Below are 72,089 nucleotides of genomic sequence, written 5' to 3' on the forward strand. Positions count from 1 at the left end.
CTATCGTAGACAAAAATGCAAGAAAGTAATAAAATAAGGATTATCATTTTATGCATCAGCTATAATTTTATATATTGATAATGAAAATTTAAAAATTTAAAAATGATGCTATAATTTTATATATTGATAATGAAATTTTTAAAATTTAAAAATGAGATAAGGGAGTTGGCACAAATTTATTTAATTTTAATAATTAATTTTTTAATCTAATAAATATATTCTAGTGGAATACTTGTCAACACCCTAATTCTACTATCATTATGTAGAATAATTTTTAATTTAATAAATATATTAATGTACAAAATTTTAAAAATTCTTAAATAAAATTAATATAATTTTTAAATAGGTATTTATACTAAAAAATTCTAGGTGTTTGTTGTTTTATTTTGAGAATGTGAAATTTGTTGGTAAATGAAAAAAATAGGTAAGTTGGAGGCTTATAAGGGTTTTGATGAAGGCTTTGGATTTAGAAGTAAAAAAATCAGTTTATACATACAAATATATATGTATGTATGTACATGTATATATTAATTAAAACCTAATTACTTTATTTTTGCTTCACCCCCCTCACTTTGTATTTACATTGCAAATTGAAATCCAATTAGGAGTATGTCTCTAATAGGGTTTAGGAAATTGCTACACACAGCAATTAGTTAATTATTTTGTTTCTTAAATTTAAAATTTATTTCATTTGTATACATTTAAGTAATTGTAATCAATTTAATTAATAGTGAAGTATTATAATGTCAATGTCTCTAAACAGTAAGTAAGAATTAAATATACATATATAATAATTTATGGAGAGGAATTAACTTACACCATTGTAAAACTAAAAAGTTAAAATGATTTAATCTTATCCTTTGGATCTATTAAAACTAATAATTAAAAAAAGTTAAAAAATTTTTTGTGCAAGTTGATATCTTCCCATAATTTAAAAATGCAAAGTTTGAATTTTTATAAATTAAAGTTTAAAATGGTAATTTTAAACTAAAGCAACGGAATACATATACCCACATATACATAGGGAACTTGGGTGTTAATTTTAATATAAATGGTTATATTTATTAATATAAATAGTTATTTATTAAAAACTTTTAATTATTTTTACTTGTTGAATACTGAAATATCTATTTTATTTTAATATGTCAAACATGTTTTTATTTGTTTAAAGAAATTAACAGGAGTATTAAGTTACAAATGAAAAAAAAAAAACAAGATAATTAATTTGTCAAAAGCTTAAATATAAGTAATAAAAAAATTATTTTCTTAATTTCTTATCTTTTTGAAGTTTAACAAATAATCAATAATATTATGTATATTAATTTAACTCAATCACATAAAATATTTACGAAAAGTTTATTTCAGTATTCATGTTAAAAAAAACAATCAGAAATTTTTTGGTTCACATTGTTTAACTAGTAGTTAATCAATATATTCATTAAAGCTACAACCTAATTAAGATTCATCACTCCATCATTATAGTTATTAATTAATAATATAAAAAATATGTAATAAATTTTAATTAGATAAAAGAAATAATTAACAAAATAAAAAATTAAAGTAATATTAATTAAATAAATACGATGGTTCCAAAAGGACATCTTTCTAATTACAATTTGAGACTCTAAATTACAGATCTCTAATTCAAATTTTGAAATAAGATATGAGATGAAAGAGTGTTACCATTTACTTGTGATAGTATAACCTAGTATGACTTGTGCCATTTATTTATGATTTACTTTATATATGAGAAAAATGTAATTTACTTATATAATGCGTTTGAGAGGTGTGAAACTTTTGTGAAAGATAAAATATTATAACTTTACTTCAAATTCTTAAGTTGTAGCGCAATTTTCCTTAAATCACTTTTTTTTTTTTTTTTTACTTTTTTAACTTATCAATATTAGTTAATCAAATCAAACTAAGGGTGTGAAACATTTGTACGGTAAAAAAATAGAATTTGCCTTTTTTTTATATATATATCGAACAATAGAATTCTTAGAATATAAACTTTAGTTTTTAGGTAAAGTGTTGGTTTTATAAAAGTATTAAACTTTTTTTTTCTGGTTTTGTTTCTATCATTTTTTATTATATATTTATATTAGAATGTTGCATCCGTTTTGCGCGAGGTTGCCTCTTTCTTAAAGAAATTTTTTATAAGAAACTTAAATTAAATAATATGATAAATAAATAATATTACTTATGAAAAAAATAGTAGTAATAATAAAAGAAAGATAATTATTTCAAAATATTAATTTTTAAAATAAAAACAACTACAGAAAATTAAATTAATATAAAAATGGATAAATCGATAATTTTAAATTTTAATTCACAATTAAATATTATAATCAATTATAATTTTTATTTATGCAAATGTTTTGACACATAAATAGTATGCAAAGCTATTTAATTATATAAAAATAATTAAGTTTTTGTGGAAAAATCATTTTGATTATAAAGAAAAAGCTTTTTAAAAAATTTTATTTGACAAATATGTCATTTCGACCTATTAAAAAAAGTAAGCAAATAATAATAATCATGAAATTAAAAAATCTCGTCATACTTTTAACTTTCTCCACAAGCTAAAAAGAAAAAAATAAAAGGAAAAAACCCACTCATCACTATTCTTTTTCTATAAAAAAAAAAAGAAAAAAACCCAAAAACAAGATTTTGACTTGATGGCAAAAAGAGATTTTGTGGGTTTGATCCAACTTTGAATTCAATTACACATTTGAAATTTGTCAAAATTTTGAAATTCGTTCTTCTTTTTAGCAAAATAAATGAATTTATTTGTTGACTTGTAAAAGCCTGCTTGAAATACATTACACTCTTCAAATACTTCATCCAACCATAGCCTAGAAGAAGAAATTTAGTTTCAACAAGAAATAGAGGGTGATATTGCTCTCATAAAATCATGTGGAGAAATATTAGTGTTTTCACATTTTAGGTTCTTTTAATTCTTTTTTTGCTTCAAAAAAAAGAAGATTATTAATCATATTTTTATTTTTGATTATTTTATTATTACATTTGGTTATTCAATATTTTCGAGTATCAAGAATGTAAGATTATTAGTAATATAAAAATTGGGCTTCAATATCAAATAAATTACATACTAAATCGATACCCAAAAATGTTTTAACCATAAACCCTTTTTGACACCTAAATATGTTCATAGTTAAATTTCTTTGTTTTTCCTTTTTTAAGAAAATAGATTCAAATTTTATTTTGGAGAAGAAATAATACATCAATCAACTTTGTAGATACCCAATTTGGTCCAGCCCGGATCAATTAGGCTTGGTCCAAATAGGTAAGTCTATTTTCTTTTTTATTTTATTTTTGTATTTTATATTTTTATTTTATTTTTATTTTTATTTTTATTATTATTATTGTTTTTTTTATATATATTTTTCTTTTATTTTTATCTTATGTATTTATTATTTATTTATTACTACTATTTATTAATATATATATCCTTATTTTTTTTTCCGTTAATATTTATATGTATATTTATCAGATTATATTTTATAATTTATCTGTTATTTTATCTGTTAATTTTTTTGATTTACCAGATTTATTTTCATTAATATTTTTATTTTTTATTTTTTTTATTTATCTGGCTGAAGATTGGATTGGGATTCAATCAGAAGAGTCCATGTTGGATTCAATGATTGAATCTCGATCCAAAGAGGAGTTGGGATTGATCAGAAACTCTTCTGATCAATTCCTATAAAAGGGATCCTCAGGAACAGAAGGAAGAACACAGAGAAAACGAAAAGGAAAAAGAGTACTGGTTGAGAGAAAAAGAGACACAGAGAAGAATTAAAGGCTAGGAAGGTTTCGGTGCATTTAGAACGGCTCTAGGAATCAGCAAGAATCTTTTTTTTAGAATTTTTACGATTTTTTTTCTGGGAATTTCTGGAAATTTCCAGATTCCGGTGAATTTTTCGGTGAAAGTTGAATTTTTCGACGAAAATTTCGACCAAGTTTGAAGTTTTCGGCCAACTTCTCAGTTTTCGACAACATTTTCAAAAATCGATCAGTTTTTTGGTGAACTTCCAACGAAAAACTGAGATTTCAACGAAAATTTTTAAAATCTGATGAATATTCAACCGGAGTTCTTCGGGTGTTCTAGAGAGAAATAGGAGAAGAAGAAGGAAGAGAGAGAGGGAGGAAGCTCGGTCTACTGAAAAAATGAAGGAATCAGCCTTATATACCCTCTCAAAATGATGCTATTTTTATGTTAAATAACCCAGAAGATCCACGCGTTTTGCCAAGATCCGACTCGACCCGAGCATCGATCGACTTTTCGACCCGCGTGTGATTTGCTCCCCAAGCCGTTAGCCGAGTCAACATTTCGAGCCACGCTCTCCGAGCCATTTTTCTCCCTTAAGTCAAGCCAAGCCGAGTTGTTAGCCGAGCCGCTCCAGGTTTTTTTTTTTTTTATTATTATTAGATTAAGTTTATTAAATATTCTTTTATCTTTATTTTATTTTTATTTTTGTTTTACTTATTTTTATTTTTTATTTTTTCTTTTATTTTGTTTTATTATTTTATTTTCTTTAAATAAAATCCAAAAAAAAATATTTTTTGGGGAAAAGTTGAAAGTATCAATTTTCCCTGCACAAAAACAATAATTCTTTTCTTCCTTTTTTATTTTTTAATGTTAAATAATCCAACGATGGAGCCTTTGCAAGTAAAACAGTAGTTTTCTTGCATACTCCTGAGGTGAGAAAATTTTTTTAATTTTTTGCTAAAAGTATTAGAGTCAATTGAGAATAATTTCCAATAAATAATTAATTGGTAAAATTTTAAGGCTCATTGGATAACACAAATTTAAGCTAGTACCATCTTTTGATGGACGTTATGAGGGTGTTATAACCTTCCTCACATATAATCGAACTCCCGAACCCTGTTCTAGTTAGTAGACCTGAACCTATTCTTTTAGAGACCCTTAAACTTAGGTGTTACCTGAAAGGATAGATTCTTTAGGTGGCCAATAACACCTAGATAAAAAATATTGGTAGTAACTCCCTTAAGTCAATATCTAACGATAGATCCCCGGATCTAGACGTTATGACAGCTTGGTGACTCCGTTGGGGACTTTGAGAGTCAAGCCAGCAAATAAATTTGTGTTATCCAAAAGCCTAATAAAATTGAACCTTTCTGTATATATGTGTTATTATTCATTCATGTTTATTTACCTTGCTAATTATGTCATTCATATGCATGTGCATAACATGAGCTCTACACCCGAGCTCCGTCCCTCTAGGAGGGAGTAAAGTACCTATTGCTTTCATGAGGTCTAATGCCTCTGCAGTAGCTAGCGAAATACTCCCACTTAAATTGAACCTTTTTCGCTTGTAGCCTGTAATGGGTGAGGATTAGGGTGCCTTACTAGTCTGTGATGGACAAAGATGTAAGGAGCAATTTGGGAACCTTTAGACTTTGACCTTAAACCACATATAGTGAACCTTAGAAATGCCTAACCTATAGATAGAGCCACTATTCTTCCCTTTTAGATTTGACCAGAAGCATAGGGTTCATTCCTCTTTTTCTGTGTGATGTTTAAATTTACTTAGTTATTTATTTGTTTCTTTTTTTAGGTATACTAACATTTTTCTTATTCTTTTGTATTGGTTCATACGAATATCATAAAGTTGCATAAAGAACATTTGCTTGAAAAATGGTCTTTAACAAAATTTTTCATGGACTCCACTAAATGACTAGTTTGTTCTTCATCCGTATTAGCACCTTGTGGGACACCCAATGAAGTAAGGGCCCAGTCAGAAAAGATTCAACTAAAGATGGGAGATTGCTTGCCAATCGGGTATGATTCTACTCTGTCTCAAGAAACATCTATCCTCCCCAAACAGAACAATATAGAGGATTTGGTTGATATCTGGAAGAAGATGAGTCCATCAAGACAAGAGCAGTTTTACCAGAGACACGGGATATTGCACACCTTCTAGTAGTAGTTGTTGATAATCAACTAATCAGAGCTGCAGCTCAATTCTGGGATCTTGCATACAAGTGTTTCATCTTTAATAAAGCTGATATGACTCCCACCATCAAAGAATATTCAGTCTTGTTGGGTTTGCACCTCAAAGCTTCTGACAAGATATATGTCAAAAAACACAAGTAAGGATTTCGTAAAGGTCTGGCTCAACTCATGGGGATAGACAAGGAAATTGTGGATTCTCATACAAAGAAGAAATAAGAACAAGTTTGCCTACCTTGAAAGTTCTTGCATGAGTTTCTGATGCAACATGCCAATGAAGAATGGGGGTTAGATATATTTGCCTTGGCCATATATGGACTGGTGATCTTTCCAAAGGTTTTGGGATATATTAAGATAGCGGTGGTTGACTTCTTCGAGAGTGTGACCAATGGCTGTAATCTTTCAACAGTAATATTAGCAGAGACTATTAGATCTTTGAGTTATTATTGTCGGAATGGAGGGCGCTTCATAAGTTGTATACAGTTATTGTACTTATGGATGAAAAGCCATTTTGAATAGGGAAATGGTGCTTTCTCGAAACTTTATATCCGTAATCGTGTTTCGATTAAGGAATTCTGTGAAAGTGGGTGGTCCGAACAAAAGTCTAAACAAGAATGGATAACTTTCCTACAAGAGTTGAAAAGTGCCAAGGTGAGATGGTTGGCCCCATGGATGAATCGTGAGCCTATGTTGTATCAATGTGGGGATAGTACAGTGGTCCCACTTCTGGGTTTATGAGGAGTGACAAATTATGCACCACTCCTAGTGAGAAGGTAATTTGGGGGAAAACAGTTCATTCCTATGACTTATGGGCTTCATCAATTAGATTTCTCTTACAGTGAGCCTAAAGCATTTCAAAGGATGAATGAGATGATTAAAGCATGGAAAAATCTTCGAAGAGTGAGTCTTGGACTAAAAATAGTATAGATCAATGGACAAAATTTATTCTGAAATTGCTAGTGCTGAAAAGCCTATGAATTACGGTCAAGTATCAATTGATGAAACTTGTTCTAAATGGTTAATGCTAAGAAGTTGAAAAAGAAAGATGAGAAATGGTGGAGTCTTGAGAACCATATTACCACAATTAATTAGAAATCCATTACATGGACATCTGCCTTACATGCATTACATTTACATTGTTGTTTGGAGAATATTTGAAACTTTGGTTTGGCTATGCATTTGCATTATGCAGTAAACATTTGAATTATGGTTGAGAATATGGCATTGTGAGAATTTAGATTGCTGCATTTGTATCATTAAGAAAGTATTTACATCATTGATCATGACATTCAGTACATACAAAATTTTAACTTTGGTAAAAGTTTGAAAGTCATCTAGAAAAGAAATTTTGAATATTTTGATGAAGTCTTAAATCCTCAAATGAGAATCTTTGAGTCTTAAATGAAAATCTTTAAGACGTTTTCAAGTGACAATCTTTGAGTCTTAAATGAGAATCTTTAATATGTATTCAAATGAGAATCTTTGAGTTTTAAATGAGAATTTTTAAGACATTTTCAAATGAGAATCTTAGAGTCATAAATGAGAATCTTTGAGTCTTAAATGAGAATCTTTAAGACGTTTTCAAATGAGAACCTTTGAGTCTTAAATGAGAATCTTTGAGTCTTAAATGAGAATTTTTTAGTTTTAAATGAAAATCTTTGAGAATCTGTGAGTTTTTCAAATAAGAATCTTTAAGAACTCAAATGAGAACCTTTGAGATTTTAGATATGAAACTTTAAGATTTATTAAATGTGAGCCTTTGAATTCAAATGATAAGCTTTGAACTTTTGGATGTGAATCTCCAAAATTTGAATGAAAAAGCTTAAATTTTTGGATGAGAACCCCAAATTTATTAAATGTGAACCTTTGAACTTTTTGGATGTGAATCTTCAAAATTCAAATAAGAATCTTTAAATGTTGGATGTGAGTCTTGCAATTTATCTTGCAAATCTAAATTCTTGCATATCTGAAATTTTGTGAATTAAATTCTTGTAAAACTAAAATTTTGATAATCAAATTTCAATAAATTCTTGTGAAGCTAAAAGGTTTTTGTGAATCTAAACCTTTGAATTTCGAACTTAAATTGTGAATCTTTGAGTTTCCATTACAAATTTCCTTCATACATGATCTATGACTCCTCTGGACATGATTGAAGATGAGTTTTTATTTTCCAAAGCTGTTATGCCTTTATTTAGATAAGCTTTCACATTTCAAAGTTGTTGTGCCTCTGTTTAGAGGAGCCTTTTATTTTTCAAAGTTATTGTGCCTCTGATTAAATGAGTCTTTTTTTTTCCAAAGTTGTCCTGCCTCTGTTTAGAGGAGCCTTTATTATAGGAGCCTTTATTTTTCAAAGTTGTTATGTCTTTGTTTAGAAAAGCCTTTTATTTTTCAAAGTCATTAAGCTTCTGCTTAGAGGTGCCTTTTATTTTTCAAAGTGGTTGAGCCTCTGTTTAGAGGAGCCTTTATTTTTCAAAGTTGTTAAGCCTCTACTTAGAGGAGCCTTATTTATTTTTTCAAAGTTGTTGAGCCTTTGCTTAGAGGAGCTTTATTTATTTTTCAAAATTATTGAGCCTCTGATCTTAATTTATTTTTTCTAAAGTTGTTGAGCCTCTGTTTAAAAGACTTTTGTTTACTTTTTCAAAGTTGTGGAGCCTCTGTTTAGAGGAGTTTTATGTTGTTTAAAGAGTTTGAGTAAAAAAAAAGTGTCAAATTGATTGGGTTGTCTACGTCTTTGCACAATTCCTATTTTATAGAAAATGTGCAAAGAATGGGCAACTATAGACACCCCAATTTGTCTAGGGGTCTACTTGTGATTTTTGCTAATAAAAAATAAAAAATAAAAAAATGGAAAAGTTGAAAAAAAAAATAGGTAGTTGAGTTTGTGTTAAATTGTTGGAATTGGTTTGTAAATTTGGAAGTTAGAATTCAAAGGAAATTGGATTCCTTTTTGGATTAGAGTTCTCAAATTCAAAACCCTATAAATACATGCCTACACAGATCATACAAACACACATAAAAAAAATCAGAGAGAAAGGCCAAAATTAGAGAAAGCAGTCAAAAAAATTTTTCAAAGATTTTTTGGGGTTTTAAAAAAAAAGGGAATTTTTTTAGAAAAATTTAAAAACTTTTCAGATTCCGATGATTTTTTCTAGCCTTTGTCTCAAGCCAAGCCGAGCTGAGCCGTTTTTCGAGCCGTTCTAGGTTTTTTTCCTGTAGCAAGCCGAGCCTTCTTGTAGCTAAGCTGAGTCGTTTTCCTGTTTGGTATTTTTTTATTTTTTTATTATTAATTTATTATATTTATTTTCATATTATTTTTGCATGATTAAATTTAAAAAAATAAAAAATGTAAAACTTAATAAAATAAAATTTTGAAATAAATAATAATTATCCAATGATGGAATATTTAGAAATTTCAAATGGTAAATTTATATAAAATTCCTATGTGAGAAATTTTGTCTAAATTTGTCCCAAATGGTGGAATAATTTAGATAAAGTTTCAATAACAATAATTAATATTTATTTTCAAACAAAAATTAAAAATAAATAAATAAATAAAAATTTTAATAAAATTTTAGAAAAATACAAATTACCTAAGGATGAGATTCTTAAAAATTTCAAATGGTAAATTTTTATAAAATTCATAGGTGAGAAATTTTGTCTAAATTTGTCTTAAATGCTAGAATAATTTAGATAAAATTTTAATAACAATAATTAATATTTATTTTCAAACAAAAAAATAAAAAAATAAAAATTTTGGTTGAAAATATTCGACAATTATCCAAGGATGAGATTCTTAGAAATTTCAAATGGTAAGTTTTCTAAAAGATAAAAAATCTTGGTGAGGAATTTCTTTAAATTTGTCCCAAAGAGTGGAAGAATTAAATGAAATTTGAATAAAAAATAATTGTCATATTATTTTTTTTCCAAAGATCAAAAAACAAAAAAAAAAGAAATAAAATTTCTAAATAGGCCCAAATGGTGGAAAATTTAGAAATCCAACAAAAAAAATAAATAAAGAGAATTTCTAAATAGGCCCAAATGGTGGAGAATTTAGAAATTTCAAAAAAAAAATTTCTAATTTGGCCAAATAGTGGAATAGTTAGATATATTTTTAATAAAAAAACCAAAAAAACTAAAAAAATCTTTTCGACGAATAGAGCCTCTTCAAAGAAATAAATGGGATCCTTGAATACTCTTGAGGTGAGAGAATATTTTTGAGAATTCTACCAGATTGATGGAAGAATCTTAAGAATTATTTCTAATATTCAACATAAAAACTTAAAACTATTAGAATTAAGGCCTTAGGATAAATTTAAAATAATATAGTACTATCTTTCATATGGGCATGTGAGGGTGCTATAACCTTCCCTATATGTAACTACCGAACTCTTGAACCCTATTCTAGTTTTAGACCCAAACTTATTCTTTTATGGACCCTTAGTCAAGCTTAAGAGCTCTTTAAAAGGATAGATTCCTTAGGTGGCCAATCATACCTAGATAAAAAAGATTGGTAATGACTCTATTTGTTAAGTCTAGCTATAGATTTTTGAATCTATATGTTATGACACATTTTCTTATCATTCCATTTTTGTGTGCCATATCCTCTTCATCTCACCTTTTACAATGTCTCAAATAATGAACACAAAGATAAACATGATAATAATCTCGTATTTGATTTTGAAAACTCAAGTCATGTTGAGAAACTTGATAATGAATAAGATTTAGATAATTACATACTACCTCTTGATTTATTAAAATTAATAGAACATGAAGATTAGCCAATTGAGCCTCACCAGGAAATTATCGAATTAGTGAATTTAGGGGATAATGAAAATAGAAGAGAGGTTAAAGTTGGAACATCCTTTTTATTAGCTAAAAGGTAAAAGCTAGAAGAGTTGCTCGGAGAATATGTGGATGTGTTTGCATGGTCTTACTAGGATATGCCAGGACTTAGCACTAATATTGTAGAGCACAAGTTGCCTTTGAAACCAGAATGCAAGTTAGTATAGCAAAAGCTGAGGAACATGAAGCTGAAGATGCTACTAAAAATTAAAGAGGAGGTGAAAAAGCAATTTGATGTTGGACTTTTGGAAGTGGAAAAATATCCTAAATGGGTAGCCAACATAATGCCAATTCATAAGAAAGATGAAAAAAAAATGAGAATGTACATTAGTTATTAAGACCTAAATAGGGCAAGTCCCTAGCATAACTTTTTTCTACCCCATATCGATGCTTTAGTGGATAATATTGCTAGGCATTCCATATTTACCTTTATGGATGGCTTATCAGGCTACAATTAAATCAATATGGCCTAAGATGATATGGAGAAAACCACATTTGTGACCATGTGGGGGACATTATACTACAAAGTCATGCCTTTTGGGTTAAAAAATACTGGTGTTACTTATCTAAGAGCAATGGTAACTCTTTTTCATGACATGATACATAAATAGATAGAAGTGTATATGGATGATATGATTGCAAAATCTCATGAAGGAGAGGATCATGTGGCCAAATCTCAAAAAGCTGTTTAATAGGTTAAGAATATTCTAGCTAAAGTTGAATCTTGCTAAAGGTACATTTGGTGCCAAATTAGGAAAACTATTGGGCTTCATGGTTAGTGAAAAAGGAATCAAGGTGGACTCAGATAAGATACAAGCCATAAAGAACTTATCTCCTCCTTATACCCTAAAAAAAGTGTGAGGCTTTTTAAGAAGATTGAACTACATTGCTCGTTTCATCTCTCAACTCACCTATAAGTGCAATCCTATTTTCAAGCTTCATAGAAAACATGATCCAAGAGAATGAAATGATGAATGCCAAGAAGCTTTTAATAAAGTCAAAGAATACTTTTCAAATCCACCTATGTTAGTGTTGCCAATTCTCGAAAAGCCTTTGATTTTGTACTTAATAGTACATAAAAAATCAATGGGATGTGTGATGGGGCAAAGAGATAAAACTAATAGAAAAGAATGGGCAATTTACTACTTGAGCAAGAAGTTCACTGGTTATGAGTTCAAGTATTCACCATTAGAGAAGATATGTTGTACATTGGCCTGGACAGCTTGAAAGCTTAGACAATACCTGCTTTATCACACTACTTGGCTCATAGCAAAGTTAGATCTCATTAAGTATATCTTTGAAAAGCCCCTATTGACAAGAAGAATAGCGTTGTGGTAAGTTATACGTTTAGAATACGATATTATTTATGTGACTTAAAAGGCTATAAAAGGAAATGCAATAGCTGAGTTTTTTGTTGATCGCACTGCCAAAAATTATGAACCAATGAACCTAAATTTTCTTGATCAAGATGTGATGGCCATTGAAAAATGAACTTGTTGAGGAGTCTTGGAGAATGTATTTTGATGGAGCCATTAATGCTTTAGGCCATGGTATTAGAGCAAATTCAATCTTTTGATGAGCATTATTATCCCATCACGACCAAATTGAATTTCAATTGCACAAATAATGTGGCTGAATACGAGGCCTATGTTATGGGCTACAAGCAGCAATTGAAAAAAAAATCAAAGTGTTGGATGTGTTTGGAGATTCAACTTTGGTCATCTATTAGTTATGAGGTGAATAGGAAACAAGAGATTAGAAGTTGATTTGGTGCCATAAACACATCTCTAAGTTGCTCAAAAAATTTGAAAAAGTTCAGTTTGAGCATCTGCCTAGATAAGAGAACTAAATTACTGATGCACTAGTTACTCTAACTGCAATGATCAAAATAGATGCAAATATCGAGATCCAACCCATCAACCTGAATGTGAAAGATGTAGCAGCATATTGCTCAAGTGTTGAAAAGAAAGTTGATAGGACCTTATGCAATACATCAAAAGTCAATAATACTAGAACATGCAACAAAAAATGATAAAAAGACTATTAGAAAGTTGGCTATGAGTTTCTTTCTGGATAGAGATGTCTTTTATAGAAGGCATCGAGATCAAGTACTCTTAAGATATGTGAATGTAGCTGAAGCAAAAAGGATTATTGATGAAGTACATGATGGGGTTTGTGAGGCACATGTGAATGGTCATATGATGGCTAGACAAATTATGAGGGTCGATTATTATTGGTTGATAATAGAGAGTGACTGTATTAATTATGCTAAAAGATGCCATAAATGTCAGATCTATGTTGATAATATCTATGCTTTTTCATCAGCATTGCACATTTTGGCCCTTTTATTACCATTCTTTATGTAAGGCATGGATGTTATTGGTCCCATCACTCTAAAAGCTTCGAATGGGCATAGATTCATTTTTGTGATGATTGATTATTTTACGAAATGGGTAGAAGCTGCATCATATGCTAGTGTGACCCGATCTATATATGCAAGTTCATAAAAAAAGAGATAATATGTAGATATAGGCTCATATTGATGATTATTTTTTATAATGCCAAGAACTTAAATAGCAAAATGATGAATGAAGTGTGCACTTAATTCAAGATCCATCATCGTAATTTTGCACCATATTGTCCGAAGATGAATAGGGCAGTGGAGGCTGTAAACAAGAATATCAAAAGAATTTTAGAGAAAATGACCAATACTTACAAAGATTGGCATAAGAAATTACCTTTTACCTTTCATGCTTATAGAACATCAGTCCGAACATCTACTAGGGCCACCTTGTTCTCTTTGGTATATGGAATGGAAACTGTGCTACAAGTTAAGTGAAAATTCCCTTGTTCAGAGTCCTAATAGAGGTAGAGTTAGAGGAAGCAGAATGGGTTTAGAATCGCTATGAGTAGTTAAACTTCATTAAAGAGAAAAGATTTACAATGCTTTGTCATGGTCAATTATATTAAAAGAGGATAATGAGAGCACATGATAAGAAAATTCACCATCGTCACTTTAGGGAAAAAGATTTAGTGCTAAAAAGGATCCTTCCAAATCAACATAACAATCAAAGAAAATGGACACCAAATTGGGAGGGCCTGTATGTGGTGAAAAAGGCTTTTTTTGGTGGGGTGTTGATTTTAATAGAAATGGATGAAGGTGATTTACCTACTCTGATAAATTTAAATGCTATAAAGAAATATTTTGCTTGAAAAAAGAACAAAAAAAAAAGAAAAAAAAGAGAAAAAATTGATATATATAAGCTGAAAACCTAAAAAAGGCAGCTTGGATGTGAAAGAGAAGCATCATCAAGAGAAGACCTTACAATACATGGGCAAGTATAATTTGATGAACTTTGAAGAATTGAAGAAGTCATCTGATTCAGTTTTGGAAAAAAAATCTATGAATATTTTGTTCATGACTATATTATGATCATTATTTGGTTACCTTTATTTCGACCCAAGTATTTTTGTGGCCATGCACATATTATCAGTCTAATGAAATATGCTTTTTTCTTTGGAAATAATGCCTATCCATTCTTTTACCTCATTTGATATCTTTGTTCACCTTACAAATAAATAGGAGAAATGTGTGATTGCATTTTGTTTATCTTGAACTTAAAATGACAAAAAAAAAACACAAAAAAATGAAAGATTTCAGTATCACTTTCTAAAAGTTGACAAAGACATATGAAAAAGGACAAGAAAAGCATGACAAAACATTAATGTTGCAGTTTTCTGGAAAACAAAATTGTTGGGAAAGAATACAATAGTTAGATGTTGAGAATAGATTAATCATATGGCGATTGCTAAGAATTTTGATAAAAGAAACAAAAAGTCAAGCAATTTTGAAGAGCTTTTTTACCACAATTGGAAATAAATAATTTGGTTGCATCACATGCATTGCACCTAGAGCATTCCATACATGCATTCATGAATGATTATAACAAGGGCAAGGATTTTTCACTCCCTGATGAAAAAATAGAATTTTGGTCTTTGGATAAGGATAATGTTCGAAGAAAAGGCTCTAAAGAAAAAAAAAAAGAGAGAGAAATGTACTTTTTCAAAGATAACATCTTGGCTTCAAGAAAAGAGAATTTTTGAGGTTGTTAAGCTTTTACTTAGATGAACCTTTTTTCAAATAAGAATTTTTATAGCTATTGAGCCTCTGCTTAGAGAAACCATTTTAAGATGAAATTTTTAAAGTTATTGAGCCTCTACTTAGAGGAGCTCTTTCAAGATAAAATTTTTAAAGTTGTTGAGCCTCTACTTAGAAGAGCTTTTTTAAGATAAAATTTTTAAAGTTGTTGACCCTCTATTTAAAAGAGCTTTTTTAAGATAAGAATTTTGAAAATTGTTTAGCCTCTACTTAGAAAAGTTTTTTCCAAGGCAAAGATTTTTTTTTTAAAGTTGTTGAACCTCTGCTTAGAAAAGCTTTTTCAAGATGAGATTTTTTTTAATTGTTGAGCCTCTACCAAGATGAGCCTTTTTCATATAAGAATTTTAAAAGTTGTTAAGCCTCTACTAAGAAGAGCATTTTTCAGATTTTAAATTTTCAAAAGTTGTCAAGCCTCAAGTAAGAGGAGTATTTCAATTTGATGAGAAAAGCTTTCTGATTAGTTTAAATCCTAAAAAAAAACTCTTTAGATTCCAAACAAAATTGTTGTCTTTATCTTTGCCATATTCCTAATCCTCAGCAATGTGCAAAAAAAGGTAGCTATAGACACCAAATTTGTCTGAATTTTTATTTAAGTCTTGGTTTAAAATTTGTGGGGTATATCGAGTTCTTAGGCCTAGACCTGATTTTAATTCAACTAGGCTCCAGGACTGATTTTGATTCAATTGGGGCTGAGGTCTAATTTTAATCGGACCTAAGGCCCAATTTCATTCTTTAAGCCCAAAGCTTACTTTTATTTTATTTTATTTATTTACTTTTTTACATTAATATTAATTAATAAAAAAACACACAAAAAAACAAAATAAAGAAAAGAAACAAAAGAATACAAGAAAAGGAAAAAAAACAAATGAGGAAAGGGGTGCTTGGTGCCGTGCACGACACCACTACACCACTCACCCTAGCCAAGCCCTGTGCCACCTACCCAAGCATAGAGCCATGGTTGAAGTTTTATAAATAAAGCTCCGTGGCCTACACTAGAGAAAAAAAAAAGAGAAAAAAACCTTATAAAAATGAAAAAAATTAATAGATTAAAAGGAAAAAGCTTTCTGTCAAAACGAAAAAAATACCAAACAAAAACCACAATCCTCAAGGTAAGGGAACCTAGTGTTAGCATAAAAAAGACACAAAAAAAAACTTTGGCCAAACCTTCTAGGCTAGATCTGTATAGTTTGAAGCCTTTTATCGTAAAATCAGGCTCAGATCTAGACTCTAGATGCTAGGAAAAGCATTTGATGATTTTTTTTTTATGTTTTAGTGACTGACACGGTAGCTGGTGACCACCAACAGTGACTAACATGATGAATGGTGATTGATAGAGGGAAGCTAGAGAGAGAAGGTCTGAGAAAGGAAAAGAGTGAGAGAAAAAAATAATGAAAAGAAATGAGTTAAAAAAATTTGGGCTTTTATAGAAATTGGCAAATGCCAAAACAATGCCATTTCAATAAGTGTCAAAACGACATCGTTTTCAGACCCAATGATCTGTGCGTCAGCCCACAACCCAACCCAAGCTCGCATACCCAACCTAGACCTAAGGCCTTCAGCCCTAGCCCAGTTCGATCCAGCTGAATCGGCCTAGATGGGACCAGATTGGCATCGAACTACCAAACCAACTAGACTGGCCCAGACTGACGTTGACCGAACCATTGATCGGTTTGGTTGAGATAAATTTTATTTATTTTTTTATATTATTTTATTAATATTTATGCATATTAAAATGTTTAAATTTGTTAGAATAAATTTTTGTTGAAATAAATGATGAAATATATAGTTAAATTTTTTGATAATTTTGTTATTTTTTGAAATAAACCTTATAAAATATTAAAAAAATAAAAAATATAAGAAAAAGAAATTTTTATCCGACAATGAGATTCAAAGGTACTCCGAGAAGTGATACCTAAGAAATCTCTAGATAAAAAGATTTTATTTTAATACTACCAGTGTATTTGAGTATTTATAAAAAGTTTTCAATATAATAAAAAAAAATTTACTATAAAATAAAAATAAAAATTAACTATTAATAAAAATAAGGTGATAACAAATAAGGAAATGAGAAATTTTATCCAAGGATGAGATTCTAAAAGTATTCCAAGTAGTTATGCTCTTTGAAATCCCTAGGTGAGAATATTTTTTTAAATATTACCAGTGTATTGGAATATTTATAAAAATCTTCAATATCATAAAATTTTCTCTTTTCTTTAATAAAACAATCAAAATAATAATTCAATAAATATCAATAAAATTTTTAAAAATAAAATGTGTGCATCAACGTATTAGTATTTTGCATTGCATGCACGACATAAGTTTTTATGAAAAGTAAGTTCGAATCTCCAAGGATGAGATCTTAAGATATTCCAAGAAACGATGCCTAAAAAATCTCTATGTGAGAATGAGTTCTTTTAATATTATCAATGTACTGAAACATTTTAAAAATTATTTCAATAAAAAGTTCTAATATATTTTTTCGAATAAAATTTTAACAATAATAAAACAAAATAAAACAAAAACAAAAGCTACAATAAACAAAAGAATTCAAGGAAATTACTTTTTAAACACCAAAATTAAGATTATTTTTGTCAAGATTAATGGATAATACATAATTAATTGGTACCATTTTAAACGGATCCTGTGGGGGTGTTAATCCTTCCTCCCGCATAACCGACTCTCAGATCCAGACTATTTCGCAAACCCTAAAATTATCTTTTTAATAAATTTCAATTAATTTTGAGATTTTATTAAAAGGATAAATTTTAATAGATGCCCAATCGTACTTAGACAAAAAATATTAGTGGTGACTCTATTTTTATTTTTATTTTCAAATTTGTTAGGCAGCCCAAAACTGTTGCATCAGAATGTAACCATTGATCTCATTATTTGATAAGGAAATCAACTCAAGACTTTTCAATAAGCCAATTTCGGATAGAATATTCCCAAAAAAAGTATTTTATGACAAGTGAAGGTAGGTGAGTTTAGAAAGGTTCCCAATACAAATAAATTCTATAGTCTATATATATCTATATAAAATAATAATTAAATTATTAAATGAAGATACCAATGCTATAAACTATAAATCAAAAGTCAAATCAATATATAAAATAATAATTCTTAAATATGTGTTTTTTTTTTTTTCATTTAATTTGGTTCAGGCCAATCTTTTATCAAGTATGGAATCTTATCCAATTCTTTTGGCCACCCATTTTTAGCGTGTTCATGGTACCAATTAAATTATAAGTCTGACTATAAGTAAGAATCGCCAACATTATGGTGCAATAAAAAAGACTTAGGTGAATTAAATAAAATTTTGTAAGTGAAACTTTAAAATCATACACATTTAAATCTCAATTTTTAAAATTTAAAATTTATTTTATTTTTTTAGGATAAAAAATAAAAATTTTCATCAAATTTGAATAAGATTGACATCTTTAGTGTAATGAGAATAATTTAGAGTCTATTTAAATGGGTAATAAGATTGATTTAGGTAAAATTAAAAATAGAAATGAAATTGGATACTATATTTATTATATTAAAATAAATTGTGAATATAAGTATTTCGATGCAAATGAATCGATGAAGTGAGTTGAATTATAATTAGAAAAAAATAATCATTAAAGATATTAGATTAAAATTTTTATTATATAAAAATATAAATTATTTAACATTTATAAAATTAATAAATAATTAAAAATTCATTAAATTATTTTTATATCAAATAATAATTTTATTGATAAATAATTAAAAACTAATAAAAATAATAATATATCAAATGATATTTTTCTTTATTTTTTATTAATGATGTAGTTATCTATTGTTAGTTAAAATACTAATATAATATAATATAATATAACACTAAATTTTATTTTAGTTTATAATATAATATTTAGTTATTAATTTTTTATATAACATTAAAATTTATAAAATAATAATTTTTAATTCATAATATAATAATAATTTTATTTATTTATAAGTTTATTATATAATAAAATTTTTCATTATATTAGATTAAAAATTACTTCATAATTTATTAATTAAATTTAAAAAAAGGCAAAAATATCAATCACCACCAGACCATTTGCACCTTTCCCATCAAGTGGGTTTAAGTCTTACATTGAAGCCACGTAAACATAACCAGATTGTGCCTTGTTGATCCAAACGACAAAGTACAGTGACACCAATTCATTTTAAATGGGGTTTTAGTGAAATTTTGTAGGTAAAATTTGTAAATTTTTTATTAAAAATATTAAATAAAAATTTAGATAAAAATTTAAATTGATGAAGTAAAAAAATTATGTTACATAAATTAAATTGAGCATCTAAAATAAAAGCATAAAAGCATAAAATAAAATCAAAATTGTAAGGCATCCGATTTAACAATAACTGACCTTAAATAAAGAGTTTTTTCATAATAAAATAACTTATTATATTGTGTGATATCAATAAATAAAACAATAGCAACTAGATAAAAAAATATATAGTATGAATTGTATGACGGTATAATTTTATAACAATATTGGCTAGAATTTTATAAATTATAAGAATAATATGATTTATAATTGATTTTATGACATATATATAACATTATTATCAATTCCAATAATGCAAAAAGAACATAACTAGTTGTTGCTAATGAAAAGCCAAAACAAAGTGTGCCCTTACCATTACAGATTTATTGAGTGTTGAGCTAACAAAATTTTAGGCAACTAATCCTAATGTTATTCACCGTAAATTCAAAGTAAGTTATCTTTGACGTTTATGTAATCTATTCTGACTTTAATACAAAAAAAAAATCAATGTTAGATTTAATTAATGGGTAAAAAATTTAAGGGGAAAAAAGTGAAAAAATTAAAAATATGTAAATATGTTATTTTTTTAATATGTGTTTGATAAGAAATTTTGAGCAATAGATAAAAATTTATATGTTTTATTTATTATTTGATAAATATATTCTTTAATTTGCAAGCTAAATTGAGATATAATATGAAGTAAAAAAGTTAGAATTGAATTTATTTTATACAAGATTCTTATATGGAGTTTTGATTCTTATAATATTTTATTTAATATCTTTGAATCAAGTTATTTGATAATTAAAACGAAATTATAACTTTAAAACTCATATTGATTTTTAAAATATAAATAAATCGATTGAAAATTTTTAATCAAATTATTAATTTTTACTCTGACTAATTATTAGTTCCACCAACAAATATTTTTCCATGTTTATACCACAGGAAGATATGATATTAATTTTTTTTTTTTTGGCCATAATCGTTTGCAGGCTCGAGAATTGGTTGAAGACTTGAGATCTTCAAGTGGCAAACTAGGTGCTGATAACCATACTTTACCGAGAATATTATGCCACAGGGCAGATGCAGAGGCATCCCAATTTGTCAAGAAGCAGTATAAGTTACCCAAGTGTTGTGCCTAGGCTGATACTTGCATCGAGTAGTCGACTCAAGTAGAAGTGTATGTGTAAATGTTTCACATTTGACATGTCTATTTGAGATGGAAACCATACCCTGAATGCTCCACGGCCAAGTAGAGGTGTTTTGAGGTAAACCTATTTGCTTCATGAACTGCCATTGATTGGTTATCTGTAATCCTTAAATTGGAAAGCGAATTTCTTTGTCCAAACTTTTGGTTTATCTCATTAGAATTTATTGCAAAATTTTTTCCAAAAGTAATTAATATAGTTTACTTAATGAACTTCTGAATACATCCTATCCAAAAAAAATGAACTAAATATGCATTCCTATTACATATTCCATGTTAATATGGTAACTTTAGGTTTATTTTCATTTTTTAAACTTTTGAATTTTAATTAAAATTCTCAAAGTTTTTGCTTTAGTGGTTATTGTGTCTCTCTTATGATGGCAGAAGGGGTAAACCAGGTTTACAACTCCACACTCTTTCTCTGTCTTCCCTCGTGCTTGTACCCAACAAAAGGAATTACTTTGAATTTTAATTAGCAAGTGTAAAATATATATATAAAAAAAAAAAAAAAACAAAACTTGAAAAAGCAGATGGGAAGGATAATGACCATACATGGATTCCAATGGTTCATGGGGCAATGATGGCTCTACCAAATGTGATTCATATATTTTCGCTGGAAAAAACAAGTGTTATAATGATACTAATTAGGAAGATGAACTTATCCATAAAAATAGAATACTGTCCATTTATTTAAGTCTTATGTATTATATCTTAAGAAAAAAATACCAGCGTTACACGGTGTCATTTATGATTATTAAAATATGTAATTTTTTTCAGTTGGTATTAAAGAATATTTTTAATGTTTTTTGTAATATTAATTTTTTTTCTTATATTTGGAGTATCTATTCATATACTATAATCTGTTGGACACAAGAAAGAAAATAAAGAGGCATAACAACATGATTATTAGTATTGTAGGATGTAATTCTAGTCGAATCAAGTTGATGGATTGTCAGGTTTGATTTAGTTAGACTCGAAAACTTAAGATTTAAAATTTGATTTGAGTTCGATTAAATTTTATTTTATACTCTAATATGGTTCATACTTTAATTGTGTCATTCAAGTTCCTCTCAATAGACTCAATTAAGCTAGGTAAAAATTGTAAATATATTAAACACTAATTTTGTTAATTAATTATATATACATTAAATATATTAAAAAAAATTTTATTAGACTCTTGAATCTGTCAATTCGAGTATTAAATTACTCAAAGTAAGTTTAACTTATTATTTGAGTAGCTCGAGTTTGAGCTTAGTTTAATAATAAACAAATCAAATCAAATAATTACTTGATTTGTTTTTACTCTTATAACATTGTTTTTAAATCATAATTTAAGAGATTTATACATGCGTTTAAAAGAAAGAAAAAGAGAAAGAATGACATACAAAATCAAAATTAATTTTTTTGGACTCAGTTTTAACTCAGTTTATATTCTTTAAAATTTGCTATATAACTCAGTTGATAGTCAATTTATTTTTGAAATATGCTTTGTCTTGTTTAAATCACAACACAATAATAATGATAAAAAAAATTTCGTTTTTTATCCCTTTTCGGGACATTATGAAAATACAAATCATTTTTAATTATCTTATTCATGTATACTAATTTTTTTTTTACTTGGACAATTAAATCAGTAAAAATAAATTTATTTCAAAAATTCTAAAAATTGAAAACGCAAATTTTTCTTATCAAACACAAAGAAAAAGTAATTGAAAGAGAATTTTTCTTAAAAAAAAAAAAAAGGTAAAACATTACCCTCAAAGCCAAATGCCAAAACGTTTTTTAATTGAAAATAAGCTCGAAAAGTTTCGAACTAACCTATTCCAGGAAAAATGTTTTGGACCGTTGATCTGAACCTTTTTAAGTTACAATCGTTGATTTGCTAATAAAAATGTAAGTTCATTCCTTTCTTCTTCACAGTCTCACTTTGCTCTCAAAATCATCGATTCAGGCAAAAAGCCAATTTTCCTTTTATTCTAAATTTATCGTTCTGTCAATGATTCTGATGGTTAACTTTGTAGTTTTCATGGTTTTGTTTGGCTGAAAATATAGTACTGATTTTTACATTTACAAAACTTTGATTCGTAATGGGTCTTTATGGCATGTTTGGTCATTTTTTTTGTAAGGGAAATTTGACTATTAATGATGGGTTTTCTTCATTGTTTTTGAACATTTGCTTTGGTCAAATTTCCGGAACTTAAGATGGTCTTGACATGGAATTCTTGTTTTGTTTTCAGTTCTGTCTTGTCTGAATTTTTTTGGTCAAGAAATGTTTATGGTTATAAGCTTTTGTTGCATGATTAGTGAGTGAAACTTTTGTTCCCGTAATCTTGGTTGTTTTTTTTTTTTTTCTTTTGAAGGGATAAAATGTTGCACCTTTATCAATAATTATTATCACTTGTGATAATATAATTAAAATTAATTGTGTTGTTATCCGAAATTGTTAAGAATTACAATTTTATCATTAAAATTCAGAATTGAACACTTTATTAATAGAGTATGTTATTGTTAGTTACTAATTGTGTTATTTAAAGTTAAAGGCTTTTTTCTATTTTCCAAAATTAAGTTTAAGGTTAAACTAGTATTCATTTGTAGTTTAGAAGATATGATTTTGAATAGAATTTTGCTTGACCGGCTTGTATTGAATAAGATCATAGAAAAGTTTTTGGCTGTTCTTGAAGGAATGCCATAGTTTTCATTTGGTACTATCTGTTTATTATTGCTTTATTTTGATGCTGGGTTTGCTGCTATTCATTTCGTGGAATTAAGCATCCCTGATCATGTGAAATGGGCATTGTAGGGTTATATTTCATTACAATCTGGTAAATTTTCAATTAGTTAAACACTCATCTCTTTCAATCTTTTCTGTTTGGATTGTTGAAATTTGGTTTTAACATAATTGATATTGGGATAGGTCTAAATCGATTTTTGAGTTCTTCAAGATTGATATACTGTTTCTCCTTACTCTAAGGACATTGGTTTCATTGCGAATTACTTTTTTTTTTTTTAATTTTTTACATTTCCATGTTGATTGCAGTTGCAGAATGTTTCTCAAGGTGCAGTTGCCGTGGAATGTCATAATTCCTGCTGACAGCTTGGATGCTGTAACAACTCTGGAGAGCATTGGGAAGCGCAGAGTTAGACAGAACACAGGGGATGTGTTTTTCCCTGTTGTCTTCATGGAATCACCTTCAAGATATTCAGAGGAGAGATTTTGGAAGGAGATGTACACAAGGTACTAAAACATAGAGTTTTCTTGAAGTGTAGACCAATCCAAAACATCTATATATCTCATGTAAAAATGCCCGACTACCATTGTGTGCCTGGAGGGAACGCTATCTTCATGAATGACAAGCACTCAAAGATTGAGAAGGATGTTGTCATCCGATTTATTGTGATTGGAACAAAGTGGATGGAAGCAGAGAGGGAATTTCAGGCATTGGTAAGTTTGGAAGGTGACTACTTAGGACTAGTTTCCTGAATACATCTTTGTATGCTTTCTTAGAAAGTAGTTGACAGTAAGAGTGTTGGATATTGAACAATTCTAGTTGTCGTCAATTCGATTGGACAAAGATGTTGAATTCTAGAGCTTACTTAATGATGTTAGCTTTGTATAACTTGGTTCGGTAAAGTCAGTTTTTGGTTTTTTAAGCTTTTTAAAACTGAATTGAATCGACCAACTGAACAATTGCTCACCCCTAGTCGAGTCTCGCTTTCCATTTCAGAAGGGTTTTTGTTTCAATGGATGGAGAAGTGAATATAAAGTAATGAAGGTAAATATGTTTATTTTTAGAATCAAAATCAAATTGGTTTCACATTTCTACTTTTGGTATAGAGAAGAATTAATGGAAGTAATTGCTATGCTTTAGTTAATTGTTTATAGAATCCATTTTATTTCTCATGTTTTAGTACTTCTGCTTCTAAGACCATTCTTTGTTTCTCAATCAAACTTCTTTCTATATTTAGTTAATTCAATTTGGATAGCAATCAATAAATAAAATTTTAATAATTTTTTTGAAGAACATTAATATTTTCATTTTACAATAATAATTATAATAATATATAACTTTATATCTGTCTAGATATGGATCTGTTTCAATCTAATTTGATTAAAAAAAATTAATAATCTAAATTTGCTCAACTCAAACTTGAAATTATTTACGCTTGAATTAATATGAATTTAAAATGATTCGAACTCAAATAACTTGAAAATTGATTTAAAATTATTATTTAAAAATAAATTGATTTTAAAATATAATAATTTAAACTCAAAATAATCCAAATCCAATAGTCTTAATTTCAAATAATCTAAGTATCATCTGAATAATCTGTACCCACAACCATCCAAAATTTCTTTTGCTTTAATAATTCAATATGAAGTAAAATGACACATAAAATTGCCACCACCATATCTATAAATCTTTTCCAAAAATTATTTGTACAACTAAATTCAATATTTCAAAGAAATGTCCATTCTGATGTGTAACTGATTAATATAGAGATAATTGGCAACACTCTGAGATATTTGAGTAAAATGTATTCATCCATTGATTGCCATAAGATTTTATACAATTATATCAAAGCAAGATTGTTTATTGTATTATCTCCTCATTTTAAACATTGTAAAAAAGTTTGCAAAATTTCTGAAAATCCCTCTAACAATGGAATCATCATGGAAAACATGCCTGCAAGATATCAAGGCAACTTCGTCTCCAACCAAGAACTCCAAACAAATGGTACATTGTTTGTTGGAACTCAAATCCTCAAGTCTTCTCCTTTTCTTCATGAGTAAAAGACTATCTTATCGTATCACCAAAATTTTTTTTTTTCAAAATTTGAATAGAAGACTAACTAGCAGGCTTAAAATTCAATGTCATCAATGACTCGTCAATCATATGAATTTTTCATATAAGCCTCCATTCTTCTATTATATCCAATTAAGTTCTTAAAAAATTTATTTTTGTCTAATTAAATTTGAGTATAATTTTGTTTCATTAACCTCTTTTTCTTAGATGAAAATTACAAAAAATAATATTATTTCTTGCCAAATCAACATATATGCCATATTTCTTTTTCTAATGCCAACATCTACATAGCATATATTGAAAATAAAAAAACTCTTTAGATGCTAACGTGGCTTATTAAATGAGCTATTTATTACATATTATATAAATGACAGTTCAACTTAAATTTTTATGTTTTGCAATGCGTAAATTAATTTAACAAAGACAATTATTACTGTTGATATGGTTAAAATAATGAATTTTAGTGGTTTTTGTGTAAAATAAGATTTAATTAAATAACAATAATGTTTTATGCTTTCAATTGGATAAAAAATAGATAAAAGTTTTATTTGAGAAATTTGAGAAAAGTACAACATTTTTAGCATTTTAGTAAAAAAAAGTACAAGTTAAAGGTATATTCTTCAAAATCATCACTCAAATCCGTTTCAAGTGTACTCAATACAATTACAATTAAATTTTGAATGATTTAAAAGGTAGTGAATGATGAAAGGTTAGAAATATGAAATTGTGAGAAATAATGTGTATGAGTGTGTATAAGAATAAATGGAGAGTAAATAATAAAATCAAAAGGTTATTGTGTGAAGTTGTGTTTATTGTAATTTGGTGTGCTCACCAATTGTATTCTTTGCTTGTTCAAACAAATAAAAAAGTGAAATTAGAATTGCCGTAGCAATCCAAAGCAAAAGTACTGTAGCAAATTGGTATTATAGTAGAATATTACAATCGATACTAAAAGTCGAAATTTTAAGTCTGGCCATTAATTACGTTTCAAAAATAGAAAATCTTGAACATATAAATTAAGTGGTTAAATGCAATTATTCTATATCACAGGCTTAAACACAGCTGTTCTATATCACAGTCGATTTACTACAAAAGCTTTATTACTAGAGTGCTTAAACATTTCGATACAAAGAAGAGAAAAAGAAATAGATTGAAAGCAAATACACGTGCTTAGAATTATTATTTAAATTGTTAGCACCTTAATATTAGCCACTGCAGACTTTATAATCCCACAATTCTCCCAATTTTATAATTGAGAAAGGATTGGGCAATGGAAGCGATTGATGTGTAAGGGCTTGAGCAACTTGTCGCATGGTTGGCCTCAGTTGGGGATTGCCATTCAAGCATGCAAATGCTAGCTTTGTATTAGAGACAACATCCTTTGCAACTTGCCTTGTCGGTGGTGAAAGGCGTTGGTCTATCACATCTTTAAGTAAAATTTGATGGTTGTCATTTGCTACCAATGTCGATGTCGATGCCGATGACGACGATGGTAGACATGAAGTCAAATCATCAGGATACCTCCCCATAAATATTTCCATTGTTAGCACCCCAAAACTGTAAACATCACATCTCTCGTCTACTTTCATTGTATAAGCCAACTCTGTTTAGAAAAATATATCTAATAAATGTGCTCTATTAAGCAAGAAATAAATCTTATCAATACACTATTATATAAGAATAAAGAATATTGAGAAGATTATAAAATAATGTTGAAAAGAAATTGTAAATGTTTAAAAGATTACTTGAAAATTAAAATTCATAGGTTTTAACAAAATTTTACATTTAGTTCATTAGTTTGATATATTGAATATTGAAAAATTAAGTGTTAAACTTCAAAAATTAATTACACATTCGATACTTGAATTATAGTAAAATTCTTAATTTGATACTTAAAATTTGAAAAGTTACAATCATAATACTACTTGAACTTTGTTTCAACGCATCAATTTACGCACAAAACTAACAGTTTTAATTGAATGATGACATGTTTAAAGTATCAATAAATACCTGGAGCTATGTACCCCAAAGTGCCAGCAAGTGAGGTCCAATTGGAAGAGTCGGACTTTAAAAGCCTAGCTGTGCCGAAATCTGAGACATGAGCCTCATAGTCCAAATCCAGAAGAACATTGTTGCTGGAAATGTCTCGATGAATTATCGGTGGTGAATGGTCATGATGCATATAAGACAAGGCATTGGCCACTCCTTTTACAACATTTAGCCTCTTTTCCCAATCCAACTCCATTGCCTCGTCCTTGTTGCTTAACACCATTCTCAAACTTCCCCGTTCTACAAACTCATAAACCAAAAATGAGTTCTTTGGATGTGAACAAAAGCCATACAGCTTCACAATGTTACGATGCCTTATTTCTGATAAAGCATGAATCTCGCTTTCAAAGGCTTTCAAGTTGTTGGAAATCATGCTATCTTCAGATTGGTGAAGTTTCTTCACAGCAACCACCTCACCAATGGGTAGCGCAGCTTTATAAACAGCTCCATAGCCTCCTGAACCAATGCATTTGTTGGAGCTGAAATCTTCAGTGGCTTCAATAATATTCTCATAGAGTATTCTTCCATTATATCCCCACAATGTGAAAAAATCTCCAAGTTGTGCCTCAATTGACTCGGATTTTCTGGTTTGGTTCTTTTGGCAAAGAGTAAGGAAGCTGCCAGCCATGATGAAGAGCAAAAGAAGAAGACCAAAGAGTGGAAGCACAATGAAAATGATGACTTTGGTGCTCTTTCTATGACCGTTGCTAGTAGCAGCGACAGCACAAGGCATTAGTCCAGTGGCATTACCACATAGTCCCTTATTGTTTCTTAAGGCATCAAATGAAGCCTCATGAAATGCCTTAATGTTAGGAATAGAGCCTTCTAATTGATTGTAAGATATATTCACAACAGTCAAGCTTTGCAAATTGTTAAAAGAATTTGGGATGGAACCATTGAGCATATTGTGAGAAAGGTCCAATGTTTCCAAGGAATGTAATTTTGCAAGCTGTTGTGGTATCTCCCCAATAAGTAAATTCTGACTTAAATCTAGATTTTGAAGGCCATTTATGTAGCTTACTGAAAGTGGAATGCTTTCTCCAAGTTTATTCTTGCTCAAATTCAGGTCCAATAACTTTGAGCACTCTCCAAGTTGATTAGGAATCGGTCCACTCAAATTGTTTGATGCCAAGTTAAGATGTTCTAGATTTGAAAGAACTCCAATCTCTGGTGGAATTTTGCCTGAAAGTTGGTTACCACTTAGCAAAAGTTTGTACATCAATGTCAATGCTCCCAATTCCTTGGGAATCTCACCAATGAGATGATTTGAAGAGACATCGAGTTCGTGTAATTGAGTTGCATGCTTCAGCTCAGGTGGTATCTTTCCAGAAATGTTATTATTGGAGATTCGTAGGCTTGTTAGATTATGGCATTGCCCCCAGTTTGGCGAAAGTTCACCATAAAAGTTGTTGTTGCTTAATGCAATATAATTCAAATTAGGATATATACCAAAAGCTTCTGATATATTTCCTGTCAACTGGTTTCCCTCAAGCCTAACTCTGTGTAAGCTTTTGCAGTTTCTTAAACTTGATGGGATCGGACCCCTCAAATTGTTGTTCACAGCCCCAAGCCATTCGAGTTGTCCACCGTGGCACACATTCTCGGGTAATGGACCACTGAAATGGTTGTCCGATATTTGGAATGATTCCAAATGAGTAAGATTGCTGAACGAAGGAATTGGCCCTGATAAATGATTATTTTGAAGACTTAGCGCCACAAGCTTCGTCATGTTTCCAATTGAAGCAGGGATTGAACCAGAAAACATATTTTGATGAAGGTAGAGAGTAGATAAGGTTGTCAATTTTCCTATGGAAGCAGGGATTGAACCAGAGAACATATTTAGAGGAAGGGCGAGAGTAGACAAGCTGGTCAAGTTTCCTATGGATGCAGGGATTGAACCAGAAAACATATTTTGATGAAGGTTGAGAGTAGATAAGCTGGTCAAGTTTCCTATGGAAGCAGGGATTGAACCAGAAAACATATTTCGATGAAGGTAGAGAGTAGATAAGCTGGTCAAGTTTCCTATGGAAGCAGGGATGACACCAGTGAGATTATTACTTAACAACTGCAACGTTTTAAGAGATTGAAGCAATCCTATTTCATTGGGGATAGAACCAGAGAGCTGATTTTCGTACAGATAGAGCCATACCATGTTACTTAAGTTTCCTATAGATGTTGGGATAGGACCAGTTAGTTGGTTGGTTGAAAGATCAAGCATATTAAGTGACTTCATCATTCCAACTTCTTTAGGCATGGAACCATTGAGCCTATTGTCAAGGAGAATAAGTCGGGACAAATTGTGCAAGCTTCCAATGGAAATAGGTATTGGACCGGTGAGATTGTTTGCATTAAGGGCAAGTACAGAAAGTGAACTGAACCTTCCGATTTTAGAAGGAATACTTCCAAAGAAATTATTTTGTGACAAGTCAAGCTCAGTGAGCTTGGAAAGGTTGCAAACCTCTTCAGGTATAGAACCACTTAGATGGTTAACATAGAAATAGATCTTGGAAACTGAACTCAACCTCCCTATTTCTTGTGGAATGGAACCATTGATCTCATTATTTGATAAGGAAATCAACTCAAGACATTTCAATAAGGAAATTTCGGATGGAATATTCCCAGAAAAAGTATTGTATGACAAGTCAAGGTGGGTGAGCTTAGAAAGGTTCCCAATGTGTGAGGGGATGGACCCATACAGTGAGTTGTTACGAAGGTTAAGCCACACCAGATTAGGGAGGAAAAAAAAGTTAAGACTATGAAGTGTACCTTTCAAGTTCAACATATGATCTGGAAGGCTTAGATTGGTGATGGTTCCGGCCATGTCGCAAGTGATTCCGACCCAGTTGCAATGGTTGCCTCCAACCCACGAAGAGAGCAAAGTTTGGGTGTTGTTGTCAAGGCTAGCTTTCCATTTTAGAAGAGTTTCTGTTTCATTTGCAGCAATGGAGGATGAAGAAGAAAAAACAGAGGGAGACTGATGCAGGACAACTATGAGGAAGAACAGGGCTTTGAATGGTATCATGAAAGATGCCATGATTTGGATGGCTCAAAAAGTATTGTTTGTTAAATGTTGTAAATCACATTGCCTGGCATGGTCAGGTATTTATGCAAAATACTAGAGCATTTCAGTCACTACGAAACATCGATGTCAAGTGGAAAAATGCAATTTCAAGACTTACGAGTCTTTTACATTTAAATTAATATCGTTGAAATTTTTTTATAAAAAAAAATTCAACATAAAAAAAATTATAAGTATTGATATTTAAATATCAGATTTATTGTGATTATATAAATTAATTAAATTAAATTTTAAATTATTTTTACAGATATTGATTACTGATTTTTTTATTTTCTTTTATACAGTAAATAAAAGATTATTTTATTTTGGTTAATTTGCACTTATTTTAATCAAAAGTGAAGGTTAAACATTTTCATGATAATTAATTTCAACGAAAATTTCTAATACATCAATAAAATTTTTAAGTTTAGATAAATTAGTTTATAAGATTACTATAGGGATGTCCATTGGTAGGCTATAAGTAGGGTAAAGTATTCCCCATCCCCTATCTCCGGATTTTTATATCATACCCATCTTCGTACCCATATCCAATAGATATTTTAAATTTATCCACATCTCTATCTCCATAGGTATTTAATTAATGAGTATGGGTAATCCTCATACCCATAACATTTTTAAAAAATAAAAATAAAATTTATTTCTTTTAATTTTTTATTTTTATCATGTATGCTTAGCTAATTTTTTTATTAATATATATTTTTTCAATAAAATATATTAATTTTAATTAATCTAAAATAATAATTTACATTATTTAATAAAAAATATATTTACTAAATATATATAAATATATATATATATGGTATGGGTATGAGATGGGTACTCTATTACCCGTTTCCATCTTCATACCTAGTAAATATTTAAAATCATATCCATCCCCATCATTGTACCCACAATATAATACCTATCCACATCTCTATTTGGAAAAAAATCGAGTTTCCCATTGGGTATGAGTACGATTGACATCTCTATTATTAAGTCATAATTTAAAAAAAAAAAAGTACGTAAAGATTAACGAATTAAAAATAATCTAATATAAATTTTATAAATTTTATAAACAAAATTAAAAAATTAACATGTATTTTACAATAATATATATATATATAAAAATTAAAAACTTTTTATAAACTCTATGGTCTATATATCTATATAAAATAATAATTCAATTATTAAATGAAGATATCAATACTATAAACCATAAATCAACAATCGAGTCAATTTTATAAAATAATAATTTTAAAATATTTGTGAATTTTTTCGTTTAATTTGGTTCAAGTCAATTTTTTTATCCAATATGAAGTCTTATTTAATTTTTTTGGCCACCCATTTCTAGCGAGTTCATGGTAACAATTAAATTATATGTCAAAAGATATATAAGAATCATCAACATTACAGTGCAAAAGAAAAGACTTAAACGAATTAAATGAAATTTTATAAGTAAAGTTAAATCATATACAATTTAGTCTTAATTCTTAAAATTTAATATCTTTTTTATTTCTATTCAAATAAAAAATTAAAATTTTCATCGAATTTTGATAATATTAACATCTCAATGTAATGAGAATCATTAAGGGTCCATTTAAATTGGTAGTAAGATTGATTTATGTAAGATTAAAAACAGCTAAGAGATTAGACATTATATCTATGATATTTAAATTATTTTTGAATATATGTATTTTGATGTAAATAAATGGTCAAAATAATTTGAATTATAGTTAGAAAAGAATAACTATTAAAAACATTATATTAAAATTTATATGTAATAAAATTTTTAAATTATGTTAGTTATAATATTAATAAATAATTGAAAAATCATTAAATTATTTTTATATCAAATAATAATTTATTGATAAATAATTAAAAACTAATAAAAATAATAATATATCAAATGATATTTTTTCTTTAATTTTTTATTAATGATGTATTTATCTATTTTCAATTAAAATAATAATATAAATATAATACTAACTTTTATATTTAGTTATTAATTTTATATAATAATAAAATTTATAAAATAATAATTTTTAATTTATAATATAATAATAATTTTATTTATTTATTTATAGGTTTATTATATAATAAAATTTTTCATTATAGTAAATAAAAAATTATTTCACAATTTATTAGTTAAAAAAATAAAAAAAGAGCAAAAATGTCAAAGTGTCAAAACCCACCACTCCTTTCCCATCAATGCAGTTCAAGTCTTCTACTGAAGCCACGTAAACATACTTAGATCATGCCTTTGAGATCCAAATAGCAAAACATAGTGCAATTGTATCAAAAGGTGCTTAAATGCATTAAACAATGACACCAATTCATTTTAAATAAGGCTTTAGAAGAAATTTTGTAAGCAAAATTTGTAAATTTTTTATTAAAAATATTAAATAAAAAGTAAAATTAATTAATTTAAATTGATGAATTAAAAAAATTGTATTACATAAATCAAATTGAGCATATAAAATAAAAGCATTAAAACATAAAATAAAGAAATTTTTTAGAAGAAATTCAATTTAAGAATATTTGACCTCAAAATAAAGGGTTTTTTCATAATAAAATAAATTATTATGCTGTGTGGTATCAATAAAAACAACAATAGCAACCAGATACAAAAATATATAGTATGAATTGTATGACTTATAATTTTATAATAATATTGGTTGGAATTTTATAAATTATAACAGTAAAATGATTTTATAATTACTATTATGACATATAAAATCACTATCAATTTCAACAAATGCAGAATGATACATAAGTAGTTGTTACTAATGGAAAGTCGAAACAAAGTTCAACTTTACCATTACAATTTTATTGAGTGTTGAGCTAGCAAAATTCTAGATAACTAATTCTAATATTATTCAATGTAAATTCAATATAAGTTATCTTTGACGTTTGTGTGATTTATTTTGACTTTGAATTAGAAAAACCTCTCTTCATCATTTTTTTTTAGTAAAAAAAAATTGATGTTGATTTAGCCAAAGGATTAAAATTTTACGGGTAAAAAAGCAAAAACATCAACAAATATGTAAACATGTTATTTTTTTAATATGTGTTTAATAAGTGTAGACACCCATTTTCGTGCTGGGTACGATTGATTTGTCAAATCGGATCTCTTTTAGATCATCGGACCTCGAAGGGATTCATGTTTAAGTTTCTTGCATTTTGTATAATTTCATTTGGGTTTTGGGTCCGATAATTGTTGATTAGATGTAGGCTTTGGGCTCAATCTTTATTATTATTATTATTATTATTATTATTATTATTATTATTATTATTATTATTTCTTTCATTCTTTCACAAAAGGAAAGCAGATCAGCAAAATTTTGCTAAAATCCCTTCGGTGAATTCGGAAAAATTTTTTTTGGCTTTATTAGAAACCAAAATTAGTCGAATCATTGACCACAATAAAATCCCAAAATTCAAGCATAGATTAACGCTGTTAAATCCCTAAATTTATGTTAAATGAATCCTATAAATGAATCCCTAAATTATATAGAGCAAACAAGGAAAAAAGGGAAAAGAGTTTGGGTTATGGGTTGCTACTGTTTGGTCAATTTTGTTTAGGGTTAGTTAATAGTTGGGTTTCTGAGTTTGCTGAAAAACAATATTGTTTGGAATCTTTGAAAAAATCTAAAAAAAAAGGGAGTTTTTTTGAAAAATCTAGAGAATTTAAAAAATATATGGAAAGTTTTGGAAAAATTTGGGTTTTGTTTGAAGGTTTAAATTTTTCAGTTGAATTTTTCGATGCACTTTGAAGTTTTCGACCAAGTTTCTGCTAGTTTTTCGGAAACCAATTGTCAAATCTACTTTTCGGTGATTGAATCTAGGAATTTTAAAGAGAGGTGAGAGAGAAATTCATCTTAGCGAGAGAGGGGGCTAAGGGTTTCTGAGGAAAAATCGAAAAGCTTGGCTTTTATACTAGCTCCAGATGACACCGTTCTGAAGGCCTAGAATTCGCTTGTCGACCTATTGACCCATGTATGACTTGCGTGTTAGACCCAATCTGATTGTAGGTTTCCTTTTTATTTTATTTTATTTTTCATTTTCATTTTTATTTATTTTAGATTTTCTTATTTTCTATTTCATTTTATTTGTTTTATTTTTATTTTTATTTTTTTAAATTTCATTTATTATTATTATTATTATCAATTTCTTTCAAATACTTTTATAAATTTCATTTCTTCTAAATAATAATAATAAAAAGAAAATAATTAAAACGTTTATAAAGAAAGTCATGAATCCTATTAAACTATTAGAGGTTTCTTCATGAATTTTATTTTTTATGAATTCTACCAAATTATTGGATAATTTCATAAATCAATTTATTAAAAAAATAATTGATAATAAAATATTTTATATTTTATCCCATCAAACTATTGGAAGATTTGCATTTTAAATTCAATTTCATCAAACTGTTAGAAGAGTTAATGTATTTTTTAAAAACAATCGTATAATAAAAATCTCATCAAACTATTGCAAAATCTGCATCAAAGTAAATATTACCAAACTATTGATAGATTTTATTAATTATTTCTTTGACTAAAATTTAAATAAATTTGACAACAGAGCCTCTTCAGGGTAGGACATTAGTCTTCATGAATGCTCCTAAGGTGAGAGAATTATCTTAAATTGCTACTAAACTATTGGAGTAATTTTAAAATTAATTTTTAATATTAAATATTTTGGTAAATTGTAAATATGGTTAAGGCTTGGATAATTTGAAATCAAACTGGTACCATCCTTTAGATGAGCACTGTGAGGGTGCTATAACTTTTCTTATACGTAATTGCACTCCTGAATTTGAAATCTAATTTCGTGGACTAAAATCTACTTTCTAAAGATACCTAAGTCAATATTGGTACTCTTCTTTAAATAGGACATATTCGATTAGGTGACCAATCACACCTTAACAAAAAAAAGAAAGATTAGTGACCACTCCTTTAATCTATATCTAGCGATAGGTCCACGTATCTAAACATTATGACAATAAGAATTTTGAAAAATATATAAAAATATATTTTTTATTTATTATTTCAAAATTATATTCTTTAATTTGTAAGCTAAATTGAGATGAAGTGAAAAAGTTAGAATTGAATTTATTTCATATAAGATTTAGAGTTTTGATTCTTATGATATTTTATTTAATATCTTGGAATCAAGTTATCTAATAATTAAAACGAAATTATAATTTTAAAATCCATATCAATTTTAAAAATATAAATAAATTCTAAAAACTTTTAATCAAATTATTAATTTTAACACTAACTTTTTAGAAGTTCCACCAACATGTTAAAAATGACAAATTTAGATGAACTTTCTAAAGTGAAATTTGAAAAATTCATTACTAATAATTTAATAAAAAATTTAAATTGATAAATTAATAGAGTTCAAAAAAATAAATAAGAATGTAAACAAATATAAAAAATATCAGTTATAATTTAATTTAAATAAATACTTATTCAACAGTAAAAATGTCTATCCAAAAAATAAATAAATAATTTTTCAAATTATTTTCAATTTTGCGCATTCAATCTATGAAATAAAATATTTCAATTTATTGCTTTTGATTTTTAATTTTAGATTTTTTAATTATTTTCAATAAAAAAATTTATAAACTTTACCTTAACTTGAAATAAGTATTTTTTCCATTAAAAATACCAGTAGATGCTGATATTGTCCAAAAAAAAATTGAATTTATTTTGAAAATAAATTTGAAATGATTCTAAATTTTGTTCCAACATGTTTGAACTGTTTTATTGGGTTTATCCAGTTATTTTTATAACAGATCCAATTATATATTATTTTAAATCAATTTATACAAAATACAAGACCATTTCACTTTCTTTGAAACATCCAAATCAAGTGGAAAAGTGCAACTTCAATACCAGCGGGTCTTTTATGTTTAAATTAATTTCGTTGGACTATTTTATTAAAAAAGTTTTAATATAAAAATATTGTCAATATTGATATTTAAATTTTAAATTTATTTTAATTTATGAATTAATTAAATTAAAATTTTAATTCCTTCATAATAAATATTAATTATTGATATTTTTTCTTTTTCTTTTATTAAGTAAATAAAAAAATTTTAGTTTGGTTTGCGCTTATTTTAATCAAAAGTACAAGTTAAAAAATTTCATTATTAATATTTTAAACGAAAATTATTTGATACAGCAACTAAAATTTTAAACTCAATGTGTTTATAAGATTATTACATATCATTAGGTAATAATTAAAAAATTAAGTACATAGAGAAATTAACAAGTTAAAAATTATATAATATAAATTTTTAAAATTTTATAAAAAATTAAAAAATTTACATGTATTTTGTAGTAATATATTATAAAAATTAAATAAATTTTTAAAAAACTTTATTGTCTAATGATATAATCATTCCATTATTAAATTAAGATACCAACTCTATAGGCCATAAATCAATAGTCAAGTCAATAAATAAATTAACAATTCTAAAATACCTATAGTTTTTATTCAGTTCAAGTCAATCTTTTATCCAATATGGAGTCATCCATTTCTTTTGGTCTCTCATTTCTATCGTGTTCATGGTATCAATTAAATTATTGACCAAAGGATACCCAATAATTGTATCCATTTCTTTTTGGCCTCTCATTTTTAACGTATTTATGGTGCTAATTAAATTACTGGCCGAAGGATATGCAATAATTGCATCCATTTCTTTTGACTTCTCATTTTTAACGTGTCCATAGTGCTAATTAAATTATTAGTCAAAGGATATGCGATAGTTGTCAACATTATGAGGCAATAGGAAATATTTAAATACATTAAATGAAATTATGTAAGTAAAGTTTATTAAATTTTTTATTAAAAATAATAAATTAAATTAAATTTTTAAATTGATAAATTAAAATATTTTTTTGATAAATGAATCAATTTATTTATCCAAAAAAAAAGGATCAAGTGTACTTCAAAAAAACAAGATCAATAAGTTTAAAGATTACAAATGTTTAACCCAAAATACTTAACCACAATAAATTCAAATTATTTCAAGACCTCAAGATTGCACACAGCCCGATCTTTAAAAGAGATACGAACCAAAAGTTAGTTTCAATTTTTAAATGACTTGTTTCCTTGATGGAATCATAAATGGAATAAATTGAAAGATCTTATTATATATTAATGTGCAAAATTTAAAAAAAAATAAAATAAAATTGATATATTTTTTAAATAGGTAAATTCTATCAATCTATTAATTTGAATTTTTTTAAACATTTTTATTAAATTATTTTTATTAAAAAAGTTTACTTAAAAAAACTTTATTTACGTTTTACACATGATGCGATATTCTTCTTTCTTTAGAAGATAGAAATGCAAAAAAAGTAAAAATTTTAGGATTATCATTTTATACATCAACAATAATTTTTTATATTGATAATGATACTTTTAAATTTCAAGAAAGAGATTAAGGAGCTGACATGAATTTATTTAATTTTAATAATTAATTTTTTTAATTTAATAAATATATTTTAGTAGAATACTTGTCAACACTCTAATTCTACTATCAATATGTAGAGTATTTTTTTTTTTATTTTAAGTATTTGCACCACAAAAGAATTTAGTTCATCAGTAATTATGTAGTTTATTGGTGGAATTGGATTCTTAGTTCAAGTGGTCATGGATCGGCAATCTTATGTTCATTAAATTATTCTTAATTAAGCACAAACCTTAAAATAAATATTAACTTAATATTTCATATTTTCTTAAATACACTCAAGTACAAGAAAAATTGATCGTTAAATTAGATTATTTCAAGTTTAAATTTTAAAAATTAAATAGTTCAAAATTTAAGTCATTTTATAGATTCAATTTTTGTTTAGAAGAGTTAAAATTCTATAACGATTTACATAAAAATATACTTTTACATCTTCCAATTAAAGATATCATATTACTTTTTTTTTCACTTTTATAATAGATTAATTCACTCTCAATCACTCTTTTTAAAATTTTTAATATTATTCAATCACTTTCAATATTATTAATAACATTTAAGACTATTAAATTAATATTTAATATTACTAATTTAATATTAATTCATATTTAAATTTTTATATTAAATTATTAATAATTAATTAATTATTTTTCTTAATTGATAATTTCTATAATAAATTATAAGGGTAAAATGATCTTTTGAACTTATTCTATAAATTTCTTTGAACTACTTAAACATATTAATACTAATTCCTCCTCTATTCTATTATAATAACCAAATTTCCTATAGTCTATTCCTTCTATTTTTTATTCTTACAAAATATCAATTTCATTCTTCTTTTATTTCATTTCCCAAACCAAATGAAACGTGAGTTTTTAGATTTTTAACAATCCATAACTTGAGATATTAACTAGACTCATATTTGAAATCGTATCCATATCAATTATGATGTTCACAATAAATACATTCGTTTTTGGATTCGGTTCTTTATGTTTAAATTTTCGCTACTTATTATGTTTGTACATGTTAATATTCGTGTGACAAATATTATCAAATTGCTACAATTTAAATGATTAATTTAAGCTAATTAAATGAACTCATGTACAATTATTGATCAATTTTATAAAATTACCATTTAAAAGCATAACAAATCATTTAAAAAAATTCTAAATTCACCAATAATATACATTTTTAGGTTTTGAATAAGTTTTAAATGATTAACTTAATTAGATGAGTATCTAAACAATAATTTTTTATAATGTACGGCATTTCTTTAAGGTGCCACATGGCATCCACCCCTTTTTATTTTTTATTTAATATTTTTATATTTAATAAAAATTTTTATTTAATTTTTTTGTGTGTGGACCCATAATCTAGGAAGCTTGATTGGCGATACTTCCAGTTTTATCGCAGGTAATGGCTGTCCCCAACCCACAAAGTTTGGGTGTTGCCGTCATCTCTAGCTTTCCATTGTAGACTATTTCACTTTCTATGAAACGTCAACATCAACTAGAAAAATATAACTTTAACATCTACGGCTCTTTTAGGTTTAAATATTTTTAAGTTGCCACATGGCATCGATCCCTTTTTTTTATTTAATAATTTTTTATATTTAATAAATATTTTTATTTAATTTTTTCGCGTGTGGACCCATAATCTAGAAAGCTTGATTGGCGATGCTTCCAGTCTTATCGCAGGTGATGGCTGTCTCCAACCCACAAAGTTTGGGTGTTACCGTCAACTCTGGCGTTCCAATTTAGACCATTTCACTTTCTATGAAACATTAACATCAAGTAAAAAATATATAATTTTAATATCTACGGATTTTTAAGGTTTAAATTAATTTTGTTGATTTTTTTATAAAAAATTGTATCATAAAAAACTTTTAAATGCCGATATTTAAATTAAATAAATTAAATTTTAAATTCTTTCATAAATATTGATTATTTATTTTTATTTTTTATAATAAAAAAATTTCTAATTAAGTTCGTGCTTATTTTAATCCAAAGTATAAATTATAAAAATTCATGATAATTTTTTTAAATGAAAATTATATGATACATCAATCAAATTTTTGACCTCGATAAATGAGTTTATAAGATTACTATATGTCATTAGGTTATAATTAAAATAATTAAGTACATAGACAAATTAATGAATTAAAATTTATCTAATATAAATTTTTTAAATTCTATAAATAAAATTAAAAAATTGGCATGTATTTTATAATAAAATATTTATAAAAATTAATGGATTTTTAAAAACTTTGTCATCTATATATATAAAAAATAATAATTCAATTATTAAATAAAGATATTAACCCAGAAGTCATAAATCAATAGTCAAGTCAATTTATAAAATAACAATTCTAAAATTTTTTGTCATAACGTTTAGATCCGGAGATCTATCGCTAGACATTGACTTAAGGGAGTCGCCACCAATCTTTTTTATCTAAGTGCGATTGACCACCTAAAGAATCTGTCCTTTCAGAGAACACCTAAGCTTAAGGGTTCCTAAAAGAATAGGTTCAGGTCTGCTAACCAGAACAGGGTTCGGGAGTTCGGTTACGTGTGAAGAAGGTTATAGCACCCTCACAACGCCCATCAAAAGATGGTACCAGCTTAAATTTGTGTTATCCAAAAGCTTTAAAATTTTACCAAGTAGTTAATTATTAGAAATTATTCTCAATTGACTCTAGTACCTTTAGCAGAAAATTGAGAAAATTCCCTCACCTCAGGAGTATGTAAGAAAAACTACTGTTTCACTTGCAGAGGCTCCGTCTTCGGATTAGTTAGAGAAAAATCAAAATAAAAATCAAAATAGAAAGGAAGGAAAGAATTGATTGTTTTTATGTAGGGAAAATTGATACTTTCAACTTTTCCCCAAAAATATTTTTTTGAAAATTTATTTTTAAGGAAAATTGATACTTTCAATTTTTCCTCAAAAATATTTTTTTTGAAACTCTGATTTCAAGGAAAATTGATACTTTCAACTTTTCTTGTCACGGGTCGAGACTTAAGCTCCGAACCTGCGCGGCTCCGGGACCCGGGCATTCACCCTTCCGGCATCCCAGATCAGCCTTCCTGCCACGGTTCACACCCTTGTGAGGTATTGTCCGCTCTGGCCCCCCTAGCCTCACGGTTTTGTCCTACAAAAGGCGCCTCACAAGGCGGAGATGGTGTGAACCCTTATATACCCCAGTGACCTTCCTATTATGTTCGATGTGGGATTCAGGACTCCCCCTTAGGTCCGTGACATTTTTAAGGAAAATTGATACTTTCAACTTTTTCCCAAAAATATTTTTTTGAAAATTTATTTTTAAGGAAAATTTATACTTTCAACTTTTCCCTAAAAATATTTTTTGGAAATTTTGATTTTCAAGAAAAATTGATACTTTCAACTTTTCCTCAAAAACCCCTTTTTTGAAATTTATTTTTAAGGAAAATTGATATTTTCAACTTTTCCCTAAAAATATTTTTTTGGTTTTTATTTAAAGAAAATAGAATAATAAAAGTGAAAATAAATAAAGATAAAAAAATAAAGAAAAGTAAAACAAAAATAAAAATAAGATAAAGATAAAAAATATTAAATAAATCTAATCTAATAAATAAAATAAATAAATAAATAAATAAATAAATAAATAAAAAACAAAACCTGGAGCGGCTCGGCTATCGGCTCGGCTCGACTCAGCTCAAGGAAGAAAAACGGCTCGGGGGGCGGCTTGGGAAGCTCGGCTCGGAAGGGGCAGGCACGCGCGGGTCAAGAAGCGGGTCGACGCTCATGTCGACGCTCATGTCGGGTCGGATCTTAGCAAAACGCGCGGATCCTCTGGGTTACTTAAGGCCAAAACGACATCGTTTTGAGAGGGTATAAAAGGCACTTCCCTCTGTTTTTCGATAGAACGCTCCTCCCCTCTCTCTCTCTTTTTCCCTTTTTCTCTCTCTTCTCTCTAAAAGCTGAAGAACTCCGGTGGAATATTCGTCGGATTCTGGAAAATGTCACCGAAATCTAGAAAATTTCATCGAAAGTTCACAGGAAGTTGGTTGGAAGATCATCGGTTTCTGGGATTCTTCGTCGAAAACTGGGCAGGTCGCCGGAAACTTCAAGTTGGTCGAAATTTTCGTCGAAAAATTCAAACTTCGCCAAAAAATTCACCGGAATCTGGAAATTTCTCAGAAATTTCCAGAAAAAATTTTCACCAAAAATTTCTAAAAAATTATTTCCGATCCCTACAGCTATCCTAACACTTCTCAACCTTCTTTAGCCTTCAAAAACTCTTCTATACACCTCTTTTCTCTCAAATTCAGTAGCTTTTGCTTACTGTTTTCTGTCTGTTGCATCTGTTCCAGGAGGGTCCTTTTTATAGGGTTGATCAGGAGTTTCTGATCAATCTCAATTCCTCTTTGGACGGGGATTCAGTATTTGAATCTAATTTGGACTCTAATTGATTGAATCCCAATCCAATCTCCAGCCAGATTAAATAAAAAAAAAAAGAAAAAAAATCAAACGAAAATTAATTAGATAAATCAGATAAATTAATAGATAAATTAAAATTAAATAACAGATAATTATATAAATATTAACAGAAAAAAGAAGAAGAAAAAAAATAATATACATATTAATAAATACATAAATCCCTAAATAATAATAATAATAGTAATAATAATAATAATAATAAAAGAAAAGAAAAAATATATATATATATACATCTATAAAGTAATAATAAAAATAAAAATAAAATAAAAATGTAAAATACAAAATAAAAGTAAATTAAAAAAATAAAAATAAAAATAAAATGAAGAGAAAAAGGAAAAAAATACATACTTACCCATTTAGACCAGGCCCAATTGATCCGGGCCTGGACCAAATTGGGTGACTACAGCTGCCCCTCTTTGCACATTTTCTGTGAAACAGAAATTGCGCAAAGACGTAGACACCCAATCAAATCTCAACTCGACCTTTTTACTCTTTTTTTTTGTTCTTTTTTTTTTGTTTTTGATCAAAGCTCCCCTAGGTAGAGGCTCAATGACTTTAAGAAACATAAATAAAGCTCCTCTAAATAGAGGCAACCTTTTTTGCTTTTTTTGTTTTTTTTTGTTTTTGTTTTTTTTTTTACCAAAGCTCCTCAAAGCAGAGGCTCAACGACTTTGAAAAATAAATTGCTCCTCTAAACAGAGGCACCACGACTTTGGAAAAGTAAATTGCTCCTCTAAACAGAGGCACCTAAATAAATTGCTCCTCTAAACAGAGGCACCACGACTTTGAAAGTAAATTGCCCCTCTAAACAGAGGCACCACGACTTTGAAAAATAAATTACTCCCTGACAATCATGTCCAAAGGAGTTGAAAGTTGTGTTTGAAGGAATTTCAGGAGATTATGCCCAAAGGTCTTATAAATCAACCCTGATACCAAAAGACATCCTATTTCAAGAATTAGGAACTTACCTGACAAGCTTTTTCTTTTTCAATTCTGCAAAATATCTTCATATTTGTCTTCTCTATGTGGGATGTTGGAACACCTTTGCTTCTTGAATTTATACACTATACTTTCCTGAAAGTAGTGTATGCTGTGCAAATGCATATGAACTTCAATGCATGCTATGCAAATGTTGGTCAATTAATTCCTGTTCAATGTATGGTACTCAAATTTCTCAAGCTCTTTTCTTAGGCATCAAGCCCTTTGATTCTTCAGAGATCCAATTACACTGCTATCTTAAGATTGAACCAGTGTAGCTCTCAATTGTCTTTTCCACTCACATTCTTCCTTATTCTGTTTCTCAATACTTTGGAATAAGCTTCATCAATCGATCATCACTTGACCATCATTCGATGAATTTCTCAGCACTAACAAATTTCAAAACAAGTTTCATCCACTATCACTAGGTCATTATTCATAGGTGTCTCAGCATTTACCATTCCAAAACAGACTTTGTCCATTGATTGTTCTCATCATTCAATCATAACTTGTAAGTCATATCAACCAATTCATCCTTGTACTCATCACTTGGTTATATCACTTTTCAAGATTTGCCCCATTATATTCTCCATTTGGTCACATCATATATCCTTCCAAATCATCTCTTTTAGGTTTCTACCATTTCTTCATTTTGTCACCACCATCATCTTAGATTTCTTTTCAAATGAATGCAAGACTCTTTTAAGCACATATTCATTCATTCATTATCATTTCAATTCTTGACAAATACAATGCAATCAAACATTTTCTCAATTCATTCTAGGGGTGAAACAATAAGAGAACGCAAGGTGAATTATGGTAAAGATAATCAATGAAGATCTATTTTGGTACAAAGCAAATGGGAAAGGAAATAAATTGGATACATGTCATTGGGATGGATGGTATGTCCAAATGATGAATATTCAAACAATTCTCAACATTAATCTAGAATTCTTTTTCAAAAACTCATTTCATTTACTGTTGAAGTCATATAGAGTTTGGTAAACTTTGCCCCAGTCTTTGAGGGATCTTCAAATGTCTTTGATCTTCCATTCATGTGAGCCATTTGACCTAGATCTTTTTCTATCAAAATCAACCTTTCAGGTTTTCAATTTGAATCTCATTTTTCATTTTCTCATTTCTTTCTTCTTTCTTTCTTTTTTTTTTTCTTTTTTTAATCATCTTTTTTCATTTTTCATCCATTGTTGATATATTTCATGTAGCATGATTCCATTGCTTCATCATGAGCATGTCTTTGCTCAACATATGACCATTCAAGTTGAGTATTCACACTTGATCCAAATGGACTTTTCAAGGTTGTAATGTAGGCCAAGGTGAAGGGTCATAAAAAAAATGGATATAATAGGCTCAAAACATGTATTAAAAAGGTTCAAAACCAAAGGATCATTTGATATAACTTGGTATTTTGCCCCCACATTGTTTCAATACTTTCTTTCTTCACACAAAGGATTCTTATTACTTTACCCCAAGTCATGTGTGGCATTTTTTTTTTGAGATCTTTTTGTGATTTTTCAAAAATTGCCTCATAGTGTAGAAGGTGATCCTTGGTTAGGGTTCCTTCGAAAAAAAATCATAATAGGCTTAAAGGGGTAGCAATAAATGGTTTTTCAAATGGTAAAAGAAAGATGGCCATTTTTCATCTCAATTGTGAATACTTTTCTTGAACATCATTTATTGAACAAAGCTCATGATCTTGTATAAAAGATTACATATCTTCAAGACATATCTCTTTCATCTCTAGTAATGGCTTACCCTCTTTATTTTTGCTCAAATCATCTCCTCTGTGAATGAGTTCTCAAAATTAAATCTCAAAATTATTGTTATCATTGTCTAAATATTCATCATCTGAAATTTAAGAATGGGAGTATAAAGTTATGAAAGGTAACAGGGCATGGAGTAATGATCAAGTGAAAGAGAAAAATGTAATGAAATGCATTGACTTGCCTTTAAAATGATAATAAGTGAAGTCATATTGCAAAAAGAAATCTAACATTACTCGAAAAAAAATCCTAAAATGACAGAAGAAACCTTCAACCAGCCTTATCTCCATTTTTTAAAATTGTCCCCCTATGCGATCAGGTGAAGAATCTCTATTGACATCTTGCCCCTCAATTCATTGTGACTCTCCGGACCCTTTCTGTTCTTGACTTTCACTCAGAGCACTAACATTAGATGTTGTTGCTTTTCCTTGATCAAAACTTACCAATCCATCATTGATCAACCATTGCACCTTATACTTTAAAGCAGTGTAATTTTTAGTAGAATGGCCAGTAATTCCATAGTGATAGTCGCAGTGGGCTGTAGGATCATACCACTTTGGGTAGGGTGGTTTAAGCAGCTCCACATAGCTGGGGGCAATCAAATGGCTATTATAGAGTTCTCGGTATAACTCTGTATAAGTCATAGGGATTGGATCAAATACAAGTTTTTCTCGAGTAGTTCATTGTTCTCGTGAACCATTTGCTGGATAAATAGGGCGAATTTGGGTTCTTGCAGGAGCTTGAATGTTAAGGCTATATGTAAGATCTTGGGGGGCTAAAAATTGATTTGTGTGTGGATGAATAAAGTGGTTGTGGAGCTAGCTGGTATGGGTAGGATGAGGCATTATTCACAGCAGGATAGTATAGAGAGTAACCTTGAGATGGATAGGGTTGATAACCCCTGAATTATTGTCTATCAAAGCTCACAGCTGGAGCTTCAGCTTCTTTCTTTTCTGATACCTTCTTGGTTTCTCCTCCTTTCAACTTACCATTTTTTATGGCACTTTCAATAATTTTTCCAGAGATCACCATGTCGACAAAATTCTTTGTTACGTTCCCTATCATCTTTTCATAATAGGGAGGCTTCAAAGTACTGACAAATAACACTGTAGTTTTTTTTTAGTCAGTGAAGGTTGTACTTGAGAAGCAATATCCCTCCACCTTTGGGCATACTCTTTAAAAGATTCATTTGAATTTTTTTTCAGATTCTGCAAAGATAAACGATCTGGGGCCAAATCGATGATATGTCGATATTGACTGATAAAATCATGTGCCATATCGCTCTAAGAGCGAATGTGAGTCCTGTCCAGCTGAACATACCATCTGGCCGCAGAGTCAGTAAGACTGTCCTGAAAAACATGCATCAAGAGTTTTTCATCATGTGTATGAGCTGCCATCTTCTTGCAATACATGGTGATGTGGGTTTTGGGGCACTTTATACCGTCATATTTTTTAAATTTTGGTACTTTAAACTTATGGGGGATAACCACATCAGGAACTAGGCAGAGCCCAGCAGCATCAACTGAACCATAAAAGCTAAATCCTTCCACAGCCCGTAGCCTCTGCTCTAGCATGCTAATCTTAGAATTTTCTTCAGCTTCCACCCTCTTATTTTCCTTCTCCTTCTTTTTTAAATCATCTAGATCAGGAATTGGTTCTGCTACCTTCTCAATGAAGACAGGATTTATATAGCTATTATACTGCCCTGGGTTGAAGGCTAATGGCATTCCAGGATATGTTGGATATGCGAAATGTTGTGGGGGGACCTATTGGGCAGACTTGGCTTGAGGTGTGCCAAAACTTAGAAGGTACAAAGGGTTCGCCACTTCTTGCTGGCTTGTACTTCCTTCAACTCCTTTTCCTTTATTCATGTTATTAAGAGCTTCCAGAATCTTGCTTAGCTCACTTTCAATCTTCTCTTGTGCTTTTTCTAGTTTTTCAAATCTATGGGAACTTTCCTCCTCCATTTGCCTTGCTCTAGATCTTGTGTTGTATGAATGAGCAGGGTTTTCGCTAGATGGAGCTATCCTGAAACCTTGAGTACCATACTCATGATTAGAAATGTTATGTTATGCTTTATGTATGGTGCTCAAATGAAATGCACATTTTTTTGAATGAAATCTAGTATGAAATGGGTGCAAATGATTGTGTTAAAACAAGGTCATGAAAATAATACAGATGCATAAAATCAGACAAACAATACAGTTAGTTTCATGGATAAAGTGAAAATGATGCTGATGCATAACGTTACATATGATAATGAAAATGATGTACAAAGTTAAACAATCAAAATGATTAGATAAACACCCTTTTTGTGCCTTAATCAGGGTATATCTATCATTGGGTAGAAAGGGCTCTATCCTGGGTTTAGGCATTCTTAAGGTTCATTATATGCAGTTTTAAGGTCAAAGTCTACAGGTCCTCAAATTGTTTCTTACATCCTTGTCCATCACAGACTAGTAAGGCATCATAATCCTCACCCATTACAGGCTACAAGCGAAAAAGGTTCAATTTGAGTGGGAGTATTTCGTTAGCCACTGCGGAGGCATTAGACCTCACGAAAGCAATAGGTACTTTACTCCCTCCTAGAGGGATGGAGCTCGGGGGTAGAGCTTATGTTATGCATATGCATATGAATGACATAATTAACAAAGCAAATAAACATGAATGAATAATAACGCATATATACAAAAAGGTTCAATTTTATTAGGCTTTTGGATAACACAAATTATTTGCTGGCCTGATTCTCAAAGTCCCCAGTGGAGTTGCCAAGCTGTCATAACGTCTAGATCTGGGGATCTATCGCTAGACATTGACTTAAGGGAGTCACCACTAATCTTTTTTATCTAGGTGCGATTGACCACCTAAAGAATCTGTCCTTTCAGGGAACACCTAAGCTTAAGGGTCCCTAAAAGAATAGGTTCAGGTCTGCTAACCAGAACAGGGTTTGAGAGTTCGGTTACGTGTGAGGAAGGTTATAGCACCCTCACAACGCCCATCAAAAGATGGTACCAGCTTAAATTTGTGTTATCCAAAAGCTTTAAAATTTTACCAAGTAGTTAATTATTGGAAATTATTCTCAATTGACTCTAATACCTTTAGCAGAAAATTGAGAAAATTCCCTCACCTCAGGAGTATGTAAGAAAAACTACTGTTTCACTTGCAGAGGCTCCGTCGTCGGATTAGTTAGAGAAAAATCAAAATAAAAATCAAAATAGAAAGGAAGGAAAGAATTGATTGTTTTTATGTAGGGAAAATTGATACTTTCAACTTTTCCCCAAAAATATTTTTTTGAAAATTTATTTTTAAGGAAAATTGATACTTTCAACTTTTCCTCAAAAATATTTTTTTTTGAAACTCTGATTTCAAGGAAAATTGATACTTTCAACTTTTCCTCAAAAATCCTTTTTTTGAAAATTTATTTTTAAGGAAAATTGATACTTTCAACTTTTCCCTAAAAATATTTTTTGGAAATTTTGATTTTCAAGGAAAATTGATACTTTCAACTTTTCCTCAAAAACTTTTTTTTTAAATTTATTTTTTAAGGAAAATTGATACTTTCAACTTTTCCTCAAAAACCCCTTTTTTGAAATTTATTTTTAAGGAAAATTGATACTTTCAACTTTTCCCTAAAAATATTTTTTTTGGTTTTTATTTAAAGAAAATAGAATAATAAAAGTGAAAATAAATAAAGATAAAAAAATAAAAAAAAGTAAAACAAAAATAAAAATAAGATAAAGATAAAAAATATTAAATAAATCTAATCTAATAAATAAAATAAATAAATAAATAAAACAAAAAAAAACCTGGAGCGGCTCGGCTATCGGCTCGGCTCGACTCGGCTCAAGGAAGAAAAACGGCTCGGGGGGCGGCTTGGGAAGCTCGGCTCGGCTCGGCTCAGAGGGGGCAAGCACGCATGGGTTAAGAAGCGGGTCGACGCTCGGGTCGGGTCGGATCTTGGCAAAACGCGCGGATTCTCTGGGTTACTTAAGGCCAAAACGGCGTCGTTTTGAGAGGGTATAAAAGGCACTTCCCTCTGTTTTTCGACAGAACGCTCCTCCCCTCTCTCTCTCTTCTTCCTTTTTTTTCTCCCTTCTCTCTAAAAGCTGAAGAACTCCGGTGGAATATTCGTCGGATTCTGGAAAATGTCACCGGAATCTGAAAAATTTTGCCGAAAGTTCACCGGAAGTTGGTCGGAAGATCACCGGTTTCTGGGATTCTTCGTCGGAAACTGGGCAGGTCGTCGAAAACTTCAAGTTGGTCGGAATTTTCGTCGAAAAATTCAAACTTCGCCGAAAAATTCACCGGAATCTGGAAATTTCTCAGAAATTTCCAGAAAAAATTTTCGCCAAAAATTTCTAAAAAATTATTTCCGATCCCTACAGCTATCCTAACACTTCTCAACCTTCTTTAGCCTTTGAAAACTCTTCTATACACCTCTTTTCTCTCAAATTCAATAGCTTTTGCTTACTGTTTTCTGTCTGTTGCATCTGTTCCAGGAGGGTCCTTTTTATAGGGATTGATCAGGAGTTTCTGATCAATCCCAATTCCTCTTTGGACGGGGATTCAGTCTTTGAATCCAATTTGGACTCTAATTGATTGAATCCCAATCCAATCTCCAGCCAGATTAAATCAAAAAAAAAAGAAAAAAAATCAAATGAAAATTAATTAGATAAATCAGATAAATTAATAGATAAATTAAAATTAAATAACAGATAATTACATAAATATTAACAGAAAAAAGAAGAAGAAAAAAAATAATATACATATTAATAAATACATAAATCCCTAAATAATAATAATAATAGTAATAATAATAATAATAATAAAAGAAAAGAAAAAATATATATATATACATCTATAAAGTAATAATAAAAATAAAAATAAAATAAAAATGTAAAATACAAAATAAAAGTAAATTAAAAAAATAAAAATAAAAATAAAATGAAGAGAAAAAGGAAAAAAAATACATACTTACCCATTTGGACTAGGCCCAATTGATCCGAGCCTGGACCAAATTGGGTGTCTACATATATATATAAATTTTTATTCATTTAATTTGGTTCAAGCCTATCTTTTTATTCAATATGGAGTCTTATTCAATTCTTTCGGCCTTTCATTTCTAACATATTTTAGGTACTAATTAAATTATATGTCAAAGGATACGTAAGAGTCAATTAACATTGAATGGGAAAGACTTAAATGAAATTTTGTAAGTAAAGTTTTAAATCATACACATTTTCATTTTCATCTTTAAAATTTAATATTTTTTAATTTCATTCCAATAAAAAATTGAATTTTTATCAAATTTGGATAAGATTGATATCTCTAATAAAAATTTTAAATTATTTAATATTTATAAAATTATTAAATTATTATTAAATTATTTTATGTCAAATAATGATTTTATTAACAAATAATTAAAAGTTATTTATCAATTTATTATATAATAATAAATTTTATTTTATATTAAATTTACAAAATTATTTTATAAATTTTAAGTAAAAGAAAGGAAATAAAAAATTAAGTGATTAACTTGAAAGAGAAAACAAAATAAATAAATAAAGGGGCAATTGAGTACTAGAACTCAGAACTCCTTTGAACGGTGAAAATCACATCACACTATAAAATTATTTGGATTTGCAAAGTTACGGGTGAAATAATTTTTAATGGCAACTGCATCTCTATTAGCAAATATATGGCAACTGCATCAATTATGGAGCTTTGAATGGAGTTTATGTATCTTTATTAAGGACACCTATATGTTCAAAGTTCACTTACTAGTTAATACAAGATTATATGTTTTAAGTATTCTCATTTATCAATAACATAAAAATGAAATTTTTTTATTTTTTATTTTTTTGAACAGTTATTTGTTTAAAATATTTATTGAAGAATTAAGTCTTAATAAAAGTACATTTAATTTTTAACATTATTATAAAAATGTCATGAAAATCATAATTGATTTATTCATTCTCTGCATATTTAAAAATAGAATAAGAATAAAATATGAATTGCTCACTAAAGATGATAACAGTTCGGTTCAGATTGAATTTGATTCAATTTTTTTTATATTACATAATATTAATAAAATTTAAAATCTTATTTGAATCCGAATCTTCATTCAATTTAAATCTAATTGAACCAAATTTAATCAATTCGGTTTACTAGTTTTAAATTTTTATATATTATTTTAATATAAATTTTAATATATTTAAGTAAATTTTGATATAAAATTATTGTTTTTATTTTATAAAAATTTAAAATATATATAAAAACTAAAAAATATATATAATTCAGTTCTTTTTAATTTTTTTTAGTTTTTTATTTTTTGATCTAAAATCTAATATATATTTAATATTCAAATTTAATCTAAATCAAATTAAAAAAATAATTTGAACCGAACCAAACACCACAATTTCAAATCAATTTTCAAATTTTTTTATTTTTTCTCTCGTTGTCGCTCACACCCTACTTGCCCCACCCTAGTTAATTGCCTTTCTCCTTTTCCCACCATAATAAAGAAAAAACGTAAGAAAAGAAAAGAGAAGAAAAAGTAGAAATATCTGAAATTGATGCCAATGTCAATTAAAGGAAGACTTGAGAAGTCTTTCAAGGTGTGTTTCACGTCGTTCATGATCCACTTGGTTTTGCAAGGATTTGATCACACCGTAATCTGTACTCAATTAATGCCGACATGTTTTAACCACATTCATGACTTACGGTGTTGAGTTGACTCGTGCGTGTACCACATTTACTCATACATTAGTCTTCATGGAAATTAACTGGAAAAGGGTTTAGCCGTGTTATCCGCGCCAGCCAATGTAATTTTTACTTAAATAATGAACAAAATATATATTCCTTTGAACTATCCAAATCATGGCTTCTTTTTTAATATTATTCTATGTCCTATAGTTTCTCATGCTTGTGTCGGTTTAGCCATCCTTTGTTTATCCAAATGAAATCATAAATATTATTTTTATATTTAATAAAACCTTATTTTATATGAAAACTTAACCAAAATTTAACATTTTACACGCTCAAACTAAAATTTTAATATTTTGATATAATAGGTTTATTGTTAATATTAATTTACTGAATTCCTTTATTTAGGAATATTACATGATTTTAATAATTACACGAAAACCAAACTTTTGAACATAAACATTTAGCAAATAATAAGTACATATCTATTGTAAACATCTAATTTTAATAATATTATGTCATTTCGACCTATTAAAAAAAGTAAGTAAATAATAATAATAATCATGAAATTAGAAAATCACGTCATACTTTTAACTTTCCCCACAAGCTAAAAACCAAAAAAATAAAAATAAAAATAAATGGAAAAAACTCACTCATCACTATTCTTTTTCTATCATAAAAAAAAAAAAAAAAACTCCCCAAAACTTAATACTTTTCCTCTCTTAAACCCCATTTTCTTGCAACGAGATTTTGACTTTATGGCAAAAAGAGATTTTGTGGATTTGATTCAACTTTGAATTCAATTACACATTTGAAATTTGCCAAAATTTTGAAATACCTTCTTCTTTTTAGCAAAATAAATGAATTTATTTTCTGACTTTTGAAAAGCCTGCTTGAAATACATTACACCGTTCAAATACTTCATCCAACCATAGCCTCGAAGAAATTTAGTAAGGGCTTGATCATAGTTTCAACAAGAAATAGAGGGTGATATTGCTTTCATAAAATCATGAGGAGAAATATTAGTGTTTTCACATTTTAGATTCTTTTAATTCTTTGACCTATAACTTTATGCTTAACACTCATTGGTTTAGAAAAAAAAGTAGCCAACATTTCAAAAAATAAAAAAGAAAGAAAAAGTAGATAGAATGACGCAGATCTTCCTGCATTTTCGAAAGAAAAGGTGATAAAAAACAAATTAATTGCTTTAAGAAATGCAAACTTTCCAACTTTCAGAAAATTTGCATTATAATCATTTTTTTTATAAGGACGTTTGATTCAAAAGAAAGAATATTATTAATCATATTTTTATTTTTGATTATTTAATTATTACATTTGGTTATACAATATTTTCGAGTATCAAGAATGTAAGATTATTAGTAATATCAAAATAGGACTTCAATATCAAATAAATTACATACTAAATCGATACCCAAAAATATTTTAAGTATGTATCTTTTTTGGCACCTAACTATGTTCATAGTTAAATTTCTTTGTTTTTCCTTTTTAAAGAAAATAGGTTCAAATTTTATTTTAGAGAAGAAATAATACATCACTCAACTTAATAAAATATTTTGATAATTTTTATTTTTCTTGCTTTGCATTCCCTTTTAAATGCACTTTGATAACCAAATATACAATATGCATGAATCCAAATAAATTTGTTTTGCCAAAATACGTGACCATCACTAATTTCCCTTCCATAAAGAAAAAAAATAAAATTTTAAGAAGGATTAGTGCAAATAAAACTTGGAATTGAATTAAGCTCATTGCCTTGCAAAACGGATCCAGGAATTATAATTGGTGATGCAAATTAATATATATGTACAATATTATGCATAAAAATGATATAAATAAAAATTAATTCAAGTGTAATAAAGATGGACATCTACGCTCATAGTAATTTATTTTACATAAGTTTTTATTTCTATTGAGTGTGCGTTTTAACTTCATTTGAATTTTTTAATGACATATAGTAATTAATGATAATTTTTGTATATATTTTGAATTTTGAATTTTTAAAATTAAAATATGTTAAACAAATTTTAATTATGTAAAATTATTATTTTATTTTTAAAATAATTATTTTTTATTATTTAATTAATTTTATTCTTATTTTTAAATAATTTGATAAATTTAATTCATACATAAAATTAGAAGTTAAGTAAATAAAAATCATAGATAAATATATAGTTTATATATAATAGTTTAGTATGAAAAATATAGTTTAATATTAAAAAGATTACGATTATCAAAAAATTATAGTCTAATACATAAAAGGACTACGATTTTTGAAAAAATCATAGTTTATATAGATAAAATTGTAGTTTAATATACCTATAAACTTTGATTTTTGAAAAAAATCATAGTCTAATATAAAAAAACTATAACTTTTTTAAAAAATCGAAATCTAATAGTAAAAAACTGTAATTTATTTTTTTTTTAAATTACATAATATTAAGGAAATTTAAAATATGATTCGAATCCGAATCTTCATTCAATCCGAATCGAATTGAACCGATTTTAATCAATTTGGTTTACTAGTTTTAAATTTTTAAATTTTTATATATTATTTTAATATAGATTTTAATATATGTAAGTAAATTTTGATCTAAAATTATTGTTTTTATTTTATAAAAATTTAAAATATATATACAAACTAAAAAAAAATATAATTCAGTTCTGTTTAATTTTTTTTAATTTTTAATTTTTTGATCTAAAATCTAATTCATACTTAATATATATATTTAATATTCAAATTTAATCCAAATCAAATTAAAAAAATAATCCGAACCGAACCAAACACCACGATTTCAAATCAATTTTCAAATTTTTTTATTTTTTTCTCTCCGCTGTCGCTCGCACCCTACCTGCCCCACCCTAGTTAATTGCCTTTCTCCTTTTTCCACTGTAATAAAGAAAAAACGTAAGAAAAGAAAAGAGAAGAAAAAGTAGAAACATCTGAAATTGATGCCAATGTCAATTAAAGGAAGACTTGAGAAGTCTTTCAAGGTGTGTTTCACGTCGTTCATGATCTACTTGGTTTTGCAAGGATTTGATCACACCGTAATCTGTCCTCAATTCATGCCGACATGTTTTAACCACATTCATGACTTACGGTGTTGAGTTGACTCGTGCGTGTACCACATTTACTCATACATTAATGTTCATGAAAATTAACTGGAAAAGGGTTTGGCCGTGTTATCCGCGCCAGCCAATGTAATTTTTACTTAAATAATTAACAAAATATATATTCCATTGAACTATCCAATTCAGGGCTTCTTTTTTAATATTATTCTAAGTCCTGTAGTTTCTCATGCTTGTGTCGGTTCAGCCATCCTTTGTTTATCCAAATGAAATCATAAATATTATTTTTATATTTAATAAGACCTTATTTTATATGAAAACTTAACCAAATTTTAACATTTTACACGCTCAAACTAAAATTTGAATATTTTAATATAGTAGGTTTATTGTTAATATTAATTTACTCAATTCCTTTATTTTGGAATATTACACGATTTTAATAATTACACGAAAACAAAAACTTTTGAACATAAACATTTAGCAAATAATAAGTACATATCTATTGTAAACATCTAATTTTATTTTAATCAATTTAAATTTGTTTGATTTTAGGTGTTCGATGTCAACGTTCTTATTTGAGCTAACTTAAACATTTAAATTGAATTTAATTCGTGTTGACTTATTTTAGATTAATCATTTCTTTCATTTTACATGTATTAAAGTCCAATCCAATTCAATTTGAGACAATTTGAAATTAGGTCATAGGGTATTAAAAGCCCAAAGTTATAGTGAAGGCCTAGAATACATTTAAAGCCCAAAAATTCAAAGGCTCAATTTTATTTAACTATTTCAATTAAATAAAAAATTAGACAAAAAAAAAAGGTAAGAACACAAACCAAATATTACGGGGGTTTCGATTTTTAGTGGTGTTTTCTTTAATATTTAGCGGCGTTTATAAACGCCAATAAAAGATTTGTGGCATTTGCGAAAAACGTCAGTCAGAGTGCTAGCTATACATGCATCGTGAAAAACAATGACGTTTGTATCTACAAAATACCGCTATTTTAGCGACATTTGTATCTATGAGATGCCACTAATTTAGTGATGTTTTTATAAAAAAAATGCCATTACTTTGGTGGCATTTGTATAAGAAAAATACTGCTAATTTAACGACATTTTCTACAAAGATGTCGCTACTTTTAGTGACGTTTTATGATACAAATGTCACTAAATTATTTATTTAGCGATATGAATACAAACACCGCGAAATTAAGAAATGTATTTTTTTAAAATAAAAAATTTCTATTAATATTTATTATTTTCATGATCGAGCTTAAATTTAGAAATTGAAATTAATATAAACTTAATTCACATTCAAATATGCATTTAATTAACACAAAGTTTAAAAATGAGTATAATAATATTCAAAATTTTTTTAATACATTAACAAAATAAAAATTAAAATGTATGAAATTAATGACTGCATAGATTTTGAAGGCTGCCAATTGATGAAGGAATTTTACCACCTTGGTCACTAGCGTGTTCAAGAACCTATTGAATAATGCCATAGAGTTTTTGGCTCACTATAAGAAAAATCTTATTGATAAAGCTTATGCGTTATAGGAATGAACTGTTTTGCCCCAAATTACCTTCTCACTAGAAGTGGCGCATAACTTGTTGCACCCCATAAACCTAGAAGTGGGACCACAGTGTTATCTCTACACTAATATAACATAAGTTCATGATTTATCCACGGGACCAACCATCTTACTTCGACACTTGTCAGTTTTTGTAAGAAAGCTACCCACTTTATTTTAGAATTTTCTTCTGACCACCCACTTTCATAGAATTCCTTGATCGGATCTTGATTGTGGATATAAAGCTTCGAGAAAGCACCTTTTCTCCATTCAAAGAGGCTTTTCATCTATAAGTGCAATAATTGTATGCAACCTATAAAACTCCCTCTATTCCAATGACAATAATTCAAAGATCTGATAGTCTCTGTTAATATTACCGTTGAATGGTTACAACCATTGATCACACTTTCAAAGAAGTCAATCATTGCTATTTCAATATAACCTAGAACCTTTGGAAATATCACTATTTCGTATATGGCTAAGGCAAATATGTCTAACCCCCGTTCTTCGTTGGCATGTTGCCTTAGGAAATCATGAAAGAACTTCCAAGGTAGGCAAATTTGTTCTTGTTTCGTCTTTGTATGAGAATCCACAACCTCTTTTTCTATCCCAATGAGATGGGCCAAATCCTTACGAAATCTTGACTTATGTTTTTTGACATATATCTTGTCAAGAGCCTTGAGGTGCAGACCCAATAAATTTAAATATTCTTTGATGGTTTACATTATATCAACTTCATTGAAGATGAAACACTTGTATGTAGGATCCCAAAATTATGCTGCAACTCTAATTAGTTGATTGTTGACATTTACTGCAAGAAAGTGTGCTATATACCCATGTCTCTGGCAAAACTTCACTTGTCTTGATGGACTCATCTTTTTCCATATATCTACCAGATCCTCTAGAGTGTTTTGTTTAAGGAGGATAGATGTGTCTTGAAACAAGGTAGAAGAATAGTTGATTGGTAAACAATCCCCTATCTTTAGTTGAATCTTTTCTGACTAGACCTTCACTTCATTGGGTGACTTATAAGGAGCTAATACAAATGAAGAGCAAACTAGTTGTTCTGTGGAGTCCATGAAAAACTCATTGTTGAAGATCATTTTTCAGGCAAATGTTCTTTATGCAACTTTATGATATGAATATGGATCATGCAAACATGAATAAGAAAAGAGGTTAGTACATCAAATAAAGAGAAATAAATAAATTAATTAATTAATTAATTAAAATGTCACACACAATAAGAGGAATGAATCCTATGCTTCTAGTCAATTCTAAAGGGAAGAAGATGGCTCTATCTATAGGTTAGGCACTTCTAAGGTTCATTATATGTGGTTCGAGGTTAAAGTCTAAAGGTTTCCAAATTGCTCCTTACATCATTATCCATTATAGACTAGTAAAGCACCCCAATCCTCACCCATTACAGGCTACAAACGAAAAAGGTTCAATTTGAATGGGAGTATTTCGCTACCCACTGTGGAGGTATTAAAGCCTTACGTAAGCAATAGGTACTTTACTCCCTCCTAGAGGGACGGAGCTCAGGTATAGAGCTCATGTTATGCATATGTATATGAATGACATAGTTTGCAACGTAAATAAATAAAATGAATGAAAAAGAAAAAAAAATCCTTACAAAGAATTCAATTTTATTAGGCTTTTAGGATAACACGAATTTATTTGCTGGCCTGACTCTTGGCTATCCCTAGCGGAGTCGCCAAACTATTATAACATATAGATCTGGGAGATCTATTGCTAGACATTGACTTAAGGAGTTGTCACCAATCTTTTTTGTTTAGGTGCGATTGACCACATAAGGAATCTATCTTTTCAAAGAACACCTAAGCTTGACTAAGGGTCCCTAAAAAATAGGTTTGGGTCTATTAACTAGAACATGGTTTAAAAGTTCGGTTACGAGTGAGGAAGGTTATAGCACCCTCACAACGCCTATCAAAAGATGGTACTAGCTTAATTTCATGTTATCCAATAAGCCTTAAAAATTTTACCAAATAATTAATTATTAAAAATTATTCTTAATTAACTCAAATACTTTTGACAGAAAATTAAGAAAATTCCCTCACCTCAAGAGTATGCAACAAAATTACTGTTTCACTTGCAGAGACTCCATCGTCGAATCATTTAACATTAAAAAAAAACTTCAAGAAAAGAAAAAAAAAGAAAAAAAATAAAAAAGGAATAATGATTTATCTTTTGATATAAATCCTTCTCTTTTCATTTAAAAAAAAAAACTCATTGCTTTTGCACAAGAAAAATTGATACTTTCAATTTTTTCTTAAAATATTATTTCTTTGTATTTTTAAGGAAAATTGGTACTTCTGACTTTTCTCCAAAATATTTTTTTCTGAAATTTTAATATCAAGGAAAATTGATACTTTTAACTTTTCCTCAAAAATTATTTTTCTTAATGATTTTTATTTTAGAAATTTTATTTTTAAGAAAAAATGATACTTTCAACTTTTCCTTAAAATACTTTTTTTGATAATTTTTATTTAAAAATTTTATTTTCAAGAAAAATTGAATCTTTCAACTTTTCCCTAAAAATATATTTTTTTAAACCTTTTTATTTTCAAGGGAAATTGACACTTTTAACTTTCCCCCAAAAATATTTTTTTTTAAAATTTTATTTTCAAGGAAAATTGATACTTTCAACTTTTCCTCAAAAATATATTTTTTAGGAATTTTGTTTTAGGAAAATAATTGAAACAAAGAAAAATAAAATAAAATAAAAATAAAAAAAATTAAGGAATACCAAATAATTCTAATTTAGAAATAATAATAATAATAATAATAATAAATAAATAAATAAATATTAAAAAAACCTTGGAACGGCTTGGCTCAACTTGGATTCGGCTTAACTCCAGGAAGAAAAACGGCTCGAAAACGCAGCTCGGCTTGACTCGACTCCAAGGGTCAGCTGGCACTCGGGTCAGACACGAGTCAAAAATAGGTTGGCACTCAAGTCGGGTCGTTCGATGGCAAAACACGCGGATCCTCTGAGATTAGTAAAGCCAAAACGACGTCGTTTTTTGAATGTATAAAAGGCGAAAGCTTTCAATTTTCTTCAGACGCCTTCCTTTCCTTTCTCTCTCTTCCCCTCTTTTTTCTCCCCTCTCTTTAGACAAACCCAGATTTCGATTGAATGTTCTACCGAAATTTGAAAAATCTGCCAAAAACTTGAAAATTTGGCTTGAAAATTCAAAGTTGGCCAAAAAATTCATTGAAAATTTGGTCGGATTTTGGATTTTCCAAAAAAATTTCAAAAAAATAATTGCCAAAAAATTCGAAAAAAAATTCCTAAAAAATATAAAATTGTTTCTATTACCCAGAACCCCATTTTCTGCTTCTGATTTCTTCTGTCTCATGTCTTTTTGTTTATCCCTCCTTTTTGTGTGATCTATGGACCTATTTATAGGGATTAATCAGAAGGTCCCTGACTGATCCAGATTCCCTTTTTAACTGGGTTTTTGGGTTATCAGATTAACCCTTAGACTTATTCTATAAGGATTAAGTCTAATTATGACTCTATCTAACCCCATTCATGGTAAGATTCATTCCTCCTTTTTTATTTTTTAATTATTTTGATAATAACTGAAAATCAATTTGAAAAAGAAAAGAAAGAAGAAAAGAACAAAAATCTAGAAGAAAAACAAATAAATAATTAATTAATTAAGCCCATGACTGACCCCATTAGACTAGGTCCAATCAATCCGAGCCTGGACCAAATTGAGTGTCTACAAGTTCTCCTAATTTGATGATTGTGAAAAGATTGGGAAATGGAAACTATTGACTGGTAATGGCTTGAGCAACCTATTGCATGGTTGGCCGAAGTTGGGGATTGTCGTTCAAGCATGCAAATGCTACCTTTGTTGTAAATACTACATCCTCTACAACTTGGTTTTCTAGTGGTGAGAGATGCTGGTTTATCGCATCTTTAATAAAATCTGTAGGCCATTAGGTACCAAAGCCGATGTCGATGCCAAATGCCAATGATGATAAACATGATATAAGATCACCACGATGTCTTCCCATAAGAACTTCCATTATTGGAATCCCAAAACTATATACATCACATTTCTCATCTACCTTCATTGTACAAGCGAACTTTGCTTAAAGAAACATATCTAATCAATGTGCTCTATTAAGCAACAAATATATCTAACCAATACACTATTATATAAAAATATTGAGAAGATTATAAAATGTATGTTGAAAAGAAATTGCAAATGTTTAGAAGATTAGTTGAAAATTGAAATTCGGTTCAAATAAAATTTTACATTCAGTTCATCTGTTTGATATATTGAATATTGAAAAATTAAATCTTAAACTTTAAAAATTAATTACTCATTTGATACTTGAATTATAGTCAAATTGATACTTAAAATTTGAAAAGTTACAATCATGATACCACGTGAACTTTGTTTTAACACATCAATTTGCACACAAAACTAGCACTTTTAATTCAATGATTACATGTTTAAAGCATCTTTTGAAAAAAAAGAGATCAATAAATACCTGGAGCTATGTATCTGAAAGTGCCAGCAAGTGAGGTCCAATTGGAAGTATCAGGGTTTAAAAGCCTGGCTGTGCCAAAATCTGAGACATGAGTGTCATAGTCCAAATCCAGAAGAACATTGTTACTGGAAATGTCTCGATGAATAATAGGTGGTGAATGGTCATGATGCATATAAGACAAGGCATGGGCCACTCCTTTTACAACATTTAACCTCTTCTCCCAATCCAACTCCATTGCCTCATCCTTATTCCTTAACACCATTTTCAAACTTCCCCTTTCTACAAACAGGATGTGAACAAAAGCCATACAGCTTCACAATGTTACGATGCCTTATTTCTGATAAACCATGAATCTCTCTTTCAAAGGCTTTCAAGTTGTTGGAAATCATGTTATTTTCAGATTGGTGAAGTTTCTTCATTGCAACCACCTCGCCAATGGGTAGCACAGTTTTATAAACAGCTCCTTAGCCTTCTGAATGCAATTGTTGGAGCTGAAATCTTCAGTGGCTTCAATAATGTTCTCATAGAGTATTCTTCCATTATATCCCCACAATGTGAAAAAATCTCCAAGTTGTGCCTCCGTTGACTCAGATTTTCTTGTTCGGTTCTTTTGGCAAAGAATAAAGAAACTTCCAGCCATGATAAATAGTAAAAGAAGAAGACCAAAGAGTGAAAGCACAATGAAAATGATGAACTTGGTGCTTTTTCTATGACCAACGTTGTTGCTAGCAGCAGCGACGACACAATGCATTAGTCCAGTGGCATTACCACATAGGCCCTTATTGTTTCTTAAGGCATCAAACGAAGCCTCATGAAATGCCTTAATGTTGGGTATAAGACCTACTAATTGATTGCAAGAGATATTCACAACAGTCAAGCTTTGCAAATCATTAAAAGAATTTGGGATGGAACCATTGAGCATATTGTGAGAAAGGTCCAATATTTCCAAGGAAAGTAATTTTGCAACCTGTTGTGGTATCTCCCCAATAAGTAAATTCTGACTTAAATCTAGATTTTCAAGACCATATATGTAGCTTATTGAAATTGGAATGCCTTCTCCAACTTTATTCTTGTTCAAATTCAGGTTCAATAACTTAGAGCACTTTCCAAGTCGATTAGGAATTGATCCACTTAAATTGTTTGATGCCAAGTTAAGATGTCGTAGGTTTGAAAGAACTCCAATCTCTGACGGAATTTTGCCTGAAAGTTGGTTACCACTTAGCAAAAGATTGAACATCAATGTCAATGCTCCCAATTCCTTGGGAATCTCACCCATGAGATGATTTGAAGAGACATCGACTTCTTGTAATTGAGTTGCATGTTTGAGCTCAGGTGGTATCTTTCTAGAAATGTTATTATTGGAGATTCACAGGCTTGTTAGACTATGGCATTGCCCGAAGAAAGTTCATCATAAAATTTGTTGTTGCTTAATGCAATATAATTCAAATTAGGATATCTACCAAAAGCTTCTGATATATTTCCTGTCAACTGCTTTCCTTTAAGCCTAACTCAGTAAAAGCTTTTGCAGTTTCTTAAACTTGATGGGTTCAGACCCGTCAAATTGTTGTTGATAGCCCCATGATATATGAGTTGTCCACCGAGGCATACATTCTTGTGTAATGGACCACCGAGATGGTTGTCCGATATTTGGAGTGATTCCAAATGAGTAAGATTGCTGAACGAAGGAATAGGCCCTGATAAAAGATTATGTAGAAGACTTAACCCCACAAGCTTCGTCATATTTCCAATTGAAGCAGGGATTGAACCAGAAAACATATTTTGATCAAGGTAGAGAGTAGATAAGCAGGTCAAGTTTCCTATGGAAGCAGGGATTGAACCAGAGAAATTGTTATCAAAGAAAATAAGTTCTGTAAGAGATACAAGCATTCCTATCTCTTGAGGTATTGACCCGGAAAGCTTATTTTCAAAAAGGTAAAGAGTAGACAATTTGGTTAAGTTTCCTATGGAAGCAGGGATGACACCAGTGAGATTATTACTTAACAACTGCATTGTGATAAGAGATCCAAGCTATCCTATTTCATTAGGGATAGAACCAGAGAGGTTATTACCATACAGATAAAGCCATGCCAAGTTACTTCGGTTTCCCAGAGATGTTGGGACAGGACCAGTTGGTTGGTTTATTGAAAGATCAAGCATATTGAGTGACTTCATCATCCCAACTTCTCTAGGTATGGCACCATTGAGACTATTGTCAACTAGGACAAGTTGGGACAAATTATGAAAGCTTCCAATAGAAATAGGTATTGGACTGGTGAGATTGTTTGCATCAAAGAGAAGTAGAGAAAGCAAACTCAACCTTCCGATTTTAGGTGGAATACTTACAGAGAAATTATTCTGTGACAAGCCAAGACCAGTGAGCTTGGAAAGGTTGCAAACCCCTCCAGGAATAGAACCACGTAGATGGTTATAAGAGAAAAAGATCCAGGAAATTGAACTCAACCTCCCTATTTCTTGTAGAATGGAACCATTGATCTCATTATTTGATAAGGAAATCAACTCAAGACTTTTCAATAAGCCAATTTCGGATAGAATATTCCCAGAAAAAGAATTTTATGACAAGTGAAGGTTGGTCAAATCAATATATAAAATAATAATTCTTAAATATATGTAAAATTTTTTTTCATTTAATTTGGTTCAAGCCAATCTTTTATCTAGTATGGAATCTTATCCAATTCTTTTGGTCATTCATTTTTAACGTGTTCATGGTACCAATTAAATTTTAAGTTGGACTATAAGCAAGAATCATCAACATTATGGTACAATAAAAAAACTTTAATGAATTAAATAAAATTTTGTAAGTGAAACTTTAAAATCATACACATTTCAATATCAATTTTTAAAATTTAAATTTTATTTTATTTTTATTAGGATAAAAAATTAAAATTTTCATCGAATTTGGATAAGATTGACATCTTTAGTGTAATGAAAATAATTTAGAATCTATTTAAATGGGTAATAAGATTGATTCAGGTAAAATTAAAAATAACAGGAAAATTATATACTATATTTATTATATTAAAATCAATTGTGAATATAAGTATTTCGATGCAAATGAATAGTTGAAGTGAGTTGAATTATAGTTACAAAAGAAATAACCATTAAAGATATTAGATTAAAATTTGTATATAATAAAAAAATTAAATTATTTAACATTTATAAAATTAATAAATAATTAAAAATTCATTAAATTATTTTTATATCAAATAATAACTTTATTGATGAATAATTAAAAACTAATAAAAATAATAATATATCAAATGATATTTTTCTTTATTTTTAATTAATGACATAGTTATCTATTTTTAGTTAAAATACTAACATAATATAATATAACACTAAATTTTATGTTTAGTTTATAATATAATATTTAGTTAATCTTTTATATAATATTAAATTTTATAAAATAATAATTTTTAATTAAAAATATAATAATAATTTTATTTATTTATAAGTTTATTATATAATAAAATTTTTCATTATATTAAATTAAAAAATTATTTCATAATTTCTTAATTAAATTAAAAAAAAAAAAAGCAAAAATATCAATCACCACCATACCCTTTCCGCCTTTCCCATCAATTGAGTTTAAGTCTTACACTGAAGCCATGTAAACACAACCAGATCGTGCCTTGGTGATCCAAACGACAAAGTACAGTGACACCAATTCATTTTAAATGAGGCTTTAGATGAAATTTTGTAGGTAAAATTTGGGAATTTTTTATTAAAAATATTAAATAAAATTTTATAAAAAAAATTAAATTGATAATTAAAAAAATTATGTTACATAAATTAAATTAAATTGAGCATCTAAAACAAAAGCATAAAAGCATAAAATAAAATAAAAATTATAAGGCTTCCTATTAAACAATAATTGACCTTAAATAAACAGTTTTTTCATAATTAAATAAATTATTATATTGTGTGATATCAATAAAAACAACAAAAGCAACTAGATACAAAAATATATAGTATGAATTGTATGACGTATAATTTTATAAAAATATTGGCTAGAATTTCATAAATTATAACAATAATATGATTTATAATTGATTTAATGACATATAATATTATTATTATCAATTTCAACAAATGCAAAAAGATACATAAGTAGTTGTTGCTAATGAAAAGCCAAAACAAAGTGCAACCTTAGCATTACAGATTTATTGAGTGTTGAGCTAACAAAATTCTAGGTAACTAATCCTAATGTTATTCCCCGTAAATTCAATATAAGTTATCTTTGACGTTTATGTGATCTGTTCTTATTTTAAATGAAAAATCTTTCTTCATCATAGATTTTTTAGTACCAAAAAAAATTGATGTTAGATTTAATTAATGGATTAAAAAATTTAAGGGGAAAAAGTGAAAACATTAAAAATATGTAAATATGTCATTTTTTAAATATGTGTTTGATAAGAAATTTTGAACAATAGATAAAAATATATATGTTTTATTTATTATTTGATAAATATATTCTTTATTTTGTAAGCTAAATTGAGATATAATGAAGTAAAAAAGTTAGAATTGAATTTATTTTATATAAGATTCTTATATGGAGTTTTGATTCTTATAATATTTTATTTAATATCTTTGAATCAAGTTATTTGATAATTAAAATGAAATTATAACTTTAAAATCCATATTGATTTTTAAAATATAAATAAAACGATTGAAAATTTTTAATCAAATTATTAATTTTTACATTGACTAATTATTAGTTCCACCAACAAATACTTTTCCATGTTTATACTACAGGAAGATACGATATTAATCTTTTTTTAGGCCATAATCGTTTGTAGACTCGAGAATTGGTTGAGGACTTGAGATCTTCAAGTGGCAGACTAGGTGCTTATAACCAGACTTTACTGAGAATATTGTGCCACAGTGCAGATTCAGAGGCATCCCAATTTGTCAAGAAGCAGTATAAGATGCCCAAATCTTCTGCGTAGGCTGATACTTGCATCTTGAAGTCGACTCAAAAGCGGTAAGTTATGCCATTTTTAAATTAGTTTGTTCTCTTCTTTGTATGTGTGAATGATTCACATTTGACATGTCTATTTGAGATGGAAACCATACCCTGAATGCTCCACGGCCAAGTAGAAGTGTTTTGAGCTAAACCTATTTGCTTCATGAACTGCCATTGATTGGTTATCTGTAGTCCTTAAACTGGAAAGCGAATTTCTTTGGCCTAACTTTGGTTTATCTCATTAGAATTTATTGTAAAAATGTTTCCAAAAGTAATTAATATAGTTTACTTAATGAATTAGTAAATACATCCTATCCAAAAAAAAAAAAAAAAAAAGAACTAAATATGCATTCCTATTACATATTCCATGTTAATATGGTAACTTTTGGTTTATTTCAATTTTTTAAACTTTTGAATTTTAATTAAAATTCTTGAAGTTTTTGGTTTAGTGGTTATCGTGTATCTCTTATGATGGAAGAAGGGGTGAACCAGGTTTACAACCCCACACTCTTTCTCTTTCTTCCCTCGTGCTTGTACCCAAAAAAAGAAATTACTTTGAATTTTAATTAGCAAGTGCCAAATATATATATATATATATATATATATATAAAACAAAGCTTGAAAAAGCAGATGGGAAGGATAACGACCATACATGGATTCCAATGGTTCATGGGGCAATGATGGCTCTACCAAATGTGATTCATATATTTTCACTGGAAAAAACAAGTGTTATAATGATTCTAATTAGCAAGTTGAACTTATCCATAAAAATAGAAAACTGTCCATTTATTTAAGTCTTTGTGTATTATATATTAAGAAAAAATACGAGTGTTACACGGTGTGATTTATGATTATTAAAAGATGTAATTTTTTTTTTCAGTTGGTATTAAAGAATATTTTTAATGTTTTTGTAATATTCATTTTTTTTCTTATATTTGGAGTATATATTCACATACGATAATCTGTTGGACACAAGAAGGAAAATAAAGAAGCATAGCAATATGACTATAAGTATTATAGGATGTAATTTTAGTCGAATTGAGTTTGATGGATTGTCAGGTTTAATTTGGATAGATTCAAAATTTTAAAGTTTGAAATTTGATTCGAATTCGATTGAATTTTATTTTCTACCTTTTAATACAGTTCATAATTTAATTGTATCATTTGAGTTTGTCTCAATAAACTCAATTAAGTTAGGCAAAATTGTAAATATATTAAACACTAATTTTATTATTTACTTATATATACAATAAATATATTAAAAATAAAAACCTTATTAGACTCTCGAATTTGTTGGCTTTGAGTATTAAACTACTCAAACTAAGCTTGATTTATTTTATAAGTAGTTCGAGTTTAAGCTTAGCTCGATAATAAACAAATCGAATCAAATAATTCACAAGTAACTTGATTTGTTTTGACTCTTATAACATTGTTTTTAAATCATAATTTAAGAGACTTATACACATGTTGGAGAGAAAGAAGAAGAGAAAGAATGACATAACAAATTAAAATCAATTTTGTTGGACTCAGTTTTAAATTAGTTTATATTCTTTAAAATTTGCTATGTAACTAAGTTTATATTCAAATAAAAATAAACTAATTTGATATATCAATTTTGGGCATAAATGAGTGATAATACTTTTCTTGCACGTAACTATCTTCTGAACATTTGTTCTTTGTTAATGTAAATGAGAACCTATCCTTTTTGGGACTTTTAGTTTAGACTTAAGATAATCTTAAAAGGGATAGATTTTATATAGGTGGCCAATCACACCAAACTAAAAAAGATTGATAGTGACTACATAATTTTTACGTCTAATGAGTAGGTTATTAAATCTAAACATTATGACAAAAATCTAAAATATAAATTTTGGAAGAAAATCTCATTATTGCTAATATCATATGGCAATTCAATTTTTGCCTTTTGTTTTTTCTTTCTTTCTCATCATTTTCATACTTAAAAATTTTTTCCTTTAATTCTTTTGTTTTTTTAATTAGATAATTTCTTTTAAAGAAATCCAATATATGTATACAAGCAGCATACTATTTTGCTTTTCTTTTCAATTTGTTTTTTATTTGTTATTTTAATCAAATAATTGATAACAAGCACAATCGATAAATTAAGCTTTAAAAAAAGTGTTAATAGAAGTGTGCATAATAAAACAACTCATATCCGATCGGTATATTTTTTTATTTGGGATTGAATTGAGATTTTTTCACAAAAAATAAGACCAAATTGAAGATGGGTTTACAATGTCCCATCTTGCCTTCACTATAAATATATATATTAAATTATATTTTAAATTATTTATTTAATTTTAGAGTTATATATGTGTAATATTAAAAAATTACTATTTAATATCTTAAGTTAATAAAAATACTATATTTATGTATAATTAAGATATAATTCATCAATCCATCACATAAATTTTATTTATTTTAACTTTTGTTTGACTCTTATTTGAGGTTTCAACGTGTTATCTTATGTTTCTTTCATTTCTTTCATTTTTTTTTCATTTTTCTTCTAATTTTATTCTTTATTTTTTATTCAGATAAATTTTATGAAAAAAATTATATAGTTGCTCATGTGACACCTTAATTTGTTTTTTTTTTTCTTTTGATTTTTTAATTGGATAAATTTAATTTCAACAAAATGAGGGATTGATAGCAATGGGCAAATAATTTGTATACATGGATTTCCACTCAATTAAGAAGTTTACATGGTACCCAAACGAGTTTTCTTTTCTTTTCTTTTCTTTTTCACTGTTTTCGTTTTTTTCGTTTTTCATTTTTTTTATCTTTTTAATACAAGTAATATTGGACTTTTTCTTAACCCGAATAGCCTGATGCAATTAGCCCTCAGACAATTCATTTTAAAACGGGACGGGTCCAAATTGAACAATTCTATTGAACTATTGATAAAAAATCATCTAAGCCCTGTCTTTTTATTACAATCCATCAATCTCTCTAACATATGTTTGCATCCAATTAAGCTATTATTTAGACAAAAAAATTAAAATTATTAATTTTTTTAATTTTTTTTAGTGTTAACTTTTTCCCCCAACTAAAATAAAATTTAATGTGACATTAATAAAATAAATTATATATATATATTCACTGGCATAACTTTTGAGTTTATTAATTTTTATTCAATTTGGTTTTGTATAGAGATCAGCTGGTCTAAGTTTGTTATTGCAGACGGTCATTCTTCCCTTATGCATTTTTCCTTTTAATGTTTTGCTAATTTAAACAAATATCCATGTATAAAATTCAGTAATCTGCAAAGAAATTTGCTATGGGTGGTTTTATTTTGTAGTATCAAATTTGGAATAAATTAGTAATTCAGAGCCAGTGTCATAGTCCTTGAAAGACATGAGCGGTGCCGGTTAGAGTTTCAACTGTGATTTTGCCCTATGGGACGGCTTTTAATCCCCTTGGAGCCAATAAAGGTTGCTTATTACTAGGCTACTTGGACTGTCTCAATGACATAATAGATTTATGTAATTTGATTAAATGCTTTTAGGGAACCATGTTCGTCACTTTGGAATTATGATGGTGATTAGCATAAAAAAAATGGAAAATTGTCTGAATTTACTGTGTGCATTTTCCCTGACATATTTGCCCTTTTCGCCATGCGTACCAGCTGCAGACTAGATCTCAGCTTTGCCCATTTCATCAACTAATTGATTCATTTAATATATTACTAACAAGAATTAGTAGTTTCATTCCAGACTTAATCAATGTGTTGTTTGAGTTCAGTCATAACTCATATCTGGTTATTAATATAATAATAGATGTATTTTGATAAATAATTGACTATTTTTTAACTTTCTCCTGGAGTTTTATATTACTGAAATGGAAGGCAGAGGTAAATCAATAACAAATATTTGATTGCTATTAGTTAGAGAATCAGTTTCCACAGGCTTTTGGATTCTGGAATCTGGAATCTGATATTTTTCTTAACATAATTTTGAAATCAGCATTTATTTCTTTTATATTTCATTCTCCATGTAGATGTTTATTTCTTTCCGGAGATCTTAATAATACTTTCTATTTTCTTTTTTCTTTTTGGGTGCAGACAGTAGATCAATTTTTTGGTATTAAAGTTCCCATTAGCCTAATGGAACTGAATGCTCTGTTTCGTGACATTGATAATGCATTTTAAGTAAATGCAAATCAAATGTTGATAATTTAGGTCAGTATCCTTTATGTTTAACATTCTAAGTTGATGGATTTGACTTTCATTTCTATGAAAGAAACTAGAAATTCTTTTTTCCTTTCTCTTTTATTGTATTTGTGGTAGTCAATATTGTTTCACTATTTTGCGGTAAAATAAAATAAAAAACAATAACCACTAGAGTTATATCAATGACAGTTGAAATGAATACGTGATGTAACCCAGTTGGAGTCAAAAGTTGGATCTAAAGATGTTAATGGAAGATTTGTGATATATTATAATATCTTCAACCATCTGGATACGGTAAGTTTATTTATGGAATGAGCATTCTGTTACTTTTACTGCTTTTGGACCATCCCTTGTTAACATAGATAGTACTCTGGGCTAAATCCTGGAACTATTATCAAATGAAATAATCCTAAATCAGTTAATCCTCAAATTATTTCTTACCAACATTATCATCTGACAGCTGTTGCTTGACTATCTTACTAACTTCAGTGCTGTAATCTTCATCGTCATTGATTTCTGTGTAATCCTCAGATCCCTACATTTATATTGTTTTTTCCCTTTTTTTTCTGAAAAAGTAAGAGCTCACTTAATAGACAACCATGACAATAGTGAGCTATTAATCTTCTCATCAATATATCAGTTTCTCTTTGGATGTTGGTGTAATTATACTTATAGCCAAAGAATAGAAAATTGGATTCCTATATTACATTCTATCAATTTCCGGTTCCCTTGCATTTAAAATAGCAAGAAAACATCCTTAAAAGTAGGTTGGAAAAGTTTATCCCTCTCTTTTCATTAACTTCCATTCTCCAATCTGGTAAAATTGCTTAATATGAAAACCTTGATAAATAAGTGCTTGTTTTCTCTATTGCTATTTCAGTTATTAATTGCTTGATTTATGCTACTAGTCAACTGAGTTCAGTTAGGTCAGGTGAAATTATAAATTAAACACTATTTTTGTTATTTATTTAAATATATATTAAATATATCGAAAAATAAATTTTATTAGGCTTCGGAATCTTTTCACTGAAATATTAAACTACTCAAATTAAGTTTGACTTATTATTCAAATAATATGAATTTAAGCTTGATTTGATAATAAATAAATCAAATAATTCACGAATAGCTTGATTTGTTTATATTTTTACAACATTGTTTTTAAATCTTAATTCAAGAGACTGTAGACATGCATGAGAGAACGAAAAAGAAAAGAATTAAAATACCCAATCAAAATAAATTTTGTTGAACTCAATTTTAACACCATTTATATTCTTTAAAATTTGTAATGTAATTCAGTTTATATCCAATTTATTTTTGAAATTTGCTTTGTTTTGTTTAAATCACGACAAAATAATAATGATAAAAAGAAATTTCTGTTTTTATTTATCTTTTTTTTGACATTATGAAAATACAAATCATTTTAATTATCTTATTCATGTATACTAATTTTTATTTTTTTTACTTGGGCAATTAAATCGTTAAAAATGAATTTATTTCAAAATTCTAAAAATTCGAAACGTATATTTTCCTTATCAAAACATAAAGAAAAAGTAATCGAAAAGAGTGTTTTTCTTAAAAAAAAAAAAAAAGGTAAAACATTAGGCTAAAAGCCAAATGCCTAACGTTTTTTAATTGAAAATTAGCTCGAAAAGTTTTGCAGTAACCTATTCCAGGAAAAATGTTTTGGACCGTCGATCTGAACTTATTTATGTTACAACCGTTGATTTGCTCGTAAAAATAAGTTCATTCCTTCCATCCTCATTGTCTCACTGCTCTCAAAATCACCAATTCAGGTAAAAAGCCAGTAAGTTCATTCCTTCCTTCCTCACAGTCTCACTTTGCTCTCAAAATCATCGATTTAGGTAAAAAGCCATTCTTCCTTTTATTCT

At 28.3% G+C, this 72,089-nt stretch overlaps 1 protein-coding gene and 1 pseudogene across 2 annotated transcripts; one reads left to right on the top strand and one right to left on the bottom strand.

Moving 5' to 3' along the window:
• Window positions 1-26,229: 26,229 nt before the first annotated feature.
• Window positions 26,230-30,403, bottom strand: LOC111310497 (uncharacterized). 2 transcript variants are annotated; one of them, XM_089748194.1, is made up of 3 exons: window positions 29,935-30,403; window positions 27,317-29,019; window positions 26,230-26,909 (listed from the first exon to the last, which is right to left on the bottom strand). In XM_089748194.1, exons 1-3 carry the CDS (start codon window positions 30,387-30,389, stop codon window positions 26,512-26,514), a joined length of 2,556 nt encoding a protein of 851 aa, XP_089604320.1. In that variant the 5' UTR covers window positions 30,390-30,403; the 3' UTR covers window positions 26,230-26,511. The 2 variants fall into 2 exon arrangements, with proteins under 2 accessions (XP_089604320.1, XP_089604319.1); XM_089748193.1 differs by having other exon boundaries at window positions 27,317-29,688; window positions 29,833-30,403.
• A 41,353-nt stretch (window positions 30,404-71,756) lies between these two features.
• The window catches only part of LOC149513512 (DNA-directed RNA polymerase V subunit 7 pseudogene), a 1,853-nt pseudogene continuing 1,520 nt past the window's right edge, over window positions 71,757-72,089 (top strand).

The sequence above is a fragment of the Durio zibethinus genome, chromosome 19 (assembly GCF_047325235.1).
Source record: "Durio zibethinus cultivar Kanyao isolate XHJ-2024 chromosome 19, ASM4732523v1, whole genome shotgun sequence".
In the NCBI taxonomy this organism is placed as follows: domain Eukaryota; kingdom Viridiplantae; phylum Streptophyta; class Magnoliopsida; order Malvales; family Malvaceae; genus Durio; species Durio zibethinus.

Coding starts and splice junctions, on each gene's coding strand:
- LOC111310497 (XM_089748193.1), bottom strand. CDS start 30,389: ATGGCATCTTTCATGATACCATTCAAAGCCCTGTTCTTCCTCATAGTT. Junction 29,689..29,832: donor TTCTATGTTAACCATCTAAG/TGGTTCTATACC, acceptor AAACAATCTCAC/CGGTCCAATACCTATTTCCA. Junction 26,910..27,316: donor TTTGGGGTACATAGCTCCAG/GTATTTATTGAT, acceptor TTTTCTAAACAG/AGTTGGCTTATACAATGAAA.